Below are 72089 nucleotides of genomic sequence, written 5' to 3' on the forward strand. Positions count from 1 at the left end.
GAATGATGATTGAATGGATGGATTAAAAGGTGCATTAAGATCCGTGTCTGACAGAAATTGTAAATATATATATATATATGTAATAAACAAATGTGTATAATTAATTTCAGTAAAAAAAATTGCAGGCGGCAAAAATTTGCGAACAAGTGCAAAAAGCCCCCAAAAAAGAAATTGTAGATCAACGACCGGTACAAAAATTGTCGTAGTGGATGTCCGGTGGGACTCTCGGCCGGATGTCCGGGAGGGCTTTCGCCCAGCATTTCCCTGCCTCCCCCTCAGCGGTTAAAACGGTAGCTACTATTAATAGGCAATCTAACATTGCACACTAATTATGGTCAGTAACGTTGCCCTTAGCCGCTGCACTGCATCACCAAACAAGAAACTTCGTTGGCTAAAAATTAACAGTTGACAGTAACAAATACAGTAACACATCCATTGTGGATGTAACTAGAATATTAGCGTTAGAATTATACCAAAATACTTCTTCACAGTAATAAGTAGTGGATTAGTAATAGTTAATTTTGTTTCCACAGATAGGAGTTAGAGGCACCACGTCATAATGTACAAAAACAATTACTTTCGTATACCTATTATTATACTATTAACTTCGCTTATTACACATATTATTAAGGTTGTTGGTGTTTTGTAGTGCTTGTTGGATTGTTAAGGTAAAACTGTTACATGCGAAACGAGGCGTAAATTATTTTCGTTCAGGACTGGACATATCGATCGCATAAGTACAAACAAACTGAGACAACAAATTAATTACTAAGGAAGTACAGTAAGTACATTACATAGGATAACAGGGGCCAAACCAGCAAATCTATTTGCATATCGAAGGGATTGGTTTTCTAATACCATCTTCCATGGGGGACTACTAATCCCATCTATGGAAGGTATCATAATCTTAACGTATTTCGAATACACAAATATTGGGCATTGCATTGAACAGTGTTGTTCGGCCCATGGGGGCCATCACGGGACCCGTTTTGATAATCTGAGTCATTAAATGTGTACAGCTCGTCGAGTACTACATGCCTATGAAAAATCACGTTGATCGGATATCGATAGCTATCTGATCGGAGTAGTTTTCTTTCAACCGTTAACTATAACACTATCCCTTATTTTTATACAAAACTTATTTGATCATATTGTTAGCGATATCTGATGAACATGATTTTTAATAGACATATAGTACTTGACGAGTTCTACACATTGAAAGGTTAAGATTATCAAAACGGGACCTGTGATAAGCTCCTACGGATCGAACAACACTGTCTTGTGTAATTTTGTTGTGCACCCATTTGTAATTTGTACCGGGACAGATCAATCACTGTGTCATACATTATTACTTGTAATTTGCATCAAGCAATTTATGTTTTTAAAATTTTTAATTTGTGTCTAGTGGTAACTTTTTAGCTTGTTCAGTAACTTTTTTTACTTTTTGTCTTCTTAAAGACATGTCAAACCAGCCCTAAACCATGACAATATTACTTGTAGTCCCATCACTGTCGGTCCCCTGACTAATAATTCCCTCAGTAACAATCCCACCCCTTATAGCTACCTGTACTAATATTGCCCTCTCGCTACAACATTTGTTGTTGGTTCAATGTTCTCTCGCTACCTACGTCATGACTAAAGTGGAGACTGGCCTCGTTTGGGAACAGGCTGATTTACAAATTTTTTGGCTATTTGGCTAAAATATGAGCTAGAAAAAACTAGTATGTTAGGGACGACTTTTTGACTTTTTTACGAAAAGATGTGCAAAAAGTAGAGAAAAAGAAAATCTTTGACTTTTTTGTATGAGTTGTTGGCTTTTTGATTTTTTTAGTGAATTTTTGGCTTTTTGACTAAAAATTAAAATAAAGAAATAAAAATTTTCATTTTCCCGCTCTGCTATACAGGTTATACAAAGTATACACCTCAATCTCACTCTCACTCCCCCTCACTCTCGCACTCACTCCTCCTCCTCCACCGAACCCAGCCTGACCGACGACTACTCCCGACGGTGACCCACTCGTAAACCCAGCCCACCGTTGTAGCCTTCATTTTCTCTGCTTTGCGAACCATAGCTCCACCGCGACCACCATCGGCTGTAGCAAAGGAATTTGTTGAGGAGACCGTGGGCTTTCAGGCCATAGATGAACCAAGTTCGTCCTCCAAACACTGAAATCAAAAAGTTAGGGTTGTGATTGACAAAATAGATTTGAAATTTGGAAATTAGGGCTTCCAAAATTTGGGCTTTCAAAATTACTCATTCAAAATTAGGACTTTGAAAATTACTGTTATGCAGATAGATAAATGGTATGATTGATAAATGTGGAACATATTGTGAGTAACATATATGCATTTACCTTTTAGAGTTAAAGTATAAATTTTGCAGACCGTAGTATGATTATACAGAAAGTGATTGAACATAAATGAAAGGATCACATCTTTGTAGAACATTGTATGATTACGTAGATTGATAATTAGTTGAACAAATGCGTATAATTGTGTAATCAATGTGTGATTGATAATTAAATTTTGGTGTATTTGTTGTCAATCACGCATGATTTGTTGTAATGAACTGCTATCAACTAATATGTTAGTTGCGTGAATTGAATTAACTATTATCAACATTGATAACTATTATCAAACTGAACTGAAATGTTCATAACTATTACTGATTTGTTGTTAAGTATTTTAGTGTGCTTTGTTGAAAATCACATGTGTGATTTGTTGATAACTATTAGTTGAATCACACTCTTCAAAAATCTGCCCATAATCATTTCACTTCAGTATGATTTGTTGATAATAGTTGTGTAACATGTGTGATTGATAATTGAATTGACATTGAACTGATATGTTTGTAAAACTACCATGTTTGTTCAGTTTAAAAATGCTATGTGTGTAACATGTGTGTAATTAATCACAAATGCTATGTTTGAAACTGAAGAAAATGACTGACATTGAACTGCTATGTTTGTTCAAATACTATTAATAGTTTAGTCTGTGTAACCTCTGTTCAAATGCTATTAAACAAGGCAGTTTGAACAAATAGATGTTTTTAGTAAAGACGCACTCTGTCCCTCAAATTCAAATAGAACTGCTATTAACCCCATCAAACACAAGCATAGCAGAGCACTAAAAATTTCTCATGTATGCAGATTTAAAAAATGGCTTATTTTTCTAACAATACCAACATAAGATTACAACTGAGGCTGTGCAATTGTGGAAGAACTGCTGCCATGCATATTGTAAAAACCAATGAGAATGGAAATGAAGGGCGTTTGTTCTTTGTTTGCCCATCAAAATATGTAAGTATGTATTGGAAATTTTAATCCTTCAGTAGTCACATTAATATTTGTCGTATTCAACTAACTGATTGTCATGCATTGTAGAGTACCACTCCCACTCCCCATTGCAATTACTTCAAGTTCATGGATGAAGATAATGAAGACGTTACATCTAGAATCCGTTTCAACACTAGAGCTTGTGATGCTATAACAGTAGAAGACTTTAACGATGTAAGGACAAGGCTTGATGACTTGGAAAATGACCATGGTCGAAGGCTTGAAAGGATATAAAATAATATCAAAGCGATGGTGTATTTCATTATATTTTCTATCATTTTGTACTTGATCATGTAACTTTTGTACTTTATTGTATTTTGGGAAATTGAATGGAAGTTTGTACCAGTTTTGGCTGTATTGTACTTCATGATGTAACTAATGTTTATGGAATGAGTTTTATTATGATGTAACTTATGTAACTTACTTAATAGCTTTGTGGAATGAATTTTATTATGAAATGAATGTACATAATGAATTTTATAAGTTATTACGATGTAACTTATAATTTTATTATGGAATGCGTTTTGGGAAACATTGGTCACATTGTTAGAGCTTTGTAGATGCTATTTGGCAGATCTGTGGATGAATTTTGTGGATACTATATGGATTCATTTTTGTGGATGCTATGTGGATAAAGTTTGTGGATGCTTTGTGGATGACTGAATTTTGTGGGTGCTTTGTGACTTATCTGTGGCCTATTATCTGTTGCAGGTTTTGTTATCTGCATGCATGAATTTTGGTATAATGAAAACTTCTGTTATCTGTTGTAGGTTTGTTTGTAATGAACAGATTTGGCAGATCCGTTATCTGTCAACTAGTATCTGTTTGTCACTTATCTGTAGCCTAAACTATTATCTGTTAGCAAGTTTAAAACGGATTTGGCAGATCTGGTTTTTGATGCTTTGGTTCTATAGCTGCTCAAGCCCAAGCCATGCTTGCAGATGCTCAATCAGAATAGGGTCCTCTAGCTTCTAGTTATTCTCTTCCCCATATCCTAAACTAGTGTATATATCTTCTTCTTCTTTTGTATTGCACAGAATGCGTGGTACATTTCTTCACCATTGTGCTGACTTCTTTATTAATGAATATTAATACTTTGTTTCTGAATGGTCTATTGTATATTTTTTTTGTTTAAAGGGGAGTTGATTAGTTCATAACAATGCACAATGGGAGAAAATTGCTAATGCACAGGTTGACCCCACGAGGTATGCTTCCATACAACCGTTGTGTTTGAAAAAACAAAACATTTGTGCCCATATTAATGCTAGAGTGTATGAGACCATTGGCCGGTCATGCCCAATTTTTTTTTGCAATTACAGCTTGTGATTCCATTCAATGATTCTGACATTTAAACCTTATTGTCCATATTCAACGATTCACAAAACATGAAGTAATCAACAAAACATAGGTTAATGATAGTTTCTGATATCGGTCAATGACATTACAAAAAAATTACCTTGTCATCGTACCAACAAAAATCATAAGACAGCTTTCAGTCGATGACGGTGACCCAAAAAAATACCTTCAACAAAGCAGAAATGATGAAGACATTAACACATGCACCGTTGAAATGGTTAGCAGAGTTTGACAGTTTGTTAGTTTCTAAGTCATATTTTTTTGCACCACGATGGCATTTTACAACACTACGCTTACTATGTCATACACATGTCCAGGTTTCCTAATTCTCACTTAAATCAACAACCTCGGAGTCTGAGTAATCTGAATGGTTAGGGTCTGACACCAGTGCAGGATCCTCCATTATAGCCTTGATCGCAGATGCCGGGTTCAATCCATGTATCTTCGACTCTGCCTTTGCGTCCTCTATGCGTGAATGCCTAATGAGTCGATGAGTCATCTGATCAATCTCACTTTGCAAACGATGCCTAACTTGGGACTCTCTGACATAAGGGAATTGCCACTGCATTTTAACCGATCGGGCTTTAGCAACCTTGGCAAAAACACATCGACAGTGGTGTTCACACTGAACTCGTTTGGCAAACAGTGAAACTGGAATTCCAAAATACTTCCCCAAGCTAGCATCTTATATTGGGGTGCAGTTGTAATCCCGTAGAGGTTCAAAACTCCACAATGGGAACCCTGTTTCAAAGAAACGTCGATCATCGAAGGAATCGATATACCTACCTGCATAATCCAATTCTGGTGACTTCGGTTGGGAGCTGTCAGCCCTTGTAAGTGATTGTCCACGACCACATTTACCATGGTATGCATCCATAGGTGTGACGGTTTTTGATCGAATCCAACTTTGTTTTCGCAGGTTGACGAAGAATATATGGACGCAAAAACAAACCAAAATGCAAAGGCAACAACATTGGTTGCCAAATTTTTTGTGGTTGGTTGTAAATGTTAAATTACCTTAAACCCGTAGTCATTAATACGTTGGTGGTAGGTTTAAAGATGTTAACACAGTTATTGTTGTTTGGTGACAACACCTACCCAAATTGAGTAAAAGCAAATTAATTATTTTGAATATTTCATTTAATAGGTTCGGTGTAGTTGGAAAGGCATATGTATCTGATCAAAGGAATTTTGCTAAGCTTTATGGATGAGTAGACATGTAATTGGGTTGGGGTAGACCAAAAGTTGGGTTGGGGCACAAATAGAAATGACAAATGTGAATGTATGATAAACTGTAGGTGTGGAAATCAATGACAGTGGGATAGTACTGATGGAAGGTACAATGCATGTGTGTTGGAAACGCCAAATAATGGACGATCAGGGGTACTGAATGGATGACTTGGTGTATACAAGAAGGAACGAATTTGTGCAAGATGAATTCGGCCAGTTTGAGAAATTAATACAATGTATGTCACAATGCATGAGGTCTTCTGAAAACATACAAGTCATGTACCATATCTTACAAATACTTATAGCATTGTGTTGTGTAATATTATGAATCTGTACAGTTTTTTAAAAAAGTAGTAAGTAAAATAAACCATACACATATTCCTACAAAATGTCTGATTCGAACAAGATTGAAGCTATTGTTGAAGCTCATGTTGCTCCTGTATTGCAGCAGTTGCAAGATATCTACGAAAGGTTAAATGAAGTGGACACACGGTTATCAAGTTTGGAGCGGCAAGTCGGCGCTATGAAGCAAAACGTTAATTGGTTGACCGATGAGAAATTGGCGGCAGACGAAGCAAAGTCTGATAAGACAATGGATGAGGACAGTCAATCAGACAGTACGGACAACTTTTCAGAAGACGGTGCTGATGATGCAGTAGATATCTAGATTTTTTTTTTTTTTTTTTTAACCTTCCCTGTAAGACGTTGCATTTTTTGTTTTGGCCGGAGGCATATGTGCTAATGGGCTGATATATAACTTACCTACAAAGAGTATTGAGTTTTCATTCATAACGTTGTTGGTTTCATTTCTGAAAATTAAATTTTCCTTTTTTGTAATTAAATTATAAATTCATTTCGGTAACAAATAAAAAATACAACTAAGACAGCAGCCAGCAAATTTTTTTATTATAAATTCATTTTTTAATTATATTAGTTTTTATTTATTTTTAAAATTTCAAATTATTTTTTTATTACAGTTGCGACATCAAAGTTATGCTGACAAATTGGACAGCAAGTACATTACTCCAAATATGAGTAAAAAAAAAAGCCGTAAATTATATTTGTTTCAGTCGCATTCATCCGAACAAGAAACATGCGTAAACAAAATAGTACTAAGACAGCAGCCACATCGACATGTTTGATCCATGTTTACATTTGACTTGCACTTTGCAGTTAGTCCATCTTTACATCATCCAGCAAAAAAAATTTTGGGGAGCCATAATTAACATCCATATTGAAATCAAAGAATAAAAAATTAGTGAAGTCCTATTGCCACCCAAATTACTGGTGTACTGGCAGCCCATTCCCATCACTGGCCTAGCTTGTGGCATTGCTCATATGAAGGCACTCCCGGTACTTTGCGATCTTTGCATTATTGACATCCATAACGATGTCAACCAACAACTTATGACGCACAAAGGGATGAAACTTTGTACAGAAAGATCATAAGACAAACCAGTTAAAATTGCAGAACATACAAGGAAGGATTTGATTGACAAATGGAAATGAAGCGATATAATGTACCTTGTGTGGATCGGGGCTTAAATCAGGTTGCTGCATGAATTTGATGACGAACATCCCACAGTCAAATGTGCTACAAAAATAATTTCACATTAAATTTGTCATCAATGTCAGTAGGTTCGTTAAGTCAGTCATGCAGCATACACATTAATGTGAGGGAGGGAGTGTGGATTACTCGTCCAGTTGTTGTATTGGCCTCTCATCTAACATGCGGAGGTGGAAGCTACGCACGTCTGTAACATAATCATTTCCAAAGTGTAGTTGCAGCAAGTCGTGCATAGTTTGAACCTATTCCACAAGGTTAAAGTTGGTTTATGTAAAGGATGTTCAAGTTTGTAGTGTTGAGAAATGCACCAGGACATACCAAAATTTTTGTCGCATTTAGCTTCCTTTTGTTCGGTCGGTTGGATGGGAACGAGTCAAATAGGTAGGCTACACGGTCCACCATATCAATTTTAATGCACAACCAATGCACTCCTCTGTAATTGAAAGGCATGTAAATCTACACGCAAACACAAGGGTAGACCTTGTTTAGAGGCCATTTAAGCATGTAATGGCTTTCATATTTTCGTTTTAATATAACGGGATGAATATTGATATTACCCTCTGGCATGCATCAATCGCACCAGTGTATCTGTCATGTCCAAAAAATTATGTGATGATATTTTCATGGTGCAGAGGTTGTGTATCTTTATTTAGAATCAAAGTCTGCATGTGTAATGCATAAAGGTCATTGATGGAAACATTTGTCAAAATATGTCATACACAAAACATAACGTAGCTTTAAACACTTACTTATTGACAGATATACGGGAAAGAACCAATCTGTATGCCTCCCGTCATTGTGTAAATCCCTCTGTCAATTAGCCAATTGCACCACCACCAAGTTGATTGGCTGGAACATTGTATGTAAGACACAAGGCAAGTTGATTAGAAAGGTTTCTGAGTTCAGGGGTACTGAAAAACGCAGATTCATATGTGCGCAGCCAACACTTACAGTGTCTGATAGCCATGACCCTGGTTTGAGCGTGTGCATGTCACGTCGGGTACCAACTTCACATGCCCGTCCATGAAGATTCATGGAAACAACAATGTCCCTACAAGCAATAATGATCCTTAGAACGATAGTTATTTCATAGTGAACTGTCATTAAAATTTGCAAGTACTAAATGAAACAATACATTTCATTTTTGCTATCGTCAAATACATAGTCGAAAAGTTTTTGTTCCTCCGCCGATAACAACCCTTCGCTGTCCAACATCCTCAACGAGTCCTACAAAAATAAATAGCCAACTAACACTACACATTTCATAAAAAAAATTGAAGCTTACATTACAAGGTCAGTAGTCATAAAAAAGAACGTGAAATGATGTATAAACTGTGAACCTCAGAGTTTTCCTAACTTGTGATGTTTAGTGCGGAGTTTGTTAGAAATGTGTACAAACATATGCCAGCAGTCATAACTACAAACATGCAATTGTTTGACAACTAGTACAATACAGCATAGATGATTGTAAAATTAGTGATTCACATTATTGATGTAGTCATGAATTGGGTATTCTGAACTTGTGGGGCATTAAAGGCAGTATTTGTACCTTGTTCACCTTATTCACACCATCAACATCCATACGTGAACTGATGTCGTCAACTCCACTATTTGTTTTGCTATCGATGCACAATTACATATCCCTAACCTCAGTGGCTTGAACTCCACTTTCGCACATTTTTCCTTTTCCTTTCCTTTTCCTCTTCCTCTTCCTCTTCCTCTTCCTCTTCCCTTTGCACTTCCTCTAACGATTCTAGTTGCTCCCAATGGTTGGCCAAGCCTAGTAGGAGAAGTATGCACATCGTACGCCACGCTCTTGACGCCCACCGACTGAAGGTCAGGAGTGTATTTATCTTCAGTTTCGTATGTTTCCCCCGACTGAAGGCCTCCCTTCTTCTGGTTGTCCCCACCTTCTTCGATGTTCAGCTTGTGCCCATCATGGAAATGACTTTTATCCCTTGCCAAGGTTTCTTTCAAATTCTGTTGTTGGTGATCCACCCCTTGTACATCTGAAATATTACACTCCACTGGGTTTACTTCGTCAGATGGTTTGACCACGCTATCGTCATGCGCCTCAACTCCAACAGCAGGGTCTACACCCTGTTTGTCCACGCCTGCCAGTTGTGGTCTAGAGAATATACCTTCGATGAGGTGGTGCAGCATTTGCTTCAGTTCACCTAAATTGGTTTGTTCAGTGAACGGTTCGTTGCAGCCCAAACTGAAATGTTGAAGTAGTTACTTCAGCATTTCCTTCAGTTCAGCAACATTGGAGGAGAGGTTAATGATATGCACATCATTGCCTTCCACCTAATCATACATACACATTCGTGAACTTAGTCTTATAAATCATCTTCAAATGATGTGGCTCAACTGTGTCAAAATTGTTTAATGATTGGATAGATTACCTTGTCATTGTCAATAACTTGTTTGCCTTGGAAATGTCGTAACATCTCCATTACATCTGTTTGGTTGTGAAGAACTTGCTTCATCATTTCCTTCAGTTCACGAATGTCAAACTCTAAATTGATCATACGGACTTCATCGTACTGTTCTTTTTGTTGGTTCTTGACATGGCATGCATCCATGTCAGTATCATCGGCGTTGCTTTCGTCGTTACTGTAATCAAACTCCACCTAATCATAGAAACGCATAAATAAAGTTTGACATTGTATGTTGAAGACAAGTGGGACGATGGTGTGAAATGTGCATAGTGGTTGGAGTGCTTACCGCAATTGTTGGGAAATTTTGCTTCCTTCTGATACGTCACAGCGTCTCCCATATTTGGGTATCACCCCAATCATGAAGCTGAGGCATGGACCATGTTGTAGCCGACGTACTTGTCGAGCTTAGATAAACACAATCAAGGTACAATAGCTGTGGACATTAAGGGGTGCACCATAATTAATTTATTCTTCCCACAAAAATCAACTATATTCAGGAAAAATGACATTCATTCTTCTCAATTTTGCAGCGAAACGTACATAGAATACTGATTTTGTTTACGATGCCGTCTACTTTATAGGCACATATCATGCAATGTTTTTTGGGAAAAAAAATGTACAGCAAACCAAGGACTTTATAGATGAAACCAAGAAAAAAACGTTATGTACATGTTTGTATATATGAATGGCTACAACCCAAAAAACCTTTCCCAGAATCAATACGTTTGGTTTGGTAATGGTCCTATCAAGGTTTCTTTTGTATATTCTTCTTCAACTCTGCCTACAAATGTGTATAATATTTCCTGTGTCATTCCATGTCTGATTGATTATTCCAAATTGATGAAGATCAATCAATTATGTTCCCCTCTTCGCAACGTAGGCAAATTGATTCCTCCATTGAGGTCCGTTATACTTTTTGCTCTGTACTCTTTGTTCTTAAATTCATGACGGTAGTCGCAGAAAATATATTTCTGCGAGTACCATACTTGGTCAGGAAGAGTGTTATTTGTTGTACTCACAAAGCAAATAACATTGTATGTCCCAATCAAGGCCAATTTATTGAACCATGACAGAACAATGCATGAAACATATGAACGGGGGAATGGAAAAAACAATCGAGTTATTGGCATACCATTAGTAGGAAAACACATCCAGTTGCACCGCGATGACCTTTATACTTGCGAACACCGTTGTGAAGGAATTACAGTGCCAACTTTGCCCAATTATAAGCTCGCATACCATTCACGTCCTTCACAGCATGAATGAACGATGGCTTCAAGGCGGTCATTGTGGTAGGACACAACATGGCCCCCAAGACGTACAACGCAAATTTCCTTCGAAACTCGTCCTCCGCACCATCAGTCTCAATTAGATAAAGTTTCAACTTGTTCAAAGGAATGACTCCGTTAACAACTCCAACCTCATCGTAGATATTGGGATATGCTTCTAATGACCTAGCCAACTGCACTTCATCGCCTTCACACTGTATTCCCAATAAAACATTAACTGCCTTATAGGTGAGCCTGAGTTGACGACCATGAACATTCAATGAACTACTGTCAAGATTGAAGTTCTGTACCAACCATGTGCACAAGTCGCGATCTATACCTGTACACTTCATCCCCAGGAGGCTAGCAAACCCAATGTTAATGACTGCTTGCTTTTGTGCTTCGTTGAATCGGTTAACTAGCTCAACAATTGACTTCAATGATATGCGGAGTTGCCTTTTACCCTGCACATTTTTTACCCTTAAATTAATACAAAAATACAAACAACAATGTTAGCAAAGCAGGACCTAGCCAAATGCATTTATGAAAGCATGAAGTACGTAATGACCTTTTCAAACTTCGGTGCACATGGTACTACTTTGGCGTGTTCCTCGACGCTTGCCTTAGCCATTTCCGCAAACCTCTTTTTCTCATCAGAGGGGAGTGCCTTCCACCTTTCCCCAAGTTCCTTTCTACTCTTTAACCACGAAAGTGACAGACGTACAAGACAAGTAACAACTATGAGTCCAAAATAACTGTAACTACAACTTTATGCCAAATGCAATCCGCGTGCATTGTTGGTAATTAAATAAGATTGCAAATACAAATAACAGTTGCATGAAAAAGTCAGCGACAAAACGTAGATGGACTTTTACAACGAATTAAAATTTACGAAAACAATAAGAAGGTGACATTATTACATGCCACAATCCTACAAACGTGAAAAAATCACAAGCCCACTACGACCATTCAATACAACGTGTGGATAGCAACCTAGCCATGTGTTTCCATTATAGTGTATTATAGAGAATATTGATTTTGACACTCACCATTTTTCGTCGAGTGTTGTTTGGCCCTTACATTTCCTTCAATTGTTGCTGGCTGCATGCAAGCATCGTGAAGCTTATCATCACTAAATCTTAAATATGAATACATATATATATATATATATATGTAAGTATTTATGTCCAGCTGGCCCCGAAATTCACATAACACACTTTTCGTACATCCGGGACTAAATCGACACCAATTTAAACATTTTCAGACATGCGGAACGAAACCAATTTCAAACATCACAAACTGAACTTTGACAAGGCGCATAGTTTTACTACAAAAAATGTAATACCAGAATGTCAAAATGAACAACTAGTACTTGTAACAAATGAATGGTGCAACTGGTCGCTTTCGACAAGAGCCAGCGATAGTGTCAGTCATTTGGATATGTTGTTCGTCAATTGTCTTCAATCTTTTCCTTCCCCTTTATGAAAGAGCAAATCATACAGATTAAATTGAAGGAAAAATTACAAGGGTGGGGTACACATTTTGTCCATTGTCTAATTTGAATCGATGCACTTTAAACTCCCTCAATTCTGACACTCCATTTAAAATTTCCTGGACAATTTTGGTCAAATTGCTAATGCCATTTCTGATTTGTATAACAAATATTTTAATGTCAATTGATTGAGATTATGTAAGTTCAGTAAAGTTATAAGTTGACTACAACAAAAAGTACAGTTGCCACGTATATGCATATTTTCTGATAGAAAACAGTGAACAGTTGTAATCAAATGGACGTAATTGAAACAAAAGTTCACAATTGATGATGCAATGCGAGGCCATTCAAAATTTGTGCAAAACAAATAACACAAACACAAAAGTACATGGGTTGCTGTAAGAATTGATCCCAAAAAAAAATTTAGCGTATTCCTTGGTGATGGATTTCGTTTGTTTACAAACATATGTACGAAACCAATTGGTGGCAAGTCTTGAAGGAGAAAACTAACATTGTTGGTGTGAGGTGACCAATATCCATCAGATGTACTGATGACAATTCCTATAAAGTATTCCAATCAATATTTACAAGAACACAAACAAACGGCTGCAATATGTGGCTATTAACCTGAAAATTTTGCGTAAACACAAACAACAAAACGCAGAATTTCCCAACACATATACAGATTTTGAAACAGACAAAAGAATGGACACACATCAAAATTTTGTATTTAGTTCACACAGCTTACAATTGAAATAATTATGTGTACAAGTGATAAATGCATAATTTCCCAAAAATTGAAAAGTAAGGACTACATTTTGTTTTTCATTTAGGGCTGAAGGACTACACGTACATACTTTTATGAAGACCCGACTACAAAGGACAAAGAAGTAACTGAACTATTTCATGACAGGGTTAAACAATCTGGACAGGATTCTGCTGTCACTGAAACTGGTGCTCATCCGAGGCACAAAAAGCAGATGAAATCCCATCAAGTTGAGGGCTTCAATTTCCTACTGAGCAACTTGGTTGCAGAGAATCGAGTTGGCTGCATCCTGGCCCACGCTCCATTACCTTCGGGTGCTTAGATAGTGGGCAGATCAGAGAAGAATACTTTTTCCGGGTGTACAAGCAAGTTTCTTCAATTGTATGTGACAATGAAACAAGCAAGACTGCCGCTGCCTGCCAACAAATATTGCTAATGTACCTATCCGTTCTCATTCTGGACGAAGGTCATTCTCCCACAAATGAAAGTAAGCATTTCATGAACTCGCTCAATAAAGTCTAGACAGCCCGCAACTCCTGAATGATAGCTACCATTCCCTTCAAATGTAACTGATATTCAACAGAAAGATGATAATTTCAAGAGAAAGGTAACCGTCATTCAAGAGTTGCGTGCAATGACAGGCAAGGCTGTCCATTTCTATGAATGAGATTTTCTTCATGAATTGCCTTGGCTTGTTGACTTTTCTACATTTCTTCACCTCAGCCCTACAACAGTTCGTGAAGTTGAAGAGCTGAACAACTTAGTTAAGAAGTTCAACATCACCTGGGATGGGAGCACACTATGTGCATGCACAGTTGAGATCTCTCCCAAAGAGTTCACCTACAGACACGTCAACCACAGAAATAGGGGGCATTGACGATGCTCGGATGGACCACATCTTAGAAAAGTTGGATATTAGAGAAAGATTGAAGGCAAACTTCTTCCTTAATCTGTTAGGCTTGTCCAAATCAGGTGGGGAGAAGGTATTGGTTTTCAGCCATCATCTCCAGCCGCTTAAGTTGTTGGTAAGGCTAGCCATGAAAGTGAAGGGTTCGACTCTGGGAAAAGAATTGGGTGTGGGGAACGAATAGCTCTCTACAAAATTTGAAAATCGTCATCCTCATTTCAACTCTTTCAATTGGCTTTCTTATGTTTTAAGTTCAATACCGTCAACTATGCATGAACTTCAGCACTGAAACAAACAGTTGTTTCCTGTGTTACATGGACTTGGGTACGGGTGCCGGGTGCGGGTATGTATAGATCCGACTCATTAAATCTTACATTCAATGGTACACGGTGTGGGGAAAAAATATCATATTTTTAATCTACTATGTGACATAAAATGGTACTATATGTAACTTGCAATGTCAAAATGACATTTATAGTAATTTGACAATAATTTGCACATATAATAATTGTGTTATATACAATTATATAAGAAGTGTTCGTTGAAAAGTATCCGACACATATCCCATACCCTTGTCCGACTCTCAGGTGTCCGACACGGGTATTTGATCTATTTTGAAGAGTCCGTGTAACACAGATTGTTTCTAAACATAAGTTCCGACAATATAAAATCACGGAGTACTACAAAATTGAAAGCAGAATTCAACCGAGTGTGCTAGCCGTTGCGGAATCAAGATTAGTCATTGTTTGTTTATCGAGGTTCTTATTTTTGCTTTTTTGGGTACTCTAAAAAAAATTTTGTTTTTCTCGTGCCAATATTACACAATTTTTTTTAAAGTCTTCTTTGGTTATATATAACCTAACCTAACAAGTTGGCCATATAAATGCAGAACACTTTTTATGCTTGTTGCTAACTACTATGATACCTATGTTCAACTTGCAGCACTGATAGCACAGGGAAGACTTCCTATTCCAAAGGGAGAAAATACAAAAATCGAGTACAAAACAGTTCCTATTGGGTCAATTTCGGGTAGCAGAGGGAAGAGTTCCTATTCGAATAGCACAAAATACCAAAATGAAGTACAGAATAGTTCCTATTGGGTCGATTTCGGGTTGGGTGTGAAGGTATATGCGAATGAAAGAAGACAAATAAGGAGACAGAGAAAGAGAGAGCACGAAATAAAGGAAATACCAACCGGAGCAGACAAACCGACGGTGGTGATCGATTAACCCTTGCGGTTGTGCTCCAGCGACAAAAATCAACTTCAAAAAAGAATTTATGCATCCACTTCCATGGCTAGCCTTCCCAAGAACTTAAATGATTGATGTTCGCCAAACTCAAGTAAATAAGCTTTGTTCTTACAATATGATTTTTGCCTTTAAATATTTTTCTCTGTAAAACCCTACAGTTACGGGGAAATGGAACAATGGAGAGACGGGAAGAGAGAAAGACAAACAGAGAGAGAGGGTCCGAGATAGAAGAAAGACGGACGGGCCGAGGGAACTTACACCTTTTCTGAACACTTACGACATTTTTTAAAATTTTATACTTTTTTTGACAACTTACACCTTTTTATGAAAAGTTACATCATTTATAAATTAATTTTGTTCATAAAAGTTACACCTTGGAACTTACACTTTTGTAAAAACAAAACTTACGCATTTTCTGATGTCCCTTAAAGCTTTTGTGGAAAAACATACGCCTTTCGTGAAAACTTGAATTACACGTTTTGTGAAGTGACTTACACATTTTGTAAAAAAACATACACCTTTTCAAAAAATTTACACCTTTTGTGAAAGAAATTTTTTCATACAATTTACACATTTTTAAAACATTCACCTTTTCTGAAAACTTATATGTTGTTGTGAAATTACTTACATCATTCCTCAAAAGTTATACCTTTTGTAAAATATTTTTATTCCAAAAATTTACACATTTTGTTCGAACTTACACATTTTCTGAAAACGAACCTTACACCTTTTGCCAATTTACTTACATCTTTTGTGGAAAAAACTTACACCATTTCTCAAAAATTACACTTTCTGTGAAATACTTTCTTTCCAAAAATATACATCTTTTGTTCAAACTTACACATTTTCTTAAATCTTACACCTTTTGCTGAAAATAGTTACACTTTCTATGAAAAGTTATTTCTTTTGTGAAATAAACTTTGCATAAAATTTACACATTTTGTGAATCGAAGACTTAGACTATTTTTGAAATCATTTACACCTTCTATGAAAAACATAAACCTTTTTTGAAAAGTTACACATTTTGTGAAATAAATTTTTTCATAAAATTTACACCTTTTGCTAAAAACATACACCTTTTCTAAAAGTTTACACCTTTTGGTGCGAATACATACACATTTCTGAAAAGTTACTTCATTTGTGAGTTAATATTTTCTATAAAATTTACACCTTCTGTGACATTACTTGCATATTTTGTGAAAACATTTATACGTTATTTGAAAATTTACACCTTCTATGGAAAATTTGGTTTCATAAAATTTATACCTTTTGTCTGAAAGTTTAAACCTTTCAGTGGAAGTACTTACACAATTTCTGAAAAGGTGTAAATATTTTCCCCAAAAGGTGTACACTTTCAGAAAAAAATGTAAGTTTTTTACAAAAGGTGTAAACTTTATGAAAACATAATTTCATAAAAAAAAGTGTAAATTTTCAAAAACCGTGTAACTGTTTTCACAAAAGATGTAAGTTATGTCACAAAATGTGTAACTTTTGTTTTTAGAAAAGGTGTAAGTCATAATAAAAGATATTTCACAACAGGAGTAACTTCTCAAAATGGGTGTAAGTTTTTAACAAAAGGTGAAAATTTTCAAAAAAGATGTAACTGTTTTTACAAAGGATGTAAGTTATGTCACAGAAGGTGTAACTTTTGTTTTCAGAAAAGGTGTAAGTTCTAATAAGAGGAGTAAATTTTATGGAAAAAATTATTTCACAAATGGAGTAACTATTCAGATAACGTGTAAGTATTTCCAACAAAAGGTGTAAACTTTAAGAAAATGTGTAAGTTTTTAACAAAAGGTGTATATTTTAAGAAATGTAGTTTTCCATAAAAGGTGTAAATTTTTGTAATGAAATTATTTTACAAAAGAGGTAACTTTTCCGAAAATGTGTAAGTATTTGAACGAAAATGTGTAAATTTCCAAAATAAATTATTTCACTAAAACTGTAACCTTCCAGAAATACTGTAATTGTTTTCACAAAAGATGAAATTAACTTCACAAAACGTGTAAGTTTCGTTTTTTCGCAGAACTGTAGACACCCCATTTTTGACCGTCCTCAAGACTCGGATGTCACCGTTTGTACACTCGGTGATCATCCATGTTTGTGTTTGTCTTGAGTTCCCGGAAGCCTTGGCAGTGCGCCTCGTCTCGGGACCTCTCAACTCGACTGTTTGTGCTTGGTTTGACACCAAACACTTGTGTTTTGCCTTTGAGAGGCAGGGTAGGGCTTGTAGACCATCCCCACCCATCACCGGCCAGGGCTTGAGGCCACCGACTGTGTATTGTGGCCACCGGCCAAATGTTTGGCCGGTCGGCACTATGGATGGCCGGTCGGCTATCCCTTTTTGGTCAATGGCAATTTTGAGCAGCCGACTACTGTTCATCTACTTTTGGTAGATATTTTGTGCCAGCTGTGATAGCTGGCACCCACATTTTCTCCCCTCCATACACGTGTATGGAGGGATCTTTCTCTTGACAAGCTTATTTGACAAGCTTTACAAGAGAGAGCTCTATAAGAGGAGCTCCTCCTCCCTTGGCCGAGGGGTTAGACATTTTAGACAGCCATTTTAGGGTTTGAGTTCTAGGGTTAGGGTTTGCTCATCTCCCATCTCTATACCTCTCTCTTTTGTGTGTGTTTAGGCTTAGATTTGCACACAAACACACACCATCACACCTTTTCTTGGAACTGAAGCCTTTGAGGATTGTTTTTAGTGTTTTGGAGTTGGTTTCAACCTCAAGAAGTTGCTGGAGCTCCATTTGTGAAGAGGGTCTACAAGGGTAATCACTTTGCCTTTTTTATTCCCTGTTTTTGCATTGTATTTTTGCCTATCTTAGAACTGTTTTTGAGCTTAGTGTATAATATAAAAAAGTTCTGTTTTTGGGCCCTCTAAATAGTTTGTTTAGAGTGTTTTGTGGTTTGGAGGTGTTTGACCCCTCTTAAGCCTTGAGGAGCCCCATTTTGTGCTATTTTGAGTGAGCTCCGGGACTTTGGTGTTTGGGCCTCCTCACCACTGAAATCTTGAGGGATTTTAGTGGTAAGGATGGTGCCTTGAAGTCCCAAGAAGGAGAGGGCCACCCCTTCTCCTTATTGTCCTTGAAAAGGGCCATTTTTGCCTCTTGAGGGAGCACCTAGCCTAAGTGTGTGTTGGCCATGCCTTAGCTGATTTTCATGCTTATTATGTCATAATATGCCTATGTTTTTAGTTGGTTTTGGTACACCATGCATGCTTAGCATACCTACCTTGTAATGCCATGATTTGCCTCAATACATGCATAGCATTTAGACTATCATGCTTTTGTGTTTTGGCCAAGCTTTGTGAAGCTTACTTGCATGATTTGGTGAGCTAAGGGACTGTTTTAAGTAATTTGAGTCATTCATGCCATGCTTTGTATAGCCACCATGTAATTCCTCTCATATACCTTAAGCTTTGGCCCTTCTAGCATGCCATTCTTGCATTGATTTAGTGGTTTGGAACTACCCCCCATGTCATTTCAGTCCATCTAGCATGCTTAAATGCTTGCATTTCATGGCCCTTTTGATGCTTCAAGAGTTGATGTTTCATGCTTCATATTTGTGCCATTGTGTATGCCTCTAGGATTAGGTCGTTTAGATGCCATCTAAGTGGTCCTTGAGGCTTATTTTTGCATGATTTGGGACTGTTTTGATTCACCTTGATCAATTGCTTCATGTGTCATGTGGCCATGGTTTAAGTCCTTGGGCTAATTCCAAGCTTTTACGCATGTTTTGCTTGTTTTTTTTGTTTACTTGGTGTGGCACCATTTACAACATAATTTCAGAGCTTAATTTGCATGCTAGTTGGCCATGATTATTCCCTTTTAAGTGTGCTTAAAAGTAGTCCTTCGATGCTTAAGTGTTTAGGCCTTAACACGTGCATGTGTGTATGTGTGGTTCGTTCCATTTTCTTAAGTCTTTGGCCACTCTTTTAGGCCTAGATGAGGCTGCCTAAGTCATGCTCAAGTTCATCCTTTGCTCGCTTGCATGCTTACCTTGCATGTTTGTTTGCATGCTCGCGCGTACATCTTGCATTCCCATGTTGCATCCTTAGCTTGCATGCCTAGGTTGCATTGCATCTAGCATGCATGTCTTGTTCCTTGATCTAGTGATAGGAATTGGGCTTTGGTTTGTTGGTTTGCATTGCATTTGAAATTGAAGTTGCATGCTTGGTTCTTCGGGCCATCATGCATGGAAATGCGTGATTGGTGGTCCGAGAACCAAGGTTCATGTCCCTTTGAGTCATGAACATGATAAGGGATGTGATTGGTACATACATTGCTTGAAATGCATTGCCATGCCAAGTATTGCCCTCTGCTACTGTCAAATCAATTTCTGCAAGGATTGTTGTCCGGTCGGCTAAGTACAGTGCCGACCGGTTATCATTGTTGGCCGATGGATCAAAGTTGTGGCCGGTGACCATTCCGCATGGCCGGTGGTATCTTCCTTCAGCTGGTGGTGTCCCCTGGCATCCATAGGGCAACTCCTGAGACTTTGGCAACCCTTAGAGGAGCAGAACAGGGAAAACAGAGGCATCTTGGGCATGGCAGTGGCTTTCCGAGCGGAAACGAGCGCGCATACACCGAACCTTATTCCCGAGGCTGCTGTTTATTGCTTAACTAGATTAGTTAATTTGCTTAGCTAATTAGACGGCCTGTAATATTTAATTAGCTTGTGGGTTAATTATCTGTAACATTTATTTGGTCCCTCCGAGCGAGGGCAAATTGTGTAATAAGTGTGGGTGTGTGTGTGCATGTCTTCCAACCCCCATTTCTTTCTCCCTTTTACTTACCTGCTTTGATGGTTAGTGATAGGTCGTGTTTAATTCAGCATACCTTATGTTATGCATGCGTGCATCATTCATCAGTATCGCATGCACCGGGCTCGGCGCATCATGCCAATTGCATTAGTATTCCAAATCTAACTTGAATACATCCTACTTGTGCATCTTCGCACGTCATTTATAGACTAGCCGAGCCTACTCTAGTGACATTCCGTATGCGTTGCATTAGGCATTTAAACATGGACTAGGATCATGCATGTTTGCTAACTAGTTTACTGTTTTGGCACGGAGTACAATGTAAGTATTTTTATGCTTTAGCATATCGCATGCGTGTGAATGCTATCATGCTTACCATGCGGCTAAATGCTTACATGATAAACTGCTTGAATGCCTGTGGATGAAGGTTGGATTGTCTGAGTTGGAAAAACTCGTTGAAATCCGTATTTTAGCCTACTTGAGAGTAACAAATTCCAAAGTGTTTTTCAAGACAAACGGATACGCAATGCTTATTTCCAAATTAGGCAATCTAGTCTATACTTGTTTGTTGTGCGCATGACATAGTAATTCTAGGCTAATAACTGGAATAAGAACACATAGTGTTTTCAAAACAAGATATCACGGTTAGTAAAGGCCGATCTTTGATCGGGCGAGAGGGGGTGCTCATAGCTGACCTTCCCCAATCGTACCCAAGTTCCCGAGCCGAGGCAACTTTGGTGATGACGAACGCGTGGCCTTTGGCACTGAGTCAGGGTTTCCTAAATTCCCCCATAAAAAATATTTAGGTGGCGACTCTATATCTGGCAAAGCAGTCCATGTTTGGCACTTCTTTCAAAATCTATTTTTTCTCAAAACGATTTACCGGATTTGGACTCTTTGGTTCAGATTAAGAACCGTGACAATTTGCGAGTCCGAGCTGTAGTAACCCCAAATGAACAGAACGGGACTCACCCTCCCGGGGCGTTCGGGGGACGTCTACAAGAACGAGTAAGTCGCTAGAACGCAATCAAACTGTATTTGTGTTGTTCATGGTTCGATATTGATATAGACAGACAGAGACGAAGGGAGAGAGAGAGACGGACCGATATCGACAGACAGAGACCGAGATAGACATGGTTCGACAGAGAGAGATGGACCCAGATCGACACAGAAAAACCAAGATCGATACAGACAGAGATTGGCAGACAGAGAGAGAGAGACCGACATGCTTCAACAGAGAGAGACGGACCTAGATCAACACAGACAAACCAAGATCGATACAGATAGAGATCAGCAGACAGAGAGAGAGATCGACATCGACAGAGAAGAGCCCGAGATGGACAAAGACAGACCAAGATCGATAGAGACAGAAAAATCCTTTGATTTGCACCAGCGCCAGTGGCGGTGGCAATGTCAGTCGGCGGTGGGCAACGGTGGCCCGCGGCGGTTGCGTGGTTGGTGGTGATAAAATTTTCAACGTATAAGTCATCGATAAAAGTTAGAGCTTTTTTGGGAACTTATACCTTTTGTAAAAACGAAACATTCAGCTTGATTGTCTCACAAAGTTTACACCTATTCCTAAATTTTACACATTTTCGTGGAAATATTTACAACTTCTTTGAAAAATTACATACTTTGTGGAAAAACCTTTTTCATAAAATTTAAACTTATTATTTGAAGTTACACGTTTAGTGAAAAACAAAACTTACATCTTTCCTAAGGTCATTTACACCTTCTTCGGAAAAACATACACCATATTTGAAAAGGTTATACCTTTTGTCAAATAATTTCTTTTAACAAACTTCATCAAAGCATATTTTCCATAAAACGTGTAAATTTTCAAAAAATGTGTAATTGTCTTCACCAAAGATGTAACTCCTATTAAAAGGTGTAAATTTTTTAAAAAATTTTGTTTCACAAAAGGAGTACCTTTTCAGAAGAGGTGTAAGTTTTTAAAATAATGTGTAAACTTGATGAAAACATATTTTCCATAGAAGGTGTAAATTTTTAAAAAAGGTGTAAGTTTTGCTGGCAAAAAATGTGTAATATCCCATAAAAAGTGTAAATTTTATGGAAAAAGTTATTCGCAAAAGCAGTACCCATTTAGAAAAGGTGTAAGTATTCCCACAAAAAGGTGTAACCATTCAGAAAAGGTTTATGTTTTTAACAAAAGGTATAAAATTTTTATGTAAATATTTTTTTCCATGAAAGGTGTATATTTTCAAAAACTTGTATGTGGTTTCACAAAAGATGGAAGTTATGTCACAAATGGTGTAAGTTTTTTTTTCACAAAAAGGTGTAACTTCCCATTAAAGGTGTAAATTTTATGGAAAATATAATTCAGATTTCCATAAAAGGTGTAAACATTTTCATAAAATATGTAAGTTATGTCACAAAAGGTGTAAGTTCTAATAGAAAGGTGTATATTTTCTAGAAAAAAAATGTTTAACAAACGAAGTAACTTCTCATAAAAGGTGTAATTATTTCCACTAAAAGGTGTAAACTTTTAGAAAACATGTAAGTTTTTAACAAAATGTGTAAACTTTATGAAAACATATTTTCCATAGGTGTAAATTTTTTCACACAAGATGTAAGTTATTTGACAAAAATTGTAAGTTCTGTTCTCGGAAAAGGTGTAAGTTCTAATAAAATGTGTAAATTTTTTTAATAATATTCTTTACAAAAGTAGTAACTTCTCACAAAAGATGTAAGTATTTCAACGAAAATGTGTAAATTTTACAAAATAAATTATTTCACAAATGTGTAACCTTCCACAAATAGTGTAAGTGTTTTCATAAGAGATGTAAGTAACTTCGCAAAATGTGTAAGTTCCGTTTTTTCATAAAACGTGTAAGTTTCTAAAATCTAATCAAACTGTATTTGTCTTGTTCTAATAATGGCAATGTGAGAGAGAAGGGCGTTTCGAAGGGCTTGGTCTTTCTCTCAGTAGAAGTCCGTTTCAGAGAAGACGAGTTTGGGAGGACTTGGAATAGCGACTCCAAGTCCAAATCCAACCAAGTATGTCAATGTAAAAGAGAACCGTTTTTAATATAGAGCAAGGGACAGAGAGAGAGAGAGAGAGATAGACTGAGATCGACAGACATAGAGACCTAGATGGACAGTGATTGACAGAGACTTCCAGACCGAGATCGACAGAGAGGGACCGAAATCGACAGAGAAGAAACCGACATGGACACAGACAGACCAAGATCGCTGGAGACAGACCGAGATAGACAGGGATCGATAGAGAGAGACCGACATCGACGGAGAATAGGCCGACATCGACAGAGAAAGACCAAGATCGATAGCGAGAGAGAAAAAAACCTTTGATTTGTGACAGCGGCAGTGGCGGTGGCTGTGGAGGTGGCGATGTCAGACGACAGTGAGCACCGGAGGCCACCGACGCTTGGGTGGTCAGTGGGGGTCAGGATTGGTGGTGACTATTCTGTGTGCATGTGAGAGAGAACAGAGAAAGTGTCGGTAGGAAACAGAGAAGAGGGGGGCCGATGGTAATAAAATTTCAAACCTTTAGCGACTAAACTGTTATTTGTCGATAAAATTTACACTAAACTAAATTTTACACTTTTTCTGAAACATTACACATTTTCTGAAAATTTTTCTAAACTTATACATTTTCGTCAAAATACTCACACCATTTTGTGAAAGTTTACACTCATTTCTGAAAGTTTACACCCATTTCGTCAAAACACTTGCACCATTTTCTGAAGGTTTACATCTTTTCCTGAAAGTTTATTCCTTACACTATTTTGTGAAAGTTTACACCCATTTCTGAAAGTTTATACCTTTTCATCAAAACACTTGCACCATTTTGTGAAAGTTTACACCTTTTAGGATAAATTATTAATATATTATATTATTTAATTAATTTACCTGCAAAGGACCCGTTGAACAAGTCACCAATGTGTAAACTTTCAAAAAATGCCGTATAACCCAATACATAAAAGGTGTAAATCCAAAATAGAAATGGTGTAAATGCCTTGCATACAATATGCAAGGCACACCTAAGAAAAGTTCAATCAACTTAGTCAAAAATTATAAATAGGATCATCGACATGTTGATTTCTAAACATTAGCAGCCATATGACCAACAATACCTTAAAAAAAAAAAAAAAAAAAAAAAAAAGGTCTTACAACATGTGGATGTGGTTTGGAAATATGTTATTTTAATATTTTTTTGACTTTTCAGAAAAAAAAAAATATTTGAAAAAATAGAGAATCGATGTGACTCTAAAAAAATAAATAGACAATATATATGCTAAATAGGTAAGGTGCCAAACTAAAAAAATAAGGGAGCTTTTTTGATAAATCCACTTTCTAAGAGTTTTATTCCATCCAACCCATATTCTTTTTGCCTATTCCATTATGTCCTATTTGAGATAAGAAGACCAAAATACCCTTTTCATCTACTTATGTTCCATTTAGTTCACATTATTTTCTTATGTTTCAATAAGTCCTATGGGTGACATAATTACCAAAATACCCCTAATGTGAATGTTCACACCGTTAATGTGAATGTTCATATCGTTAATGTATTGGGGCCCGGCCCATGTCAATCCTCGTAGGTGCTCGAAAAAATTCGAGTCGGGCCGGGGCAGGCCCGGCCCATTGACAATGTGAATATTCACAATGACATGTTAACATCCACATTAATAAGAGTGTAAAATTGGCCCGCGTCCCGTGGCGGCGCGAAAACCCATCCGCGGCCCATGGGAGGCCCGGGGCGGGCTCGGTCCGACCCGTTGACAATGTGAATATTCACATTGACATGTTAACATTCACATTGATAAGAATATAAAATTGGCCCGCGACCCATGGACGGCCAAAAGCCCGCCCACAGCCCGGGGCGGGCCCAGCTCGGCCCGGTCCGTTGACAATGTGAATATTCACATTGACATGTTAACATTCACATTGATAGGAGTGTAAAATTAGTCTGCGCCTCATGGCTGCCCGAAACTAGCCCACGGCCCCGTAGGCGGCCCAGGACGGGCCCGGCCCGGCCCGGCCTGTTGACAATGTGAATATTCACATTGACATGTTAACATTCACATTGATAAGAGTATAAAATTGGCCAGCGGCCCAAAGCGGGCCCGGCTCGGCCCGTTGACAATGTGAATATTCACATTCACATGTTAACATTCACATTGATAAGAATATAAAATTAGCCCGTGGCTCGTGGCTGCCCGAAACCCGCCCACGGCCCGGGGCAAGCCTGACCATTTTTTTTTAATTCTTTTTAATTTTTTCTACCAAAATTTTATTATTTTCCACAAAAAAAGACATTAGGCCTCGGCGCGGGCCGGGCTCGGACCGAGCCTTGAATGGGCCTTAACCGGGCCGATGGGCCGGGCCGGGCTTCAAAGTGATGGCCTAGGGTCTCGGACTAGGCTCGAGCCTGGGCCCAAATAAGCCTTTCCCGGCCCGGGCCGAGTTGGGCCCACGGGCCAAAAAATTAGGCCTAGGCGCTAGCCCTGACACAAGGGTATTCGGGCTTTGGACGGGCCGATGGATCGAGCCTCGGGTCGGGCCGGTGGGCCTGGGCCTAGCCTCGAGCTTAGGTCGGGGCTTGGATGGGCCTGGTCATTTTTTTTTAATTCTTTTTAATTTTTTCTACCAAAATTTTATTATTTTTCACAAAAAAATATATTACGGCTCGGGCGGGCTAGGTCTCGGACCAAGTCTTGAATGGGCCTTAAGCGGGCCGATGGGCCGAGGCCAGGTTTCAAAGTGATGACCTACGCCCTAACTTAGGGTCTTGGATATGCTCGGGCCCGGACCAAAACGAGCCTACCCCGTGCTGTAGGCGGGCTTCGGGCAGCCCACAGACCACGGGCCAATTCTACATTCCTATCAATGTGCATTTTAACATGTCAATGTGAATATACACATTGTCAACAGGCCAGGCCGGGCTTACCCTAGGCCGCGGGCAAGCTTCAGGCAACGGGCAAATTTTACACTCCTATCAATGTTAATGTTAATGTTAATGTTAACATGTCAATGTGAATATTCACATTGTCACGGGTCGGGCCAAGTCCGCCTCGGGCTGCGGTCAGGCTTCGGGTCGCCCACGGGCTGCGGGCCAATTTTACACTCTTATCAATGTGAATATACACATTGTCAACGGGCCGGGTCAGGCCCGCCCTGGGCCGCTGGCCAATTTTATACTCTTATCAATGTGAATGTTAACATGTCAATATGAATATTAACATTGTCAACAAGCCAGGCTGGGCCCGCCCAGGGCCGCCCATGGACCGTAGGCGAGTTTCGAGCAGCCACAAGGCGCGGACTAATTTTACACTCCTATCAATGTGAATGTTAACATGTCAATGTAAATATTCACATTGTCAACGGGCCGGGCCGGGCCAGGCCTGCCCCATGCAGCGGGCGGGCTTTTAGCTATCCATGGGTTGCGGGCCAATTTTATACTCTTATCAATGTAAATGTTAACATGTCAATGTGAATATTCACATTGTCAACGGGCCGGAACGGGCTCACCCCGGGCCACTCATGGGCCGCGGGCGGGTTTCGCGCCGCCACGAGACGTGGGCTAATTTTACACTCCTATTAATGTGAATGTTAACATGTCAATGTGAATATTCACATTGACAACAGGTCGGGCCCCCCGGCTCCCGGGCTAGTTTCAGGCCGCCCACGGGCCAATTTTACATTCCTACCAATGTGAATTTTAAAATATGAATGTTCACATCATAAAATTGCTAACCGTTCAAAAAATATTTATAAGGGTATCAAATTTAAATACAAGGGCATAAGTGTCCAAGAAAATAGTGTAAATCAAGAAAAATGACTTTATGAAATAAAACTATACATACTAAATGGGTTAAAAAATTTCTTCATAAACTTCTTGAATTAAAACACTTCTAAATGAGATTTATCAATAATGCAGAAAACATGGATTACCATGGAAAAGCAAATAAAATCGAATAAAAAATTGTTGTCCAAACGTAAATATACCCAAAAAAAAAAAAAAAAAAAAACAACAACAACAACAACGAGAAAATACATAAAAAAATAAATTAAATAAAATGAAATTTTTAATTTTTTGTATCAGCGAAATTTTTTTTAACTAAATAATTTTTTTAATAATTTCTCTATCTCTCCCGCCTCAATTCGAACACCAAATTCCATTATAATCTCATGGGATTATAAATTCCTCTCAAATCTCCTAAACAAACCCAACTACCTTCATCTCGATCTCATTCCTATCTCAATCTCCCAAAACAAACAGGGCTATAAATATAGGTGATATGATATATATGATTTCACCCGAGTTAAAAGAGAGGGATCTCTACTAGTAAAAGTCCTTGTCTGTGGAATTGTTCCTTAGGGTTTCGCCTGATGAACTGGAAGATGGATGATGAATCTGGTTTTTGTTTCGAAGAGAGATGGATGATGAATGATTTGATTAAGTTGGAGTCAAGTATAGAAGAGTGGTCATATTTGGGGTACTTTGAAGGGATTGATGAATTGCGAATTATAAGTAATTTGCAGGTGGCTTGCAAGAAGGGGGATTCGCAACGGGTGGAGAAGTTGATTGGAAGGGGTCTCCATATTGCTGCGGAGAGTGGCGAAATTGATGTAAAAATAAATCTGATTCTTAAATATTGCCCTGAGTCTGCTGAAAAAACAAGGGAGACTTGTCTTCACGTGGCCGTCAAGCATAACCAGATCGACGTTGTTCTCCGCCGCTTGTTAAAATGGGTTATCGGAGAAAGGCCTCGCTTCCTGCATGTACTTGATTTCAAGGATCATAAAACTTCAACTTCAGCCAAACAACATTATACAAACATCCCGGTAATTAATTTCTATCTTATTATGTATGTTCTCTTCACTTATCTTCTCTTCTCTTCTTTATAGACCAGTTAGAGTTAGTTCTATCTAGATATTTTTTAGACATACTTAGTCCCTCCTTTGGGAATAGATTTTTTTAGTAACTTTTTGCTGTTTGGCTCAATTGTGATATAAAAAAATCTAGTGTGTTTGGGATGATTTTTTGACTTTTTACGAAAAGATATGTAAAAAGTAGAGAGAAAAATGAATTTTTGACTTTTTGATATGAGTTGTTAGCTTTTTAATTTTTTTAATAACTTTTTTACTAAAAAAATCACTTACCAAACGAGACCTTAGTATAATATATTATAATTACTCTGATATCTGCATGCATATTTATGAATCTCACACACTCACTGAACTGAACCCTATTTTCTTGAGCTTCAGTACAATTGGAAGGTGCAAGCGCGACTTGTGTTTTTCTTGTCCATCAAGTATTCAATAAAATGTGTCAATGGCACATCTACATCTACTAGGATTTTGTTGTGTTACACAGAATTTTTTATTTTTTGTTTAATAGGATTGAATTTATGATACTTTTGAATTGAAATAAAATGTTTCTGGGCCTGAGCTTTTTAACCGACAATTACTGAGATTTTTTATATAGTTTCAATAATTACTAAAATCTCATTTACTTTTAAAACTGTTAGTAAGATTTCTCTACCGTTAATCTTTTATTCATTTAACATAATATGCTGACGTCATGCCGATATCATGTATTCTAAGTAAAAAATTATAAGATTATCCTTATATATTCAAATAGTAAATTTTACTCACTTCCCTTGAGATTTTACAAAAAATTAATAAAGATCCATAGATTATTTTAATAATGTTGAACAAAATAATTAAATTCTATACAATATTTTTTTTAAAAAAAATTCTAAACCAAACATTACCTTATCTAAAAAAAAAAAAAAGTTAATAAATTGGTCACTATCAAACCTTATACTAGATTAAATATAATCCTTTATTTGAAAATTACAAAACAAAATATAAAAAAGATGTTTTATTTTTTAAAAAGACCACCAATTTTATGAATAACTATTTTGAGAAATTAGAGTTTGAATAAAAATTTAAAAATACATATAGGTATTTGATTTTTTTTTTCCCGTATGAAAAATACATATTTAAGAAATTATCCCTCTCTTTCCATTTTATTTATTTTATTTTTTTATTTTTCTTTCTATTTATTCCCTCATTCATTTTTTCATAGTGTCATTACAGCAAATAGCAATACCATATAATTTATTATTATTATTATTATTATTATTATTATTATTTGTTCTCTTCACTATGCTTTTTTTTCTCAATTTTTTCATCATTTTTTCCCTTTCATCAATGTTAGGTACCATCACTCCATACCATAGCAACTTACGAAACATGAAATTTTTTTTTTTTTTTTTTTTTTGTAAACATATTTGTGTATTAAATTTTTTTAAAGAAAAATAAACATAATAACATTTCATATTTATAATAAAAAAATTGACTAATAAAAATTACCAAATGTTACCTAATAAATATATTAAAAAATATATTATTTTTATCTTTTCAAAATCCTATATTATTCTCAAATTTTAATTTTCATCTTCGAATTTTTCAAATTCTAGTGGATATTAAAAAAAAAATGAGGCAATATTTCTCTCCTTGATAATAAAATTTTTAAAAATAAATATAAAAGTAAAAAAATATCTAATCACATTACTATAAATTAAAATTAGATGATAGGGAATGAAAGATAAATAAATTATTTGAGAATAATAACCTATTTAAAATTATCATTTCTTACATCTAATTAAAATAGAATTGTACTTAAAGAAATCAATTATTTGAAAATAATAAAATACTCAAATAATTTGTTATTTATTACATCTAAAATCTATATCTCCATCTTTGTTTCTTCCATTTAAATTATTTTTATTAAATTAAATCTCAAAATTAATTCAAATAAGAAACATAGATATTCTTTCTTAATTTCCTTAATTGTTGATTTTTTATTTATTTATTTATTTTAAACTTATAAAAGTTCAAAAACTTATAGTGGGAAAAAAAATACAAAGTCAAGGAAATGCAAAAAAAAAAATTGTGAGAAATAAAGTGATAATTTAATATATAGGTAAGAATCTTGACAATGTCAGAAAAAGTAAGAGAGATTTTTGTAATTATTGAAACTATAGGGGAGAATCTTGTAATTGTCAGAAATCTCAGGGAAGGTAACTGTAATTTACTTAATGTTTCTGGCTTTACAGGTTCTTGGGAAGTTCTCTTCGATTTTTTTTTTTTTTTTTTTTTTTTTTGTATTTTTTAACCAATTATTTGAGTTTTTTTTTTTTTTTTTTCCCCTGAATTTGTTTTAAGGTATCATCCAAGCATGTGAAATTCATAAGATTGATAAAGTTTTACCTATAAAACATGAAAAAAAAAATTGTTTCAAATAAAAACATTTTCCGTCAAATTAAACAATCTTAGAAACAGTGGAAAAATTGAAAACAAATTAGACAGTCTGCGTATTCCATCATTTTCATGTTTGTTGTTTCTCATATTATAGTATGTGCTTCTACAAACTGAGGAACTCACACTTAAATGTAATTGCAGGCTTTAAGAGTATTTCTTCCCTTGAACTCTGGTGGTTCTGTGGCTATGGATATCTCTTATGACCTATCTTATTTAAGTTTTCTCGGGATTCGTTGGGAACCTAGAGCTATGATATCCTGGGATTTAACCAAACACAAAATCAAACACACTGATGATTATAGTCAGAAAAGGTTGTCCAACGGCTCAAGGGATTTGACCATGCAAATAATCGAGCCCAGTGATGATTATAGTCATAGAGGGTTGTCCAACGGCTCAAGGGATTTTACCATGCAAATAATCGAGCTCAATGATGATAACGGCTCAAGGGATTTGACCGAAGAAAAAATCAAGCGCAATGATAATCGTAATCCTAGAGGGTTGTCCAACAGCTCAAGGGATTTTACCATACAAATAATCGAGCCCAATGATGATCATAGTCATAGAGGGTTGCTCAATTGCTCATCCAATAGAAGCATGGTTGAGCCCTCTGTTCGATTCAAATGTGGTTTACTACTGATAGCCGCACTGATCGCAGCAACAACCTTGCAAGTACCTTTTCACTTCCGTGGCAGCACTTCCAAAGAGGGCTATGAACAACATTCAATCATGCGTAGCTTGATCATCTGGTGCAATTCCCTGGTGTTCATTGCATCAATGGGTGTTAGTGCATTCCTTCTGCTTGAATTCCCACTGAAGCCGTTGTCTCATAGCACAATTTTGGGTCTATTTGCTGTGTACATGATCCAATTAAATGAAATCATGCCCAACGGAGCTTTGGCGCTGTTCTTCATATCAAGTCCCATTTTGTTGGTTGGCATTTGCAGGGAAGCTTTATGGCTTTGCAAACCAAAGACTCACTTGAGCACTTCAGGTGATGTTAGTTCTCGTTGATCATGTTTTCTTTGGGTTGAAACATCTGGTGCTTCAACTTTTAAGTTATGAGTTGAATAAATAAATAAATAAATAAAATAGGTGTTCTTCCTCATGGTTTGTTTCACTTTCCTGTTGTTGGGACTTGGCAGCAAAACTGTAGCGTGTCTGCACCTTTGCTTGGAGTCAGGTCTGTTATTAATTTCTAGTAATGCATAATAAACAACTTAGAGCTTCTTGAATGGTGTCTTATATGGTTTACTATTGCTATATTTTGCTTTAAACTTCTAAATTTTCACTCCAATGACAAGGGATATGGCTTGCTATATATTATCTATAGGTAAATATTGTGTCAAATATAGCACAAAGTTTACTTATAGTTAAAATCTTTGTATTTATATTTTTCTTGTAGAGATTGACATATAACATTTTGACTTGACATTTTGTAAGAAAATTTGAAAATTTTTACCTTCTATCATTGGAGCAACATTGCTACAGTAAAATATTTTAACACTATGTATTCTTAAAATATAGCAATGACTAGCTCTTTTTACCTATTCAATTAATGGAGATGCTCTTAATGTGCCATTCTGATTATAAAACTACTAGATAAAATACAGTGTCATAGATGAACTGTGGAATTTTATCATTTTTATAAAAAGAAAGAAAGAAAAGGGGGCTTAAATTACACTTACCCATTGTTTGGTAACCAATAAAGAAAGTCACATTTTTTTTTCAATTTTTGTTTGTTTTTTGTTTTTAGTGATTTTATTTTTAAAATTGGTGTGAAATGTTTTTACTTTTCTGGTCTATCTAAGCGTAGAACAATCTATCTAAAATTTATAAATAAAAAATAAAAATAAATAAACACTAGTTATCCATAAAACAAATTTAAAATAACATTTGCATTGGGCCATAGTTGATTTACTCTTAAATTTCTTTTTTATTTTTTTATTCAAAAAATTGAAAACTAGTTTGGTTAATAAAATGAAAGAAAAACACATTTTTTTCAATTTTTCTTTTATATTTTAAACATCTATATATATATATATATATATATATTTATAATTAAACGTGTTATGGAGTTATTATTTTTTATTAAATATATTTAATGTTAGTTTTATTTTAAAGGTATCGTTGATATCTTTTTCAATGGAATTAATTTTATAAAAATTAAAATTCTATAATAAAAGTAACATATATTTTATGAAAAGGATAAAGTAAATTCTTTTTAATTATAAAAATTGGGTTGTAAGTGTGAGAGAGGGGTACACAAAAGAACAATGATAGAGACTCTATTTTGGAGGATTTTCACAATTTCTAATGTAATCCACATCACTTATGATGTGAATTTCAAACATATATAACTAGACTTCACACATCATAAATGATTTTAAGAATTACGGAGATCTTCTAAAAAGGCCATCTCACTTATTTTCCGTGCACAAAAATAGTTTTTGTGTACCATACTTTAAAGTGGTATTTTCATCCAACATGTATGGGTCACCGGGAGTCACCGGTAAAATCGGTACTGGGAATCACTGGTAAAATTAGTGATGTGATGTGATTTTTTTTTTTTTTTTTTTAAACTAACAGATGATGAGTGGATACAATGTTGCACATCAAATTACTTAAATTAAAAAATATAGACTAATCTTTTTTAAAATTTAAAATTATATTAAATTTTATTAAATTTGACATAATTATATTAAATTTTAATTTAAATAAAAGTTAGCTATTTTTTTAATAGGATTTGGTTATGGTGTGCAACTTACACCTTACACTTTATACCTTACACTTACACCTTACACTTACACCTTTTGTAAAAAATTAAACCTTACACTTACACCTTTTTTGAGGTTGCACACCATGTGCAACCCACTTACACCTTACACCTTACACTTACACCTTACACTTACACCTTATACTTATACTTACACCTTACACTTACACTTTTTGTGTAAGTGGCACATGGTGTGCACTTGCACACTTAAGAAAACTCCTTTTTAATAATATTTTATTAGTTGTATGAATAAAAAATTCTATAATACACATTCTATTTTTGAATGCATATCATATGTCCAGTTATAACCTTTGTGATCTTTGATGTGTTAATTATGCCTTAATTATAAAGTCTTGTAATTTTAATTTTGATTATGATTGAAGAGCTTTTTAGTTATATGACTTAAATGATACTTGGTTATTAACATTAGTATGATTCATTATGATGTTGATTATGACTTATGATTATTATTTTAATTATGACTGAAAAAGTCTTTCATTATATCTGAAGTGATATTTGATTATAATCCATTACATTTTATTTTTGTTATAATTTAACGTAATTTCATTATGACATTTGTGTCATCACTTGAATATGGTACATGCTCCAAAAAGGACGTGTATTGTAAAATGACCCTGTATTTAGATATTATTTGCATTAATTATGATTGTTTTAATTTTATTAAAAGAGAAATCAGTGTAATTATAACAAACTTATAAGATTAATTGTATTTAGTAGCAAATTCACTCACAACAAATGATAAGTAAAGTCATATTAAGTAGTAAACTTCTTTATTAGGGGTGAGCATGATTCAATTTAGTTTGTTTGATAAATCAATGATCAAATGTTTACCTATAGATTTATGAAATTTAGAATTAAACTCTAAAAATTTTAGTTAAAAAAAATTATAAAAATCTTAAAACCAAATCAAACTAAAGAAGTAATTTTACAATATAATCGCAAAATATTACTTATAAACTTACTCAAACATTAAGTAACGTGCTATCATTTTTTTTAATATCCGGGTGTTCAAGTCAATTTACGCGCACATCAACTAATCCTAGGGCCCTAAAGTTAACGGTTGGGCAAACCTCCAGCGGTCCCAAGGTTACGAATGTTTGGCCTTCGTGGGGTTCGAACTTGCGATCTCTTTTGTGGTAAGTTTTTTGATTGTCTTCTTCACCCACTAAACCAAACCCCCTTGGGGTTGCAATGTGCTGTCATTTTATAAATAAAAGTATTTTACATGATTGTTTAAACATAATCCTACTATTATTCACATGATCATGTTCTGCTACGGCTGCTGCTGTGTGGATTGTATCATGTTGCTATAGTGGTAGATCATGCTTATGCTTCTGATTAGACAATGTATAGGTGGCTGGCCTGGTTTTTTAATTTTCTTTTCCCTTTCTCTTGCTTTCTTTGGATTGGTTTCTCGCCAATTTTGGGTCAAGTGCTAGCAGATGATATTGCTTCTTTAGCGGTGCCAACCTAATTTGGATTGTTAAGGCCAGCGGTGATGCTTTTGCACTTCCCTCTTTATTGATGTAAGTTTTATGCTTGTTCTGCTTTCTTCATCAATAAAGTTCTCTTTTGCTTATCAAAAAAAAAAAAAACAATAGCTTTTCACTTAATAAGAGTCCACTTATTACTCCATCAAATTATTAAATAAATTTTTTGGATATATTAGATATTTTTAAAATATCTGAATTTATAAAAATTACAAAATAGTTTTCATGTATCTTACTCACTGAGACTTCACTTACTACTTAATCAGACTTGACTTACTATTCAATTAAATCTTAATTACTAATCAACTAGACTTCACAAACTACTCAATTAAACTTGACTTACTACTCAATGAAACTTCGCTTACTGCTCAATCAAACTTGACTTATTACTCAATTAAACTCCACGTACCACTCAATGAGCTTCTACTCACTAATTCACTAGATTCCACTTATTACTTAATGAGTTTCTACTTATTACTTCATTAGAGTTTATTTACTATTCAATTAAACCGTACTTACTATTAATGAGCTTCTGCTTGTTATTTCATTAGACTTTACTTATTACTTATAGCGATCCCGATTTTTCCTTTCTGTATTTGTTGTATTCCGGACTTTGATTCCGTGGAGTTGGTGGTTGTATACCTTGTTGTCATCCTTTAATTCTTTATGTTTGAGTTTTAGGATGTGTTGGGCTTGTTTCGAGCAGGTAGGTCGAGCCTTGGTCTAAATCCTTGTTGCCAGGTTTTTGGTTATTCCGCTCGAGCGGGTTATCTGGCGCTCGAGCGGAGATTGCACACTCCTAGTATTTTTGTGCCCTGCAAAACTTCTGCAGGTGTGATTTCTGCGCTCGAGCGGATTTCCTACACTCGAGCGGGTAGTGCTTTGTCTGTGTAAGTTCTGGGAGGGGGAAATCTACTCTCAAACGGACTAGTTTTCGCGCTCGAGCGGATATACTTTATTCTTGTGCTTGGCGCTCGAGCGGGCCTTCTTGCGCTCGAGCGTATCTAGTTTTTGTTCCTGACGCTCGAGCATTATGTTTTTCGCTCGAGCGGGAATGTCGTATAACAGAGGGCAGTTGGGCATTTTTGAATCATTTTCTACACTTCCACTCTCTCTTACTTCTCCAAAACGCCATTTGAGAGCTTCTCTCTCTAGAACCTTGCCTTCTCTCTAGGGTTTGATCTAGCTAGGGTGTTCTCCTCTCCTTTGGCCTTTACAAAAAGGGTGTTGATCGTTGAGGGCTATCTTTTGATCCAAGAATCTCAGGATTTGGAGCATTTTCGTTTCCTTCATCTTCTTCGTTGGGTTCCATCATTTGAGGTAGGGATTCCTACTCACTACTATGGGTTTTAACCTAGATATTTAGACATTTTGTTAAATGGTTGATTTTGGAAAGTTAGGGTTTGAAAATGTTGAAAGGGGGTTTTGCTATTTTGATTCTAAAATGTGTATTTTGGGTTTCAAAATAACGAAATTGTTGTTGGTTATTGATATATAGACCATTGGGTCAATATTGAAAAATGGGGTAAAAAATCCTAATCTGTTGTATAAATTAATTGGTATAGTTAATTTGGAAAAATTGTTGTTATTTGGAATTGAGTTGGAAATAATGAAATTGGCTCATTATATTGTAGAATGGTCGAGTTGAATTTATTAATCGCTTACTTTTGAAAACATTGATATTTTATCTGTTGGAGCTTTTATTATCTGTTTAGAAATAATTGCTTTGAACTACTGGTGGAGGGTAGTTTTGATTATTGTAGACAATGCATGATGATTAGGCAAACTAAAACTAATCAATTGGATATGTCATAGAGTATGACGGTTAATAGAATACATTAATGTTATGTATTGATTGATTGTGTATATGACCTAAATGTATATACGTTGTGTGTGTGTGGGAGGAGATAGGAGATGTACTCCACGGTTTAGGGGAAGATAGGGAATGAACCTCTAAACCGGATGTTGTTTGGGAGGAGATAGAGGATGGACTCCGCTGATACAGCTCATATGCTTGTCAGTTAATGTGTTGATATAGCTCATATGCTTATCTATGGAAGTGTTGATATAGCTTATATGCTTATCTGTTGAAATGTTGATACAGTTTGTATGCTTATCCGTTGAGATGTTGATATAGCTGGTATGCTTATCTAATGTGAAATGGGAGAAGTTTATTATGAGTCTCTATCTCGTGTAAATGGTTGGTTAGGTTCTGAGCCATTGATGTAAATTGTGAAATTGATAAGAAATGGAAAATGAAATGAAACATGGACATAGTGGTCATGTAATGGAAATGGTTTATGAATTGATTTATGGAAGTTAAACATTTATCAATTGCTAATGTCTTAGTTACTACTTATACTATGTTTAGCATATCTCTACTGGGCGTTGGCTCACCCTATATGGGACATTTTTTTCAGGTACAGGTAGCATGCCACCTCCAAGGACATAGCTTGGATAATGATGAGAGTTGAAGACTCTTTTTTTGTTTGTTTTGTTTGTATTACATGTATATCAAGCCAAGGGCTTATTTTGTATAGAGTTAGTACTCTTCTTTTGTATAACTAGGTGTTGACTTGGAAAGCTGTAAGCCCATAGGGCATTTGCTTTTGTTATTAACATGTAATACTGTTGTAAGAACTACTCTGATGAATAGAAATGGTTGGTTTCTTTTGTATCAATGCATGTTTAAAGTGATGGGTTTTATGTGTTATTTTGAGGGCGTTACAACTTGGTATCAGAGTGTACCGGGTTCGAATACTTTAGGTACATGGGAAGTAATTACTATCTTATTGGGTTTGTCTCGCTTGATAGAGACTTAGATGTAGTGTCATATGCCATGTGTTTAATTGATAATGTGCTTATGTGACTATGTGGGTATGGAACGTAGTTTCTAGGATGTCGATTGGATCCATGGGTTTCTGGGAGTCTTGTTGGAAAAGCACTTGATCAATGCTGTTTCTAACTGGAACTCTAGTAACGCCTCGGGACTGTCATTATCCGGAAAGGAAATTCGTAATTGTTTACGTGATTATGTGCTTACGTGGAATGAATTACAGTTGTCCATGCATTAGGACGCGAGTATTATAGCTTTGGCACATTTGTGAATGTGCTAATAGTCTTGGTTACCTTTATTAGGATGTCAGGACGAGGACGTGGTAGTCGTGGCAGGCGTGGTAGGCAGGAAATGCCTTTACCGGATGACATTCCGGCAATGCAGGAGGGAGTTGGTCAGGCCACTGTGGCTGAACCAGCGGGTCAGTAGGCTATGGGCGCCTTGGCCCGAGAGATAGTGGGGGCTTTGGGTATTCTCAGAGCTGAGAATCAGGTTGCTGAGGCAGGACCTTCTTTCTTGAAGAGGGAGTTCTTCCGTTCTAACCCGGACGAATTTGTTGGGGACCCGAAGGAGCCACTTAAGGCTGACGAGTGGTTGGAACAGATGGAGAAGACATTCGAGATGCTTGGCATCGAGGACGGGGCTTTGAAGGTGACCTTGGCATCCTTCCAACTGAAGGGAGATGCGGGTCAATGGTGGAAGTACGAAAAGGGCAGTGTTGGGGTTGTATGGGAGGCTTTTGTGAATACCTTCTAGGAGAAGTTTTTATCTTCAACTGCTAGGGAGAAGCTGAGGGAGCAGTTTTGCCAGCTTAAACAGCAGGGTGTAGACGTCCCCGAACGCCCCGGGAGGATGGGTCTCGTTCTGTTCGTTTGGGCTCACTACAAGTTCGGACTCTCAAATTGTTACGGTTCTAAATCTGAACCAAAGAGTCCAAATCTGGCAAATCGTTTTGAGAAAACAGATTTTTAAAGAAGTGCCAAGCATGGACTGCTTTGCCAGATACAGACACTACTACAAATACAGATAAAGATCACACTTTTTTGGTGTGATATATGTGTTTTAATCACACCTTTTAAGTTTTATTAAAGTGTGGTCTTTGGGAGTGTGATTAAAAGGGTTCATTTTTAATCACACTTTTTAAGTGTCATTAAAAATGATTTTATCACATCTTTTAAGTGTGATTAATAATATTTAGATCACATCTTTTAAGTGTGATTAAAAACATTTAGATCACATCTTTTTTAAGTGTGGTCTTTGAGAGTGTGATTAAAAGGGGTCATTTTTAATCACACTTTTTAAGTGTCATTAAAAATGATTTCATCACATCTTTTAAGTGTGATGAATAATATTTAGATCACATCTTTTAAGTGTGATGAATAATATTTAGATCACATCTTTTAAGTGTGATTAATAACTAATAAAACCTGTGATAAAAAAAAAGAATTTGACATATTTGAAGAATAATCAATATTATTTTTATACGCGTATTTCAAGAATGTAATACACACTAGATACTATACTTTGAATCACAATCACATATTGAATGGAATAACGTCATATATTTCATAAATGAAAGTTAAATATGTTCATATTCAAAAGTATATACAGAGGAATTAAATAAAAAGTTTTACACTGTGCTTACATATATTAAAAAATGAAAAAACTTACAAAATTAAGTTCTTGAATTCTTTGACCATATTTTGCATCTCTCCAACAAATTTCTAACCTGAAAAATGAAAACACAAATTAATTCAGAAACCGCTAGAAGCATATGAATAAACTAACTATTTTTAGAGATTGTTCTAGTCTCACAAAAGATAAAATCCGACTGATCACACCCCTTCAAATGTCTTAACATTAAATACCTCTAGCATGACATGAAGCGTGTAAAAATAAAATGTCACTTTACCCACATAAATTGCAAGTTTAACAGAAATTTTACTATAACCAACAACTTAGTTTAAGAGGCTCTACCAATCTCAAATATTTAATGTTCTACAAAAGAAATGCAATTGAATATTAATTGTGCAAATACCTTGAGTGCATTTCAGATATCAGCGACCATTCTTCATCGTCTTCTCCATTTGAGCTCCTAGAAACTTCTAAATGCTTGGGAGGTTGGCCAGAGTTTCCTTAGAAAGAAGAAAAACAACTCAACTCCGTGGGTATACACATACTGGTAATTGCACATTTGTAAAAAATGTTCTAGATACCATCATATACAAAGTCACATAGAGACTAAAGTATAACTTGGGGGGTTCAAAATTCCCATATTAGAATTGACTGCCATTTGCAAATTAGCACAATTACCTTCCATGAAGAACATTGACATTATCTTTTGTGGAATTCGACCAGATATCTAGTTCAAATACTAACACCTCTCTGCAATGCTTGTATGATCGGGACATCACTACAGTCACTCTTAGTTGATTTCCCGTTAGATACAAATTATGGCCCGTTTATACAAAATAGTGAGATAAATGAGCTGTCATATCATGATAAATCTGAAATATTTACAAATAAAAGGCAAACAATAACTATTTAGTCTCAAAATGAAAATTAAATATAGAATACACAGTGATATAATGGCATCTCCAACCCTTGACTGAAACCTATATCAAATTTAAATTTGGGTAAAAATCACTCAAAAATCTCTCCACTCAGACTAACTTATTTTGAGTAAGAGAGATCGTAAAATGTTCTAGGACAAGGAGATGGTCTTGTTCACCTGCAGGACCAGAAAGCAAAATTCTTGGGCTTACAGCGGAATCCTTGGACTCACTATGCTTTATGTGTAGAACAAAGGATGCCAACAGATAATATTTTGTCCTATCACTGAAAGAAATGAAAAATTGAAATTTCCATTACTAGCTTGCAATGAAGTATTAAAACCCATGGAAAACCATAGCAGCCCCAATAAATAAGACTAACATAGTCAAGTAAATGAGCTTAAATTACAACTACAAAGTACAATTGTCGATCAAACTGTTGCATAGGCAGAAAAGGGAGCATGTAACCGTAACTGGAGAGCATGTAACCATAACTGGAGAACACTTACGTTAAACAAGTTCTTAAAGATGAACAAGCACATTCAGTACACTATAAGGGTATAATGGCATCTCAACACTCTAAGAAAGTTTGCAATAGTCCCACATAGTGAAACCACTACATAGATCAAATGACTGAAGTAAAATAAGTAAAATGCCTTTTTGACACTATATGTTTCCATTTTGTCTCACATAATATATTAAAAATAATATAAAAAAAAATTGACCTTTTTTTGCCGAGTAAATTTGAGATTTGTTGGGTCCGGCATTTTGATATGCATTGCACCCAAGTTCATGTAATAGAGGTCTAAACTAGAAGTACACATACCTTATGCAGTTTTGTCTCAGATGAAGCAGAGTCAACATTTCCCCCAGTCGATGTGGTGGAGCTCCGAGAAGAACCATGAACCATTCTTTTCTTCAGCATCTTTTTCATGAGGTGTATGGCTGATTTATCTGTCCGTTTTTCTACCCTCTCGCTTTTGGCTACATAATTTTCCTCTGCTATTTTTGTCCTCTGAAATAGCTCCCCGAGCGATGTTCTATGTTCCTTCTTTACCACTGTGGTTGTTTCTGGCAACTCAATTGCTGATCCAAACAGATAGCCCTGGAGTGGACAGATTGTTGTTCCATTCCCACTGGTCTCTGTGCCTTCCAATGGCTTTCCTCTAAGTGTAATGGTACTACCATGGTAGCTTCTTCCAGTGCTAACATAAATGTTTCTTCCAGTACTAACATGACTGTTTCTCCTAGTACTAACTTTGGGTAGTACTGTTGGTCATCCAGTGATGGCTGCCCTGAAAGATAAGTACAAGAATTCCCTGACAGAAGAAATGTTAAATAATTGGGATAATGGTGAGGTTAGTTGGGAGGGATGTCATGTAGGTTTGTGTTTTCATATGCATCTCAAAAGAATTAATGGCATATTATGCTTTGCTGTTGTTTTAAATATTATGGATCATGACTCATGGGCTTGTTGATGCTTACCATTATCTCAATTTTTAGTACAGGAATCGGGGACGTGTAGAAATAGCAATGAAGGAATATTGATTGGGAAAACAATTACCTATATACTCAAAGGGAATGTCAAGTGTAACAATCTTACAGTATGTAGTTCATTCAGTTGAACTTGAAGCTGTACTCCAGCTATAAATAAACATGCGGCATGGAGAGTTGCTAAGTACACAGGTCTTATGCAGTTAATTATTTCCAGGTATGTAACAGCTACTTTGCTTTGAAGCTGTCTTTCCTAAACAACACCTGACTTATCGAATTTCCAGTGATCTACTGATTATGCTACTAGATTATATTGGTCTTACCACAAATATTATAAGGACTACTCATGATTATGTTTAATACTGCACTTACTGTCTGACTCTAATATGTGCACCAATCTTTTCATTATTGCTTTAGCAAAGCGTTAGAAAAAAAATATGTAAGGGTATACATGACTTACCTACGCTAAAATCCTTCAGTGGTTCATTGGCCTGGAACTTGCGATGCATCCAACCAAGTAACTGCAATCAAGATATATGAAAATATGAACTCAGAAAATATTAAGAACAGTTTTCATCATCCAAATTTCAACATAAATTGGAGTTACATTCATTTTTTTGATCTTTCTTCAGAGTGCTTGATTTAGATCACTTCGGCAGTAGGAGGAAGTGAGAGACGGTGTGCTTTTCGTATTAAGGACTATGACTATTTAATGAATGTGACACCAAAAATGTGTCCTGAAAGGCTCCAAGGACCTCAGATTAAGGCAGGTAGAGAGAAACATTGAGAAAGTTACAAGATTTGGTTGGCTATTTTGTGTCAAAATCGAATAATGTGGCCTAATGGGAAGTGGGGTCAAAGGACCCCATGAGCTCATGATTTTATCTGGCTGTGCACTTGTGAGGTTGGTCTCCTGGTTTAGTACATGGTTAGCGGTTTGGTCTGCACCTATCAGAACACATGCCTTCTTATAGTTATGTCATTGGACTTCCCAATTTGAGTGGAGTCCAGAGCTATGTTACATTGATTATTATCATGCTTTATTATAACATTCTTAGTTAGTTATGATATGGTAAATTGTAACATTACTAGATTGCTATAAAAAGAATTTCATAGCATTAACAAAATGTTATCCTTTGGTATTTTTAGTAACTTTTAACTATTTCATAGCATTCAAAAATTGTTATAATATATTTACAATAGCGTTCAACGATAACATTCGATAAATGTTATTAAAAATGATACACTTTTAATAACATGGGCAAACATGGCATTCCAACAAATGCTATTGCTTACTTTTGAATGCTATAAAATGTGTTTTTTGTTGTAGTGTGATGAAAAGAAAAATGTTTCTCAACCAATCCAATGTCTACAAGCAAACTGATCAATTGAACTTTTATCAATTTCAGTGTAAATGTGTGCTTCCATTTAGATCATTATATTACCTATCTTGCAGAAGAAGGGAACTAGTCAACATCTTATATAAGAACTAGTTATCAAGCTCAAAAGTACTGTGGAATATGCTAACATACTCAAAAGCTGAATTATGATAAGAGATCTGCAGTGGATGTTAGAACATAGAATAAGTACATAAAATGACTATACAGGAAAGATTACAGTTGTGCGGAAGGCTTCTACCATAAATAATATGGAAAATTGTCAAATGAGATCTGTAGTTCTCTACCATCAATAATGGGATCAAATAGGAAAATGCAAATAAATAAACAATGCTCAAATTCAAAGTGGACCCACCAAATCAAATCAATTGGTTCATGCAATTAGAAGAATATAGAAGTACCTCTTAATTTGTGCAGGAGCAATTAATAAAACTTGTCTGGTTGAATAGAGTACAAAAGGAACTGCAAACAAGCAAAATGATCTAATTTTTTTTGCTTAAATAGACAAAAAGTAATTAAAAAAGACGACCAAACAATTCCTAAGTTAGGAAAGGCAAAAAGATAACATGGATAATTGTATACCTCAAGAACCATGATCACAAATTCCTGAATGCTCCCACTAATGCTAGAAGATACCAAATTACAAAATGTCTATCATAGGTGGGTTTGGGAAGATTCATTACTCATAAATACTTGAGTCAATAAGCCAACTATAATGAAACATTACTTATTAGAGAACACATAAAAAGCTTTCTGACATGGACAACACAATAAAATGAATAATATATTAGCATGACATAATATTCATTCTACTTTGCAGAAAATTTATACACAACTGAGATTAGAAGAAAAATATAACCAGAAGGGCCTTTCTTCCATATAAAATAAACAACAAAATTAAAACTCTCCCCAACTTCAACAACCATGTACTTTCTTTAATTTAAAGGGAAAAAGAAAAAAAGAAAAGACAAAAACAGAGTAGCACTTTGTATCACATCCTTAAACCACATGCATTGTTCAGCAGACATTTATGTTATACAAAATCTTTAACAGCAGAAATTAATTACTAAGACTCTCTGTTGTTTATTAAAATTTTGATCAATGAAAACCACTTAAAATTCCACTCTAATAAACCATATAGTAATAAAAATAACAAAATGACTCTTAACAACATGTATAGCCACAACTGAAGCTAATGGATCATACGCAACTACAATTTTTGAAAACAAGAAAATCAAAATCAAGCAAAAACATATATACAAATCAAAACTGAAGCTTTTGAAAAAGGACCAAGGTGTGTTTACCTCCAAATAAAATGAACACAAGAAATAACAGAACTGAGATGACAAATCTCATCTTTGCAATGCCATTGCGACATTTTGTCGAGCACCTTGCAGACACAAAAATTATATAGCATGACTCATCTTTGCTATACACAGAGAAACTATACAGATGAGAGAAAAAACAATCCAAAATCAGCAAATAAAGATCATTTCGAAACCCCTTTCAGAAAATAAAATCAGCAAATATAGATGACAAACCATTTTTAAAACGGTGCAATGATAGAAACCATTCTGAAACCCCTTTCAGAAAATAAAGATCATTTCAGAAACCCATTTCAATCATAGAAGAAATTTAAAAATCAAACCATTTCAGAACTGAATTCAAACCTATTTCACTCATCAGATCAGAGAAGAACCAGATTTCAGAAAAATAGAGAGAGAAATGGAAGTTTTCTTACCTGTGATAATGGTGGCCCAGAGCAAGAGCTACGAAACCTAAGTCCAAGACCTGGACTGCGGCTGTTCTTCTCCTTCCCCCTCATTCTCACGGCTGCGGAGGCTGTGTTAATAAGAACTTAGGTTTTTATTTATTTATGTATTTATATTATTAACCTTAAAATAATTCCTCTCCTTGTTTTATTATTATTATTATTATTAGCCTTGTGGACTTTCATAATAAATTTATTTAAAGTTTAAGATTAATTAAATTATCTTCTAACAATATTTAATTTGGAGATGAAAGATTATTTTCTTCATTAAAAGGTACGTCTTTTGTGATAAAATTTATTTTCATCATTAGTTAAAGACTCTTTTTGTTGTATGTTCAAGAGATTGATGGCGAGCTTGAGGCCCTCAGTGACTAAAGAGGAGAATAGGAAGAAGCTGAAGGAGACAATTTCGAAGACTAGAAGCTTCTTGCCAGCGACGATGCCGACGTCGCAAGCGGAGGGCTTTTCGAGGCGAGGATGGTTTAGGGTGATAAGAGAGATGCCTCCGAAAACGGCGATCTTTTTTTTTAGTTACTAAGATTGAAAATTTATTTGTTTCATTTTTATTTCAATGAGAAAAAATATTATTATTTTTTATTTGGAAGAAGTAGGGGTAATATTTTAATGAAAAATATTTTTCACTAAAATAAAAGTTAATTTTCTGTGGTCAATGAAAAATGTTTTTCTATGGCCCATTTTTTTTTATTATTAAAAATCATGAACTAATTTTTTGTGGTAGAGGAGAGGGAGTGGCAGTAGTGGTGAAGGTGGTGGATAAGAGATGATGGTGGTGGTAGTGGCGGCATCGAAGGAGATTAGTGGTGAAGTTGTGGTAGTGGTAGAGTAGATGAAGTGGAAAGGGTGAAGGAGGGGTAATGGTAGTAGTAGTGGCAGTAGTGGTAAAGGTGGTGGATAAGAGATGAAGGTAGTGGTGGTGGTGGTGGCGGTGGCGAAGGAGATTAGTGGTGAAGTTGTAGTAGTGGTAGAGTAGATGAAGTGGCAATGGTGAAAGAGAGGTAATGGTAGTAGTAGTGGTAGTAGTGGTAGTAGTGGTAGTGGTGGCAATGGTAGTAGTAATGGTAGTCGTAGAGGTGAAGTGGCGACAGTGGTAGTAATGGTGGTAGTGGAACAGCGTTTGCAGTAGTGGTGAATGTGGTAAAGAAGATGGGTGGTGTGAGAGAGAGAGATGAGTGAGAGACAGATAGAGGATAGAGAGACAGATAGAGGATAGAGAGACAGAGAGAGACAGAGTGGTCGCTAAAAGTACATTTTCTTATAGTGGATAGATAAATCGAGAGGGGGCTTAGTAAATAGAGAAGACGGAAGGGAGAGAGTGAGCAACGCGAACACAGTAGGAGAGAGAGAGAGAAAAAAAAAGAGAGAGAGAGGAGGACAAAAAGATAAAGAGATAGAGAGTGAGAGACAGAGAAAGAAGAGAGATGAACGAGAGAGACAGAGAAAGAGATAGAGAGATGAACGAGAGAGACAGAGAGAGAGATAGAGAGATGAACGAGAGAGACAGAGAGAGAGATAGAGAGAAGAGAGTTGAGCGAGAGAGACAGAGAGAGATGAGAGATAGAGAGAAAAGAGATGAGCGAAAGAGACAGGGAGAGAAAAGAGATGAGAGAAGAGATAGATGAGTGAGAGACAGAGAGAGAGACAGATAGACAGAAAGAAAAGAGTGATGAGTGAGAGAGAGAAAGAGAAGAGAGAGAGGAAGATGAAAAAATAGGTGAAAAGATATAGACAAAGAGAGATAGAGAGAAAAAAAGAACGAAAAGAGATAAACGAGAGAGAGACAGAGAGAGATGAGTAAGAGAGATATAGAGAAGAGAGACAGAGAGAGAAGAGAGATGGGAGAGATAGACAGAAGAGAGATGGACGAGAGACACAGAGAGAAAGAGAGGGACAGACAGACAGACAGACAGAGAAGAGTGATGAGTGAGAGAGAGAAAAATAAGAGAGACAGACACAGAGAGAAAGAGAGAGACAGATAGACAGAGAAGAGTGATGAGTGAGAGAGAGAAAAATAAGAGAGACAGAGACACAGAGAGAAAGAGAGAGACAGACAGACAGAGAAGAGTGATGAGTGAGAGAGAGAGAAGAGAGATGGAGATAGAGAAATAGGAAGATGAAAAAATGGGTGAAAAAGTTTCGTGTCTAAAGCCTCCTTTTCTAGTAGTGAGTCGTCTCTATCATTCACGGGTAGAATAGAGGCGTGGATTTGGGAATTGTATATTTTATATAAAAATCAAATTAAAATATTATATACAATCACACCTATTTAGGGCTGGTGGGGTGGTGGTGGTGGGTGGCTGGTGGTAGATGGTGGTGGTAGATGGGTGCTGAGTGATGGTAGCGGGTAGGTGGCGGACAGTGGATGGTAGTGGCAGGTGGCGGGTGGCGGGTAGATGGCAGGTAGGTGGTGGCGGCGAGTGGGTGGCAGGTGGGTGTTGGTGGCGAGTGGTGGTGGCAGGTGGTGGGGGGATGGGTGGTGGTGGCGGAAGAAGGTGGTGGAAAATGGTGGCGGGTGGTGGCTAGTGTTGGGTGGTAAAAAAAAAAAAAAACTCAAAACGAAAACACATTTTTTGAGTTTGCATTTTTTGGCCAAATTTATAAACTGAGACCACTGATTTATAAATCAAAAATTTACCAAACAAGTTTTTATTTGAGTTTTTAAAATTTTTGTAAATATAAACAGAAAACTGAAAACGTAAGTGTTACCAAATGGCACCTTAGCAAACAGGCTTTAGATGGTAAAAATGTTGTAAAAATTAACAAATAATTAAATAAGTTACCAACGTAAGAATTGACTTATCAAAAGATTCTTAGGCCATATATGGTTTGATTTTTAGAAAAAAAATTTAAAAATTAAAAATTAATTTGGTTAAGAAATAAAAACTAAAAAATAATTATCATTTAAGGGTAAAAAATAATTACCATTTTAACTTTTGGGCATGTTATATACATATGTATAGCTGTTTCAATTTAATTTGTAAAAAATTATTTCTAACAACTCGAAAGATAAAAATTAAATGATAATTGTTTTTTATTTTTTATTTCTTAACCAAATTAATTTTTAATTTTTAATTTTTAATTTTTTTTCTAAAATTCAAACCATACATAGCCTAAGAATCTTTTGATAAGTCGTTTCTTATGTTGGTAACTTATTTAATTATTTGTTCATTTTACGACATTTTTACCATCCGAAGCATGTTTGGTAACCATTTCGTTTTCAGTTTTCAATTTATATTTACAAAAATTTAAAAAATTGTCATAAAAACTTATTTGATAATTTTTTTGATTTATAAATGGTTGTCTCAGTTTGTAAATTTCAGGAAAAAACGTAAATTCAAAAAATAAGTTTATGTTGGTTTTTAAACAGAAATTTAAAAATTTTACTAACAATTTTTTTTTCAATTAATTTTTTTTCAATGATTTTTTTTTCCAACTAATACTAACCAAGGGGGCAATTGGTAATGCTACTTTAAACCTTAGGGAGGGGATTGTAATTTCTAAAATTTAAGGGGTGTCAATGTAATTTACCCAGTAAGGGAAAAATTAGTATTTAAAAAAATTAAATTGCTAAGGGGGAATCTGTAATGAAACTTTAAACCTCAGGAAGGGAGATGTAATTTCCAAAACGTAAAGGGAGAACTGTAATAAACATAAACCTTAGGGGGTGTCAGTGTAATTTACCATATATATATATATATATATATATAATCACACTTAATTAGAAAGTGACATAAAAAATAAATATTATCCACTCAATCATATTAAGGGTGATTAAAAATTTGGGAATTGTATATTTTATATAAAAATCAATTTGAAATATTTTATACAATCACACCTATTTAGGAAGTGTGATTAAATATATATATATATATATATAATCACACTTATTTAAAAAGTGAGATTAAAAAGTAATAATTTATATATAATCACATTTTAATTACATTGTGTGATTAAAAAATATATAAATAATCACGCTTTAATTAGAATGTGTGATTAAAAAATATATAAATAATCACATTTATTTAAAAAGTGTGATTAAAATGTAATAATGTATAAATAATCACACTTTAATTAGAATGTGTGATTAAAAATATATATATAAATAATCACACTTTAATTAGAATGTGTGATTAAAATATATATATATATATATATATAATCACACTTATTTAAAATGTGTGATTAAAAAGTAGTAGTGTATAAATAATCACACTTTAATTAGAATGTGTGATTAAAAATATATATATATAATCACACTTATTTAAAAAGTGTGATTAAAAAGTAGTAGTGTATATATAATCACACTTTAATTAGAAGGTGTGATTAAAAAATATATAAATAATCACACTTTAATTAGAATGTGTGATTAAAAAATATATATATAATCACACTTGTTTAAAAAGTGTGATTAAAAAGTAGAAGTGTATATATAATCACACTTTAATTAGAAGGTGTGATTAAAAAATATATAAATAATCACACTTTAATTAGAATGTGTGATTAAAAAATATAAATATAATCACACTTGTTTAAAAAGTGTGATTAAAAAGTAGAAGTGTATATATAATCACACTTTAATTAGAAAGTGTGATTAAAAAAATATATATATAATCACACTTAATTGAAAAGTGACATAAAAAATAAATATTATCACACTCAATTAAATTAAGTGTGATTAAAATATCAATCTAATGTTTTTTATCACACTTCCAATAAAAGTGAGATCTTTTTTTTTGTCAAAGTGTGATCTTTAACCATTTTTGTAGTAGTGAGAGTCGCCACCTAAATGTTTTATTTTGAAAAAATTTAGGAAACCCTGACTCGTTTGCCTAAGGCCATGTGTCCGTCATCACCAAAGTTGCCTCGGCTCGGGAACTTGGGTACGATTGGGGAAGGTCACTTCGTGAGCACCCCCGCTCGCCCGATCAAAGATCGGTCTCTACTAACCATGATATCTAGTTTTGAAAACATTACGCGTTTTTATTCCGGTTATTAGCCTCGATTTACTATGTGATGCGCACAGCATACAAGTATAGACTGGATCGCCCGAATTGGAACAAAACATTTCATGTTTGTTTATTTTGAAAATGGTTTGATGGTGCTACCCGCAAGTAGGCTAAGACGTGGATTTGCCACCCTCGGGTGGGCTTAGAAAACATGATTTTGCCACTATCTAGTGGGCTTTAAAACTCACAATTAATGAATTGTTCCAATTCAAGTAACCCAACCTTCACCCACAGGCATTCAGGCAGTTATATCACATAAGCATATAGCCTCATGGTAAGCATGCTATCATGGCAATCACTCACACGCATGCAAGGATGCTAAAACATAAAACTTACCGAGTACTCCAAGCCAAAATAGAAGCTAGTTAGAAATCCATACATGGTCCTAACTATACAGAAATGCCTATGCAACACATGCAAGATGCAACTAAGATAGCCTCGGCTATTCTAAAGATGGCATGCGAAATGCTACAACTAACAAGTATTCAACTCGGAATTGAAATACAATGCAGTTAGTATGATGCGCCGAGCCCCGTGCATGCAAAACAGATGAATGAATGCAAACATGCTATCATACTGTATGCTAATTGAAACATGCCCTAATCTAACCATCATAAGTAGGTAAATAAAAGGGAGAAAGACGTGGGGTTGGAAGATATACATCACACGCACGCACACTTATTACAGTTGTGCCCTCACTTGGAGGGTCCGAATAAATAATACAGTCCCAAATAAATAATTACAGTTCAAATAAATACAAAACCCTAATTAATTAGCAAATTAATCTAGGAAAGCAGTAAGTTGGCACGTAAATCCATGGACTGCCTCAGCTCTGTTCCAAATGATGGATGATGCATGCTTGAGTTGCCTTGCGCGAAAATCTACTGTGATGTCCCGGTTTGCCTCTGTTTGTAATTGTTCTCGGGATGCGTGCCAAGCTCCGGAAGGCTGCCGATTTCTGATTTGCTACAACACAGAGCAACAAAGGGGCATGGCAAAGTATTTTCACATATGTATGTATGACTACTCTTCAAGGAGTGTAGTCTTCGATCCTCGTGCCACCAATCACGCATCTCGATGCATGATGGCCGAGGAGTCGATTTGCACGACTCAATGTGAAATAAATGCACATACGGACACAACAAGGCCTAAACTCCATCATGGGTAATCCGTAGTGTCGGCGATAGGGAATTGAGACACGTTCCGTCACTCGGAGTACGAAACGTCCCTCGTTTCCCGTGCTTGGGCTAACTCCTAGCCCAAGCACTATGCAATATGCATGACATGCATGAATGAAATCCTAACATGCAACCTAGCATACACAATGCTATGAAATGGCATACATAATGCACGATGTAACAAGGCATACACAATACTCTAACAAACAACCTAGCATACACAATGCTATGAAATGAAATGGCATACACAATGCATGATAGACTTACACCAACATGAGTGGACCTCAGCCACACTCACATCAGTAGCCATGGCGAAAATGAGACACTCGAAATGCGTGCACACATGCACGCAAACTGAGGACCAAGCCTAAGGCATCAAATGCCACTCTACAAAAGCATGGCAAGGCATGGAATATGGCATACAAGCATGTAATTTCCAGCACTAAAATGTGATGAAAAATGGTCCCGAAACATGGAAAAAAGGCACCCGATGCATGGAATGGTCCCGAAACACAAAACTAGGCACATGGAATGACTTATAGCTATACAAAGCATGCATTATTTGGTCATGAAGCATGAAGACAGAACCAAGGCAGTCCCAAAACATGAACATTTCCAGTTCAAAGAATGGCCAAAAGATGCTAGCAAGATGGACTAAAATAGCATGCAATTTTGACTAGCAAACATGGTTTACATGGCAAGTATATGATGCACATGGAATCTCACCAAACCAGAAAAAATCAGTGAATAAAATATTCCAAAATATGCCCAAATAACCACTAAAATGAAGCCCACACATGCAAAAATGAGGGGGTCCTTTAGAGGGCCATGCAATGGATTATTAAGCACATACAAGGTGGACACTTAGCATGGAAAAATTAACTCTAGAAATCAAATATGGTATCCCTAAAACTCATCAAATTGGCCCTGAAATCAATCAACAAAGCATGCAAGATAGGGCCTCTTTGGAAGGCCAAAATGACCACCAAACAAGTCAAGGTGAGAGGGGGGTCACCCCCCTCTGATTTGGAGGCTCAAAACAGTGTTCTAGCCACTAAAAATCCACTGGATTTCAGTGGCTAGAAGGCCAAACCGAGCATGCAACAAGAGCTTAGGTGTAAGGCTCAAAATAAGGGACAACCAAGCATACAAGGAAGCATATGACCTCAAACAAGAAAATTCCCTTAATCAAACATGAAGATGATGTCAAAATGAGACTCTTTCCAGTTTATAAAAAATCTCAAAAGTGAACAAAAATAGGGCTAACTATTATGCAAAAAATGGCCCTAAAAGGGAGATTAGAGACAAGGGACAGCATCTGGCCCCAAATAGCAAAGAGCCCTTCAACAAAGTTGAAGAGGGGCTCAAAAAAAGGCACTTTTCAGTTTATAGCAAGTCTCGAAAATAATCACAAGTAGGGATAAAATATCATGCAAGAAAAAGGCCTAAAAGAGGGATAAAGAGACAAGTGATAGCTGCTGGCCTCAAACAGAGGAGAGACCTTCAAAAAAGTTTAAGAGGGGCTCAAAACAAGACATTTCACAGTTTATGACCAAGTCCGAAACAGCTCACAAATAAGCCTAAAATATCATGTAAAAATAGGCCTAAAAGAGAGTTTAAACACAAAGGGTGAGGAGGAAACCTCAAACAGAGAAAGACCCTTAATTAAACATGGATATGAGCACAAAATAAGACTATTTACAGTTCGGGTCAGAGCCCAAAAATGCTTGCAAGCAAGGCTAACCAATCATGCAAAATAAGGCAAGAAAAAGGAAAATAGGACTCACCCATGAAGAGAAGCTTTGCAGTAGCTTTTGGTCTAAATTTCTGAGCTTTTAACCTCTACAAATGGCCTCCAAGGTGCTGGAATGAGTAGTGGAGGTGTTGTGCTATAGGTTGTAGTGCAAATATGCAAGAAATATGGACTTTTAGCACCAAAAGAGAGATATATATGGAGATGTATGTATAATTCCAGCCCAAAAGCTTCTAACCCTTAACAATGGAGGTGGAGTGTGTGTTATATAGAGGGAGAGAGGCTAAGCTTATTTTGAAATCAAAAAAGAGGGGGGAAAAACCAATTTGAATGGACCAAAACAAGAGGCAAAATCTTGGACAGTGGATCCAGTGGAAAATAGCTGGCACAGCTGGAATACACTCACAGGGGCAAGAATGGCCGGCTAGCTCAAAAGGGCCAAAGTGGTCAACCGACCAGGCAAGGTGGTAGGCCGACCAGTCTATGTGGCCCGCCGACCAGGGGTCAAAAGGTTCAAGCCCTAAACTGGTCGGCCATGTAGCCCTTGAAGTTAGCTTTCCAATTCCATAAACCTTGCATTAAAATTCCTCCTGTGGAAAAAGTTATGCCAGTTTCCGTGAAGCCGCGCAGATTCGGTCCAACCGGATTGATCCCCTACTTCAACCAACCATATCTCCCCCGTCCGGACTTGTCCTTAGGAGATTCTTGAGTGTAAAATGAAGCCCCGGAAGTAATATTTCCAACGGTGGTGGCCTCATATCTTAATTACTCCTGTGCAATGAGTTATTACCGTTTCGGTGAAGCCACGTAGATGTTTTCCTCCTTCCCGGATTTATGCTAAACCACTTTTGACCAAAAAAGCTGGTTTTTTCAGAAAAATTACTGGCCTCCCACTCTCTTACAAGATTTCTAACAATGAAAATAAGGCCCCCACCAAAAATGAACCAAAACGGATGCAAAACGGAGGTTCGGGGACCGAAACGCGCGGCCCGGGGCCCCGAAAATGGGCTGTTAAGCACCGGAGGTGGCATTCGACCACGAAGTTGGTCTCTCGGGCCACAGTGTTTCTCAAAAGGGTCGAAATAAGGTGTATACCAAAAACCGGAGCAAACGGAGGTGGTTAGGTGGTCCCGAACTGAGGCACACGGCCGTCAGCTCTGAAAAATTGGAAACCGGGCTCCAAACGGGGAAAAAGGCCTACGACCATGAAACGTAGCCTACGGCCACTGAGAGATGATCTACGAGACCTCTCTCTCCCTTCGAAAAGAGAAAACAAAGAAAACAGAGCCTGGTTCGCAAACTGAGGCAAGGCACGAAAAAGTCCGGAAGTCCGGAGGCAAGGCTTGCAGCCGGGACTCTGAAACTTCTGAACGAGCACAATATGCAATATCACCGAGCGCTCAATCAGTGACGTCTGAGTCTTAAGGTCGGTCAAAAATGGGGTGTCTACACAGGGTTTGTCAGTGGCCGAGTTTGAGGCTACTTTTACTAGTCTGTCCAGGTTTGTACCTGAACTTGTGGCGTCCGAGGAACGCCGTTGCTTTGAGTTTGAGCAGAAGTTGAGGTGTGGACTCAAGTTGAGGGTTAGAGGGTCTTTTATTCGAGAGTATAGACGTTTGGTAGATGCTGCAGCTCATATGGAAATTATGATGCAGGAAGAGGATGACGAGAAGCATAGAGGTTCCAAGAGGAGCCAAGATGGCCAGAGTGATGGCAGGAGACAGAGGGGTTTTAACCGTCAGCAGTCTCATGGTGGTTTGGCTAGATCGACCTTCCCGGTACCGAGTGCAGGCTCGGGGAGAGGTAGTTAGGGAGGCTTGACTTGTTTCACATGTGGCTAGCTGGGTCACAAGTCTTTGGTTTGCCCGCAGAAGGGAGGGGGTCAGCGAGCTGCTTCTTCTTTAGCTAGACCTCAGGGCCAGAGTCAGGGCAAGGGCCAGCCTTTGTCTTGTTATCAGTGTGGTCAGCCTGGGCACCTGAAGAGGTTTTGCCCACTGTTGAATGCCACTTCGGGAGCGTCTGGTTCTAGGAAGACGCAGAGTTATCAGCCAGCTCAGTCTGTGCAGGCCTCGAGGGCCAATCCGGGAGCTTCGTCATCCCAGTCTGTGCAGTAGTCTTTTGCTCCTAGAGGTGAGCAGGTGAATCAAGGGCCTATAGGGCGCGTGTATGCTGTTACCGCGGAGGACCTACTACCGGCTCCATCAGTTGTGAGAGGTACCTTTCTGTTCTGCAACTCGGTTGCTAGTGTGTTGATTGATACGGGTGCATCTCACTCTTTTTTATCTGCTGCATTTGCATCTGTATTGGAGTTGGAGTTAGCACTATTGGCATCTCCTATTTGTGTAGTATCACCTATTAGGGGTGAATTGATTTTGAAACACGGATGTAGAGGTTGTGATATAGAGGTCGCCGACCGTAGGCTTCCTTTTCCTTTTGTTGTTATGCCCTTGAAGGGTTTTGATGTTATTTTGGATATGGACTGGCTATCGTCATACCAGGCTGTTATTGATTGCTACCGTTAGAGGGTCACAGTTTGTATCTTGAGCGGAGAGTGTTTCCATTTCTTGGGGGATCGGGTTGGTAGTGTGTTGTCACCGATGTATGATCCGCGAGGGCGGAGTGAGCTTAGTAGTCTACTTGCTAGCTTCATGAGTAGTGAGTGTGATGAGACCCAGATTGTATTACCGAGAGTGGTTTGTGAGTATTCGGATGTTTTTTCCGAGGATCTCGTTAGTTTGCCACCTCACCGAGAGATAGAGTTCTCTATTGATCTAGTGCCCGGCACGGCGCCGATTTCTATGGCACCTTATCATTTTTCCCCAGCCGAGTTGAGTGAGTTGAAGATTCAGCTCCAGGAATTGCTAGATAAGGGTTTTGTTCGCCCTAGTGTTTCGTCATGGGGAGCACCGACCCTCTTTGCTAAAAAGAAAGATGGTGCCTTGAGATTGTGTATCGACTACCGAAAGTTGAATCGGGCTACAGTTAAGAATAAGTACCCTATGCCCCGTATAGATGATTTGTTTGACCAGTTGAAGGGTTCCCGTTGTTTCTCTAAGATAGACTTGAGATCGGGTTACCACCAGTTAAGGGTCAGGGAGGAGGATATTCCGAAGACGGCATTCCGTACGCGGTATGGCCATTATGAGTTTCTAGTGATGCCATTTGGGCTTACCAATGCACCGGCAGTCTTTATGGACTTGATGAATCGGATCTTCCGAGAATTCTTAGATCGATTTGTGGTTGTTTTCGTGGACGACATTCTTATCTATTCACCTTCAGAGGAGGAGCACGAGAAACACTTGAGAGTGGTGCTTGAGTTGCTTAGAGCCCATAGGCTGTATGCCAAGTTTGGAAAGTGTGAGTTCTGGTTAGGGAAAATTAAATTCTTAGGCCATGTGGTATCCGGAGAAGGGGTGTCTGTTGATACATCCAAGGTAGAGGTAGTGCAAGATTGGGCACAGCCTAAGAGTGTGTTTGAGATCCGTAGTTTTCTGGGATTAGCTGGGTATTACTGCCGGTTTGTGAAAGATTTCTTCAGGCTAGCTTCGCCGTTGACTAGACTGACTCGGAAAGGGGTCAAGTTTGTGTGGAGTGAGACTTGTGAAAAGTCGTTTCAAGAATTGAAGGTTAGATTGACCACCGCTCCGGTGTTGATTATTCCGGAGAGAGGGTTAGGTTATGCGGTTTATTGTGATGCCTCACGAGAGGGTTTAGGTTATGTGCTGATGCAAGAGGGGAAAGTGGTAGCTTATGGCTCACGTCAATTGAAAATACACGAGAAGAATTACCCTACCCATGACCTAGAGTTAGCAGCAGTGACTTTTGCCTTGAAGATTTGGAGGCACTACCTTTATGGTGAGAGGTTCGAGGTGTTCTCGGACCATAAGAGTTTGAAGTACCTGTTTACACAGAGGGACTTGAATTTGAGGCAGAGAAGGTGGATGGAGTTCATTGAGAACTATGATTTTGAGTTACACTATCACCCGGGAAAGGCCAATGTTGTGGCCGATGCCCTTAGTAGGAAATCCATTAGTGATGTAGCTTGTATAGCCATCCGGGAATGGGAGATGTTGGGTGCACTTGGCGAGTTTGATTTGCTTCTAGGCGAATCCGTTGAGGTTGTGGCCTTGTTTTCTGTTGTTGCACAGCCTACACTTGTGACTCGAGTGTTAGAGGCACAGAGAGGTGACCTTGAGGTAGAATCCCTCCGAGAGAAAATCTCTAGTGAGAAGGTTGAGAAGGGTTTGACGGTGTATCCCGACCTGAGCATGAGATATAGAGACCGTTTGTCTATGCCGGAGTCTTGCCGAGAGGAAGTACTCCGAGAGTTCCATCATTCACGCCTTGCGGTGCATCCGGGAGGCGCTAAGATGTATCGGGATTTGGGTCACCAGTTTTGGTGACAGGGTATGAAGAGAGATGTGGCTGTGTTCGTATCAAGGTGCCTTACTTGTCAACAAGTGAAGGCCGAGCATCAGAGGCCAGCGGGCTTATTGCAACCCTTGCCTATTGCCGAGTAGAAGTGGGAGCATGTCACTATGGACTTCGTTATAGGTCTTCCGAGGACTCAGCGGGGTAGTGATGCTATTTGGGTGGTTGTAGACCGGTTGACTAAGTCGGCGCATTTTATCCCTATGCGTGTGAGAGATTCGGTAGATCATCTCGCCGACTTGTATATTCGGGACATAGTGAGATTGCACGGGGTCCTAGTGACGATCGTCTTAGATAGAGATCCTCGTTTTACTGCTAGGTTGTGGCAGAGTTTGCAGAGTGCCTTGGGCACTAAGTTGACGTTTAGTACGGCTTATCATCCTCAGACTCACGGGCAGTCCGAGTGTACAATTCAGATCCTTGAGGATATGCTTTGAGGTTGTGTCCTTGACTTTAGTGGGACGTGGGAGAGGCACTTGCCCTTGGTGGAGTTTGCCTACAACAACAGTTTTCAGTCTAGCATCGGTATGGCACCGTTTGAGGCCTTGTATAGCCGACCGTGTAGGTCTCCAGTGTGTTGGGCCGAGGTGGGTGATGCACCTTTGTTGGGTTCGGAGTTGGTTAGGGAGACGACGGAGAAGGTTGAGCTTATCCGTAGGAGGCTTGTTACAGCCCAGAGTCACCAAAAGAGTTATGCCGACCGTAGGAGGAGGCCTTTGGCGTTTGAGATAGGTGATCATGTTTTCTTGAAAATATCACCTAGGCGAGGTTTGATGAGGTTTGGGAAGAGTGAGAAGTTATCCCCTCGGTTTATTGGTCCTTTTGAGATCGTTGAGAGGATTAGGGAGGTTGCTTACCGTTTAGCTTTGCCAACTTTGCCACCGCAGTTGTTCGGAGTGCATGACGTGTTTCATGTGAGTATGCTTCGGAAGTATGAGCCGGATCCGTCCCATGTATTAGATTGGACCGACTTAAAGGTAGATAAGGATGTCTCGTATGAAGAGAGACCGATTCGGGTCTTGGATAGGCGGGATCAAGTCCTGCGTGGCAAGACCATTCCCTTGGTAAAAGTTTTGTGGAAGCATCACGGAGTGGAGGAAGCCACTTGGGAACGTGAGTTGGAAGTCTGTGAAAAGTATCCGGACATGTTTGTTGATGTGTAATCATGTGATGAAATTTTGTAATAGTACTGAACTTTAAGAACATTATGTATGTCTTGAGTTGTAAAACATTGTAAATGTTTTGGTAAATGGAAGCTATGTTAACATTGTGCATGTTAAGTATATTGTGAAAATGCAAGCATGATATTAATGTTGCATGTGTTAAGAAATTGTGGAAAAATGAGTTGAAATTGGTAAATTTCAAAGGAATGCATGTTGATAATGCAGGTTGTTATGCGTAATGTGAAATGCCTCTTGAAAAGAGATGGGATTGACCGGTAATGGGTCGGATTGTTTTATACTATTTTGTAATATTGTGGGGGAATGGAGAAAACTTGTTTTTAAAAACTTATTTTTAATTTCGGGGACGAAATTCTTTAAGGGGGGAGGTTATAGAGATCCCGGTTTTTCCTTTCTGTATTTGTTGTATTCCGGACTTTGGTTCCGTGGAGTTGGTGGTTGTATACCTTGTTGTCATCCTTTAATTCTTTATGTTTGAGTTTTAGGATGTGTTGGGCTTGTTTCGAGCAGGTAGGTCGAGCCTTAGTCTAAATCCTTGTTGCTAGGTTTTTGGTCATTCCGCTCGAGCGGGTTGTCTGGCGCTTGAGTGGAGATTGCACACTCCTAGTATTTTTATGCCCTGCAAAACTTCTGCAGGTGTGATTTCTGCGCTCAAGCGGATTTCTTACGCTCGAGCGGGTTGCGCTCGAGCGGGCTTGTTGGCGCTCGAGCGGGTAGTGTTTTGTCTGTGTAAGTTCTGGGAGGGGGAAATCTACGCTCGAGGGGATTGGTTTTCGCACTCGAGCAGATGTACTTTATTCTTGTGTCTTGGCGCTCGAGCGGGCCTTCTTGCGCTCGAGCGTATCTAGTTTTTGTTCTTAACGCTCGAGCGTTATGTTTTCCGCTCGAGCGGGAATGTCGTATAACAGAGGGCAGCTGGGCATTTTTGAATCATTTTCTACACTTCCACTCTCTCTCTTACTTTTCCAAAACGCCATTTGAGAGCTTCTCTTTCTAGAACCTTCCCTTCTCTCTAGGGTTTGATCTAGTTAGGGTGTTCTCCTTTCCTTTGGCCTTTACAAAAAGGGTGTTGATCATCGAGGGCTATCTTTTGATGCAAGAATCTCGGGATTTGGAGCATTTCCGTTTCCTTCATCTTCTTCGTTGGGTTCCATCATTTGAGGTAGGGATTCCTACTCACTACTATGGGTTTTAACCTAGATATTTGGGCATTTTGTTAAATGGTTGATTTTGGAAAGTTAGGGTTTGAAAATGTTAAAAGGGGGTTTTGCTATTTTGATTCTAAAATGTGTATTTTGAGTTTCAAAATAACGAAATTGTTGTTGGTTGTTGATATATAGACCATTGGGTCAATATTGGGAAATGGGGTAGAAAACCCTAATCTGTTGTATAAATTAATTGGTATAGTTAATTTGGGAAAATTGTTGTTATTTGGAATTTAGTTGGAAATAATGAAATTGGCTCATTATATTGTAGAATGGTCGAGTTGGATTTATTAATCGCTTACTTTTGAAAACATTGATATTTTATCTATTGGAGCTTTTATTATCTGTTTAGAAGTAATTGCTTTGGACTATCGGTGGAGGGTAGTTTTGATTGTTGTAGACAATGCATGATGATTAGGCAAACTAAAACTAATCAATTGGATATGTCATAGAGTATGACGGTTAATAGAATACATTAATGTTATGTATTGATTGATTGTGTATATGACCTAAGTGTATATACGTTGTGTGTGTGGGGGAGGAGATATGGAATGTACTCTACGGTTTAGGAGAAGATAGTGGATGGACCTCTAAACCGGATGTTGTTTGGGAGGAGATAGGGGATGGACTCCGCTGATACAGCTCATATGCTTGTCAGTTAATGTGTTGATATAGCTCATATGCTTATCTATGGAAGTGTTGATATAGCTCATATGCTTATCTGTTGAAATGTTGATACAGTTTGTATGCTTATCTGTTGAGATGTTGATATAGCTGGTATGCTTATCTAATGTGAAATGGGAGAAGTTTATTATGAGTCTCTATCTCGTGTAAATGGTTGGTTAGGTTCTGAGCCGTTGATGTAAATTGTGAAATTGATAAGAAATGGAAAATGAAATGAAACATGGACATAGTGGTCATGTAATGGAAATGGTTTATGAATTTATTTATGGAAGTTAAATATTTATCAATTGCTAATATCTTAGTTACTGCTCATACTGTGTTTAGCATATCTCTATTGGGCGTTGGCTCACCCTATATGGGACATTATTTTCAGGTACAGGTAACATGCCACCTCCAAGGACATAGCTTGGATGATGATGAGAGTTGAAGACTCTTTTTTTGTTTATTTTGTTTGTATTACATGTATATCAAGCCAATGGCTTATTTTGTATAGAGTTAGTACTCTTCTTTTGTATAACCAGGTGTTGACTTGGAAAGCTGTAAGCCCATAGGGCATTTGCTTTTGTTGTTAACATGTAATACTGTTGTAAGAACTACTCTGATGAATAGAAATGGTTGGTTTCTTTTGTATCAATGCATGTTTAAAGTGATGGGTTTTATGTGTTATTTTGAGGGCGTTACATTACTCAATTAAATTCCACTACCTGCTTATTAATTCACTACACTTCACTTACTACTTTATTAAACTTTACTTACTACTTTATTAAATTTTACTTACTATTCAATTAAATTTTATTTTGGCTACTCCATAAAACTTGATTTATTATTAAATTCCACTTACTACATCAAATTTTACTTACTATTCAATCAAATACTGATTGATATTTAATGAGATTTCATTTATTACTCAATGACACTCTAGTTACTGCTCTATCAAACTTGACTTACTATTCAATCAAACACCTCTTACTATTGAATCAAACACCGCCTACTAACCTATGAGACTCAACTTACTACTCATTTAAATCACACTTACCATCTGATAAGACTTTGCTTACTATTTTATTAGACTTTACTTATTATTCAATTAAACCTCACTTACTAGTCAATGAGACTCAGCTTATTATTCGTTGACACTCCACTTTTACTATTCCATCAAGCTTGATTTACAACTCAATTGAACATAACTACTACTCAATATGACTTCATTACTATTGAGTGGTACGTAAATAGAATTAAAACAAATTATAAGTAAATTCACAATGAATGGTCAGTAATAAATATAAATATGAATTTTAAAATAGTAAACAAAATATAAAAATTTACTAGACTAGACTTAGTACTCAATAAGATACCACTTCATTTGACTTGATTTACTACTTATTTAAATCTCATTTGTTACTTAGCCTCCGTTTGGGAAGTGGGTTGGCTTTTTGGTTTTTTGGATTTTTTGACTATTTTAGCCTGTGCTAAAAAGTTTGGTTTGGGAAGGGTTTTTTGGCTTTTTTGACTTTTTTTGTGAGAGAAGAATGTAATGATTATGGGTTGGTGTGATATTTTGTTTTTTGTGGCTAAAATAGTCTATTTTGTCTTTTGTGGCTAAAATAGCCAAAAAAAAGCCCTGTTTAGCTCTTGCCAAACGGAGCCTAATGATTCGACTTGACTTACTACTAAATTATATATCATTTATTATTTAATGAAACTTTACTTACTACTTCATTAGACTTTGCTTTGCTACTAAATTAAATTCTATTTACTAGTCAACGAGACTCTACTTACTACTCATTGATACATTACTTACTACTCTATCAAATTTACTTACAACTCAATCACACATAAGTACTAAATAAGACCCTGTTACTATTGATTGGTAAGTAGAATGAGAACAAATTGTAAGCAGAGTCACAATAACTAGTAAGTAAATGAGATTCCACGTACTATTTTATTAGACTCGAGTTACAACTCAATAAGATTTTACTTACTATTTCATTAAATTTGATTTACTATTCAATGAGACTTTACTTACTATTGAATATTTTTCTTTAACCAAGTGAAATGTTATTACAACAAAACCTTAAATTTTATAAACGGAAAATGTCACATAATTTTAAAATAAAATAGAGATAGAGACTAAATATGAGGAAAAATAGTTATATATATATAGTGTGTCATTAGTTCCATGTGTTTAAAATTAATTTATAATGCAAAAAAAAAAAAAAAAAAAAAAAAAAAAGAAAGAAGAAGAAGAAGAAGAAGAAGAAGCACCTCTTTCAAGACAAGAAGGTGACCTGACTAACAGGTAATATTGTTGAATTGAATTTATTTACATTTAAATAGTAAGTTTATTTATAATAAGTAGTAAATAAGTTAATGATAAGTAGTAAGTATATTTGTAATAAATAGGAAGTTAGATCTATTTTTTTCATTTCCAAATTAACTAAAACTACTTTTACTTTTGAAAAACTACTTTAATTTCCTATCTACTTTTAGTCATAACATATCTAACAGCTAGAATTTTATCCTAAACAACTTTCATGTACCATAGATTTTTCCCTGAGGGAGGGGAATAGAGTTGTGTGTGTGGTGTGTGTGAGAGAGAGTGTATTTTGATTTTTGGCAGGACTCCTTTTTTTGTTTTGTAGCCTTGCGAGACTCTGTACTTAGAGAAATTTTTGTATGTCGATAGGATATAATGTAGTATTACCTTTCACTAATTATGAATATATATGTCCCTATCATTTCTCAAACATCCAGCATAAAGTAATAAATTTTATAATCAAAACTAATCACAATAGTAAAAAAATCACATAACATATACCCTATCTATATATAAAAATTTCTCCATTGCCCGGTTTTTAAACCAAATCACTAAAACCATAATTGTACATTTAATGACGTATGGGCAATGGGCGATACTTGATTTTTTTTATTTTTTAAAAAATAGAAAAAAATTTATAAGGAGAATTATTTTTGAAAATTATTTTTGTAAAAAACAACTCATTTTTTACGAAATATAAAAAGTTATTTTTTGAATTTTTAAAAATGTTTTCACAAAATTGAAACAATGGATTTGTAAACATTTTGTTAATTTTATTTATGAAAATATGAAAAATAAAAAAAGAAGAAAAATAAAATTTTATTTTATTTGTTTTTGACCTGATTTCTGATGCTGGACCATCAACTACGGGTCTGATTGCCAAGTTCTGCATGACCCAATAGTTTGTGGGCCAAATGCGTTAGATTGATTTTACGTGTGACTTTGAATTGATTTGGGCCCGATAGGAGTTGAAGAAGCGGGCCTAAACTCAAATTTAAATTTTACCATAAAATTGTGTTTTGGTTTTAAGGGATCTTCCAAACTCAAAATTTATGGATGATCTTCCAAACAAAGTCATGAGAGTATCTCCAACGCTAATAGATATTTTATCTATCTAAATATTATTATAAAGTATATATTTTATTTTACTTATCAACTTTTTAATATTTTTATTCCAATCATACTCTTTATTTTAACTATTCATCCTAATATTATTAACTTTATAAAATGTCACATCAGCAATAAAGATGGAAGGAAATGATCTTAATGATTAAATACATTTTACTTAGCCTTTGAAGGCTAATTATATATTTTTAGTGAATATGAGTTGAGCTAAAATGCCTAATCATATGACTAATGTATTAGAGTTAAAAAAATGAGTTATGCTAGATATTTTGACTAACAAATATTATATATCTAGTGGGTTGAAAATGCTTTGAGAGGCATACAAAACATGAGGTGCCAATATTCTTGAGGAATGTGTAATTTTTTTGCTGGAACTGGAAGATAAGAGATGGCCAATGATAGTATAATATTGACATCTCTTGTTTTTAAGCCTCTCGTAATTCTGTTTGATTTTAAGTTTTAAAATATTATTTTTGAATATTTTATTTTTCATATCTTTTGTTTTTATTGATTTTTTTAAATATATTATTATTTAAATTTTAGTTCCACTTGATCAAAAACAAAATTCAAAAAATCTTTTATTTTTTAAATTACTATATTAAGTACATATAAAAAATTAAAAAAAAATTAAATTAAAATATGAAAAATAACAAAATATACAAAATAAAAAATTTAAAAATTATATTTAAAACTTAAAACCAAATAGTCTAGTACACTTAAATTTTCAATTTTTATTCATTTTTTCCATCGAACAGTGTGGGCCGAATAGTTTAGATTGAGTTTTTTAAATTGGGGCAAATGGGTGGGTTCGTAATGGTTTGGTTTGGGCTGGAAGCGAGTTGAAGAAGCTAGCTAAACTGGTCCAGTTAGGCTTTGTTTGGGAAGAAGGGTTGGGTTAAATTTGAGATTATTTTAGTCATAAAAAGACAAAATATACTTTTAATTCAATAAGATAAAATATTACATCCAATCGATAATCATTACATTCTTTCTCTCACGAAAAGTCAAAAAAACTTTCCAAACAAAATTTTTTAGCCCCATATTAAAATAACTAGAAAACAAAAAAATCAAAAAGTCAATCCACTTACCAAACGAACCCTTAATAAGTGAGTCACATTTGGATGGTCTAGCTGAACAATAGCTAAATAAAACGTGTAAATACGAGTCTATTTATGGGCCTAGCCTTTTTTTTTTTAATACACACCGTGGGCCCACTTTGAAATACATTTTTTTAAAGAGAAATTACCAATATGTTTTACTTTTAAGATTTATTACCTATTAAGTTTTATTAATAAAATTATCAAGTGATAAATTTGTCAGTTTCTCTTTTCTTTTTTTTTAATTTTTTTTATAAATAAATTTATAGTGATAAATTTATCAATCTCTTTATTTTTATGAATAAATTTAATGTGATAAATTTATTAGTCTCTTGTTTTTATAGTGATAAATTTATCAGTTAGGACTTATAGGTAAATAAGTCTAATTAATAGGACTAATTAGTAGGTATCCCTTTTTTTAACCTAATTTTTTTGAATTTTTAATTATATTAATTTGGTTTAAAAAGTTATGTTTGTGATAAATTTTGACCCTTTTTTTAAAATTGAATGAATGGTTGTGGGAGAATTATTAGTTTAAATCATAAGATTCATTATTTTTGTGTTAGAATTTTATGAGAAAAACTATTAAATGTGAATTTATAAAATGGAATAAAACATTACTCTAACAATATTAGATAATTTATTATTCTTTGGATGTGCTTTCACGCTTTGACTTTGATTTACTGTGACACATTATTGGATGCGTGAGTATGTTGATATCTAACCCGAATGCTACACTGGATATTTCTCCGCCTCTGACTACTGATATTTGATGAATTTAATTTTTTTTTAAAAATATTATAATCTACTAAAATATACTAAAGATTGAATGGTTCAAATCAGATTGAAATGGCCAAATTAGACCCTTACTAAAAATATTCAAAGAAACAAGATGATCTTTTTGGGGCCACAGTAAAAATTACTCGGACTTGGCTTAATTGTGTATTTGGCAATTAGTTAATATAGCTAAAAAATTATACAAAAAAGTGAAAGATAGCCAAAAAATTAAATAGATAAAATAATACTTGAACCGATTGTCAAAAAAATTTAACACAAATAGATAGAGGTAAAATTGAAAATAAAATATACTCTAAAACAACAAAAAAGACTTTTCACCAAACTATTTTATAAATAGTGGACCTCTCACCCAAAAAAATATCCACTCAACTTAATACATTTTTTAACAATTTTGTTCATTTAAGTTTATCTCTAAAAATGAATTAGTCATTTTATATTAATTATTAATTTCTCCCCCTAGCAAATCGTCTTGAATATAAGTATTTTTAATGAATACAAAATGAAATGAGTTAATATGACCCAACTGTTTAGTTTTGAGATTTTTAATATACTTAATTATCTTCATAATTTAATATAAACTATTCTAAATATTTAATTTGAAATAATTAATTAAACAATAATATTAAAATATGAATCATGCGTACAAATAGAGATTGAACAAGTAAGTTTGCTTACGTGTAATTTTTTTTGTGCTTCCTTATTCATGTTAACTTGCTTCGAAATTGTTATGAGAGTAGAAAGAGAAGAGGAAAGAGAACTCTTTGTATTCAATCTATATTAATGGATAGGTACACACTTTTTTATATAGGAGAGCAGATAAGTATATACAAAAAATATACTATAACAGATATGTACAAATAATATTCTGATATATCTTAATATATTAGACATACTATATTAACACCCCCTCTCAAGCTCAAGGTTGTAAAGCCAATATCAAGTTGAGTTTGGAAAGTAAATCAGAAAATCGTCCTGGAGGATAAGCCTTGGTGAATATATTAGTTGTCTGACCAGCAGAGGTAACAAAGATAAGACGAACAGTGCCATTAGTAACGTGTTGCCGGATGAAGTGACAATCAATCTCAATATGCTTGGTGCGATCATGAAAGACATCATTATGTGCAATCTGAATAGCACTCTAATTGTCACAATAGAGGGTAGTGGTTGCAGGGTGGGGAATTCTCGTATCAGTAAGAAGCCAACGAAGCCATATAAGCTCTTGAGTAGTATCCACAAGAGCACGATACTCAGCCTCAGTACTAAAACGAGTAACAAGAGTTTGCTTCTTTCTACGCCAGGCAATGAGATAATCTCCTAAGAAGAAGCAGAACCCTGTAGTAGAGCGACGGTCAGTAGGATCCCCGGCCTAATTGGCATCAGAAAATGCATGTAGTTGTAAAGAAGAGTGTGATGAGTAGTGAAGACCATGGAACATAGTGCATTTTAGATAGCGCAAAATGCGAACTAGAGCATTATAGTGCGGAGAGCGAGGAGCAGCCATGAACTGACTGACAATGTGAACAACATAGGCAATGTTTGGATGAGTAACCGAGAGATAGACAAGATTGCCAACTAGTTGACGATATAAAGTAGCATCAGATAATAGGTGACCATTAAGAGGTGTGAGACGAATCTGAGGATTAACTAGAGTAGTAGTAGTCTTGCAATCGGTAAGGCCAGCACGAGCCAAGAGATCAAAGAGATACTTGGCTTGTGTTAGAAAGTAACCAGAAGGATTATGAGAAAATTCCAAGCCGAGGAAATAGCTAAGCAAACCCAAATCTTTTATCTCAAACTGGTGACTGAGGAACTGTTTAAGACTGGAGATACCCATTGTGCCATCGCCAGTGATGATCATATCATCCATATAGAGAAGAAAAAGAATAATGCCACGCTTTGTCTGACGTATAAACAAGACAAAATTATAAGTACTGGAGGAGAAGCGAAAGTCATGAATGGTAGAACTGAACTTGGCAAACCAGGCATGAGGAGCTTGTTTCAAACTATACAAAGCACGACGAAGTTTGCAAACTTTGATGGATGGAATAGAGGAACCAAATGGAGGTTGCATATAAACTTCCTCAGTGAGATCACCATTGAGAAATGCGTTTTTGACATCCATCTGAGAAAGACTCCAGTGGCGAGGAGTAGCAACTACTAATAAGCTACGAACTAAAGTAAGATGAGCAACAGGAGCAAATGTTTCCTCATAGTCAATCCCATAATATTGAGTGAACCCTTGGGCAACAAGACGAGCTTTGTAACGTTCAATAGAACCATTAGAATGAGTTTTGATCTTATAAACCCATTTACAACTAACGGCAGTCTTGCCAGGAGGAAGATCAACCATGTCCCAGGCATGAGTTTTATCCAAAGCTTGTTGTTTATTAGTCATAGCTTACTGCCAGAGAGCGTTAGAACAAGTCTCGCGATATGAAGTAGGTTCATGAGTGGAAAAAGGAGTGGAACCAACAATATAATCACGGAAAAGAACAGAAGGTTGTTTTACCCGAGTGGAATGACGATTTGCTAGAGGAGATGGTGGTGGAGAGAGAGAAAGCTCCACATAAGATGATGGAGGAGGCATAGGACCATCGTTAGAGACAGAAACCTCATGATTGACGGTAGGCACAGGCGGTTGTAAAGGCGATGGACTAGAATCTGTATCAAATTCAGGTGACAACAAGTCTATAGAAAGATCAGTAAAAAACAGGGAATGGGTGGACTGTGGTAAATAAAACTTAGACAAGGTAGAAACATTTTGTGTTCTTAGAAAACCACATGACGAGAAATACGAAGATGCTTGGAGACTGGATCCCAACAACGATACCTTTTATGTTCTATACCACACCCCAGAAAACGGCAAAGACGAGAACGAGATTCTAGTTCAGTGTGTTCATGAGGTTGAAGGAGAACAAAACAAGCAGAGCCAAAAACTTTAAGAGTGGTGTATCTAGAAGGAGAACCATACAAATGTTCATAAGGAGAGAGATTGGTTATGAGAGGAGTAGGCACACGATTTATGGTGTAGACAGCAATGAGAGCAGCTTCTTTCCAAAAATTTTCAGGACATGAAGAGTAGATGAGAAGGGCTCGAGTAGTGTCTAGAATATGACGATGCTTTCTTTCAGCGTGACCATTTGGTTGGGATGTGCCTACACAAGAATGATGAGATTGGGTGATGTAGACACCCTATTTTTGACGGTCCTTACAACTTGGATGTCCTCGCATGCACACTCGATAACGAGTTTATTTGCTTGCCAAGTGCTCGAAGTCCTCAGCGGAATTCCACAGCTTTGAGCCTTTCAAACCTTACACTCTTGCTGCCTCATTCTTGGACCAAGCCTTTTGTAGACGCCCAATTTTTGACCGCCCACAAGACTTAGACGTCACCGTTGGAACACTCGGTGATCATCCTTGTTTGTATTCGTCTTGAGTTCCCGGAGGTCTCGGCTACGCGCCTTGCGTCAGGATCTCTCGATTCGACTGTTTTGTGTCTGGTTTTTCACCAAACACTTGTGTTTTGCCTTTGAGGGGCAGGGAATGCCTTGTGAGGCATCCCCACACTCCACCGGCCATGGCTTGAGGCCACCGGCTGTGTTTTGTTGCCATCGGCCAAATTTCTGGCCGACGGGCACTCTGGATGGTCGACCGGCCATCTATTTTGGCCAAATTGCATTTTGGCTGGCCGACCACTGTTCATCTGCTTTTGTAGATATTTTTATGCCAGCTGTGCTAGCTGGCATACACTTTGCTCCCCCCCGTGTATGGAGAGATCTCCCTCTTGACTAGCTTACTTGAGAAGCTTTGCAAGAGTGATCTCTATAAGAGGGAGGCTCTTCTCCCTCCATTAGGGTGACAAAAAAAAGCTCCAGAGCTTTGATTTTTAGGGTTAGGGTTTACATATATTCCATCTCTATATCTCTCCTTTTTTTTGGCCTTGTGTGTGCGTTTTAACCTTACTATTGCACACAAACACCTAATGTTACACCTTTTCTTGGTTGCTGAGGGACCAGAAGGTTGTTCTTGATGTTCTTGACTGGTTTTGAGCTTTGAGGACCAGCTGGAGCATTGTTCTTGAAGAGGGTCATCAAGGGTAAGAACTTCACCCTTTATTCCCCATTTTTGCAGACTTTTTAACCAACCTTGCAACTGTTTTTGAGCTTAGTGTATAACATATAAAAGTTCTATTTTTACCTCCTCTAAATAGTTGTTTAAGAGTGTTTTGAGATTTGGGGTTGTTTGACCCCTCTTAAGCCTTATTAGGCTTCTTTTTTGTGTCATTTTGGTGAGCTCCGGGACCATTGTGTTTGGGCCTCCTCACCACTGAAATCTTGAGAGATTTCAATGGTGAGGATGGTGCCTTGAGGTCCTAAGAAGAAGAGGGCCACCCCCTCTCCTTGTTGTCCTTGAAAAGGGCCATTTTAGCCTCTTGTGTGAGCATCTAATTTAGGTTCATGTTGGTCATGTCCTAACTGATTTTTGTGCTTATTACGTCATAATATAGCTCCGTTTTTACTTGGTTTAGACACATCTTGCATGCCTTGCATACATGTCTTGTAATGCCATGTTTAGGCCTTAACATGCATTAAGTGTTGACCCTTGTTCTAGCATGATTTTAGCCAAGCTTTGTGAAGCTTTTGTGTATGTTTCAGTGTGCTTTAGCTCTGTTTTTAGTTTCTTTGGTCATGCTTAACATATTTTGTATAGTTTCTTTGCATTCTAGCTTGTAGGTCTTGAATGTGTAATGTCATGAACATGCTTTACTTGCTTTAATTAGTTGGTTTGGCACCTCTATTTTATGCAATTTCAGAGTTTGGTATGTTTGCCATATGTCCATGATCATCTCTTTTAAGTGTGCTTAAAAGTTGCCTTTCGATGTTTAGGAATGGGATCATGTATGCATGCATGCTTTTATGTGCATTTGGCCCCATCTCCATAGTCTATGGCCACTGTTTTAGGCTTGTTTGAGGGCTGCCTAAATTAGTTTAAGTCCATCCTTCATGTGTTATAGCATGCTTGCCTTGTGCATTGTTGCATACTTGGCCTATTACATGTTATTGCTCGCTTGAAGTCATGATGCATTTGACATGTATTTCATTGGTTAAGTTGCTTTGCATTGTTCCTATGCTTAGTCCACTTTACATATTGTTGCATGTTTGCCACTAGCATAGTTATCACATGCCTTGCATGCTCATTTTGCATACTTAGCCTCCATGTTTAGGTTGCATTCCATTTGCATGCATGCTTCACCTCTTGAGTTGAGTATGACAGAGGTTGAGTCCCTTTGTTCGATTATGTGCATTGCATTCCATATCAAAATGCATACTTGGTTTCTTGGGCCATCACGCATTGAAATGCGCTATTGGTGGTCCGAAAATCAAGACCCATCCTCCTTTGAGTCATGAATATAATAAGGAGTGTAGTTGGTGCATACATTGCTTGAAATGCATTGTCATGCTATGTTTTGCCCTCTGCTGCTGCCAAAAACAGATTCTGCAAGAAGCTTCGGCCGGCCGGCCATCTCCAGTGTCGACCGGTCATCCATCAATGACCAATAGCTTAATCAAGTGGCCGATGATCATTTCCTTTGGCCGGTGACCAATTCCATTCGCCGGTGGTGTTCCACAGTACTCAGAGAAGCAACCCTGGGACTTGTACAGTCTTCAGAGGAGGATAACAGTCAAAGCAGAGGCAATTTGTGCATGACAGTGGCTTTCCGAGCGGACCCGAACACGCATTGCATTGGGCCCTCTCCCCGAGGCTATTTACTGTTTTATTATATTAGTTAATTTGTTAACTAGTTTAATTGGTCTTTAATATTCAATTAGCTTGTAGGTTAATTAATTGTATTATTCTTTCGGTCTCTCCGAGTGAGGGCGCATTTGTAATAAGTGTGCGTGAGTGTGTGCATGTCTTCCAATCCCACGTCTTTCTTCCCTTTTATTTACTCGCTTATGATGGTTAGACTAGGGCATATTTAAAATTAGCGTACCTTAAGCTATGCATCCATACATCTGTCTTACATGCATCGGGCTCGGCGCATCATACTAACTGCATTTGTACTTCAATTCCAAAGTTGAATATATGTTAGTTATAGCATCATCACATGCCATCTTAGAATAGCCGAGCCTGTTGTAGTTGCATCTTGTATGTGTTGCATTAGCCATCTTAACATGAGCTAGGATCATGCATTGATTACTAACTAGCTTTTGTTTTGGCTCGGAGTATTAGGTATGCTTTTATGCTTTAGCATCTTACA

The 72089-nt window shown here is 36.6% G+C and overlaps 2 protein-coding genes and 1 long non-coding RNA gene across 24 annotated transcripts; 1 reads left to right on the forward strand and 2 right to left on the reverse strand.

Annotated features, from left to right (window-relative positions):
- The first annotated feature begins 27597 nt into the window (after window positions 1–27597).
- LOC114311117 (uncharacterized) lies at window positions 27598–31937 on the forward strand. Its single transcript, XM_028257181.2, has 2 exons — window positions 27598–28213; window positions 30842–31937. The coding sequence occupies exons 1-2, from the start codon at window positions 27758–27760 to the stop codon at window positions 31709–31711; spliced, it is 1326 nt and encodes a 441-aa protein (XP_028112982.2). The 5' UTR covers window positions 27598–27757; the 3' UTR covers window positions 31712–31937.
- Window positions 31938–39430: 7493 nt separating this feature from the next.
- LOC145791366 (uncharacterized) lies at window positions 39431–40244 on the reverse strand. Its single transcript, XR_014331132.1, has 3 exons — window positions 40134–40244; window positions 39859–39955; window positions 39431–39549 (listed from the first exon to the last, which is right to left on the reverse strand). It is a non-coding gene; the product is annotated as an uncharacterized LOC145791366 (long non-coding RNA).
- On the reverse strand, window positions 40245–45122 carry LOC145789263 (uncharacterized). Of its 22 annotated transcripts, none has more exons than XR_014331120.1 (7): window positions 45005–45115; window positions 44568–44653; window positions 43846–43973; window positions 43665–43725; window positions 42327–42387; window positions 41199–41667; window positions 40251–40658 (listed from the first exon to the last, which is right to left on the reverse strand). XR_014331120.1 is itself a non-coding variant. In XM_082871684.1 (4 exons), exons 1-4 carry the CDS (start codon window positions 45086–45088, stop codon window positions 40317–40319), a joined length of 288 nt encoding a protein of 95 aa, XP_082727810.1. In that variant the 5' UTR covers window positions 45089–45109; the 3' UTR covers window positions 40245–40316. The 22 variants fall into 22 exon arrangements, 3 of the variants coding, with proteins under 3 accessions (XP_082727810.1, XP_082727808.1, XP_082727804.1); XR_014331113.1 differs by having other exon boundaries at window positions 43312–43725; XR_014331111.1 differs by having other exon boundaries at window positions 41199–41691; window positions 43312–43725.
- Between the last annotated feature and the right edge of the window lie 26967 nt (window positions 45123–72089).

The sequence above is a fragment of the Camellia sinensis genome, chromosome 1 (genome assembly GCF_055761805.1).
Source record: "Camellia sinensis isolate YWXY chromosome 1, ASM5576180v1, whole genome shotgun sequence".
Lineage (NCBI taxonomy): Eukaryota > Viridiplantae > Streptophyta > Magnoliopsida > Ericales > Theaceae > Camellia > Camellia sinensis.

Bases quoted from the DNA above. Each gene is read 5' to 3' on its own strand.
- LOC145789263 (XM_082871678.1), bottom strand. From the start codon at position 45,088: ATGAGGGGGAAGGAGAAGAACAGCCGCAGTCCAGGTCTTGGACTTAGG. The intron at 42,388-45,004 runs GTAAGAAAACTT...TCTTGATTGCAG, and splicing joins CTGGGCCACCATTATCACAG to TTACTTGGTTGGATGCATCG. The intron at 41,692-42,326 runs GTAAGTCATGTA...TTCTTCTGTCAG, and splicing joins ACTGAAGGATTTTAGCGTAG to GGAATTCTTGTACTTATCTT.
- LOC114311117 (XM_028257181.2), top strand. From the start codon at position 27,758: ATGAACTGGAAGATGGATGATGAATCTGGTTTTTGTTTCGAAGAGAGA. The intron at 28,214-30,841 runs GTAATTAATTTC...ATGTAATTGCAG, and splicing joins AACATTATACAAACATCCCG to GCTTTAAGAGTATTTCTTCC.